Source organism: Enhydra lutris, unplaced genomic scaffold (genome assembly GCF_002288905.1).
Source record: "Enhydra lutris kenyoni isolate GAN:26980312 unplaced genomic scaffold, ASM228890v2 scaffoldscaffold51, whole genome shotgun sequence".
In the NCBI taxonomy this organism is placed as follows: domain Eukaryota; kingdom Metazoa; phylum Chordata; class Mammalia; order Carnivora; family Mustelidae; genus Enhydra; species Enhydra lutris.
The window spans coordinates 6,112,107-6,184,195 of NW_019154135.1; the positions used below are offsets into that span (position 1 = coordinate 6,112,107).

The 72,089-nt window shown below is 37.1% G+C and overlaps 1 protein-coding gene across 2 annotated transcripts; it reads right to left on the minus strand.

Moving 5' to 3' along the window:
* Nucleotides 1-25,280: 25,280 nt before the first annotated feature.
* LOC111157080 (V-set and transmembrane domain containing 2A) lies at nt 25,281-51,914 on the minus strand. Of its 2 annotated transcripts, none has more exons than XM_022518304.1 (5): nt 51,387-51,914; nt 49,397-49,563; nt 48,131-48,181; nt 44,101-44,437; nt 25,281-25,369 (listed from the first exon to the last, which is right to left on the minus strand). In XM_022518304.1, the coding sequence occupies exons 1-5, from the start codon at nt 51,463-51,465 to the stop codon at nt 25,281-25,283; spliced, it is 723 nt and encodes a 240-aa protein (XP_022374012.1). In that variant the 5' UTR covers nt 51,466-51,914. The 2 variants fall into 2 exon arrangements, with proteins under 2 accessions (XP_022374012.1, XP_022374013.1); XM_022518305.1 differs by lacking the exon at nt 25,281-25,369 and adding an exon at nt 25,415-25,491.
* Nucleotides 51,915-72,089: the final 20,175 nt, after the last annotated feature.

Consider the following 72,089-nt stretch of genomic DNA (forward strand, 5'->3'; position numbering starts at 1 on the left):
TTATCATAGTGAAGCTTTTGATAAATACCGGGCAATGACAACCTCAAGGTGGTGTGTCCCCAACAGGAAGCATGGGTGTATATAATCTATGTTTCCTCATGAGGACCAATCCTCATGACTTCACAGACAATAACTTGTGGACAGGGTTGATATTCTCTTCTGAAAGCTTGAGGTTAACAAGGCATCTGCCTAAATAGAAATAGGCTTTCATCCATTTCAATGAGATTGTCTCTTAGCAGTGAGGAAAGTAATCAAGGAAAACAGAATCACACCAAAGAGGCTGGCTCATTGAGTAAGTGCATAAAATCACAGTTGTGTTAGGACACAGGACATCAGCCGAGGAGTTCAACACCTGCTCATGTCAACACAGAACAATCAACCCTTAGGCAAGTTAAATATTTGCTAGAAAAGGTCAAGATTTTTACATTACTTTGGAAAGGGAAGATGTTTTACGGAGTTCTAGATGGCTCCAGATTAAAATTGGGTCCCTTTTTTGCTCATAAGTTTAAAAGTGCCTCCTTGTTTCCATTATCTCAGGTTCCATTTCTGTTTTCAGATATGTGTTGAGCAGTTGTTGCTGATGTGTATTTGTAATACTTGAGTCTTCTAGATTGTGTTCAATTAAACAAATCACCAGTGCATAACAAACAGCCTCCAATCACATAAAATCACTCCTGCCTTGTTAAAATCTCATTTGTTATAGGAACTCTTAAGAACATAAGGTGCCTCCAAGGAAAAATTATTACTACTCATATTGCAACAGGAAATAATGCTCCCTATAAATCAATACCAGCAGGAATGTTCTTATTAAAAAGGGATCCACAGGTCAATTGCTAATTTCCACTTGACAGCATAATTCAGTAAGGCATACTGTGCCCTTATGGTGGCCAGTGATCATTTTCAGAAAGAGCAGGGTTTATTTTACTCAGGTTCTGATAGAAGCAATTTGCAAGAGAAATAAAATAGAATCAAAGTTTCATATATCATCTTGTTCTGGATATTTCCTTTTTTAAAAAAGACAGTGTTAGTAAGGTATAATTGATATACAAAGAACACCACATATGTAATATTTGTAATTTTTGTTTGGACGTAGGCAAACAGCCATGATACCATCATTACAATCAAGGTAATAAACATATCCAACACTTTCCATAGTTTTCTTGTGTCCCTTTGTGTTTTTGTTTGTTTGTTTTTTGTATGTGCTAAGAATACTTAACATGAGATCTACCTTGTTAACAAACTTTGAAGTTAACAATACTGTGTTAGCTATAGACATTGTGTTGGACAGGAGATCTCCAGAACTTATTCATCTTGTATAACCATAACTTTATACCCATTAAACAACAACTCCCAGTTTCCCCCAGTTCCGAACCTCTGGAAACCACCACTGTATCCTCTGCTTCTATGAATTTTTTTTTTAAGATTTTTTATTTATTTGTCAGAGAGAGAGGGAGAGAGAGCAAGCACAGGCAGACAGAATGGCAGGCAGAAGCAGAGGGAGAAGCAGGCTCCCTGCCAAGCAAGGAGCCCTATGTGGGACTCGATCCCAGGATGCTGGGATCATGACCTGAGCCGAAGGCAGCTGCTTAACCAACTGAGCCACCCAGGCGTCCCTGCTTCTATGAATTTGATGATTTTAGATTCTCACATTAGTGGAATCATGTAGGTCCTTCTGCACCTGGCTTATTTCACTTAGCATAATGTCCTCTACCATCATCCATCTTGTTGCAAATGGCAGGAATTCCTTCCATTTTAAGGCTAAATAATATTCCATTGTGTGTGTGTGTGAGAGAGAGAGAGAGAGAGAGAGAGAGAGAGATTTTCTTTATCCAGTCATCTATTGATGGCAATTCAAGCTATTGTGAATGATGCTACGATGAACATGGGAGCACAGATGTCTCCTTAAGATACTGATTTCAAATTCTTTTGGGATATATATCAAAAAGTGGGATTGCTGAATTATGTAGTAGTTCTATTTTCAACTTTTTGAGGAATCTCCATACTGTTTTCTCATACCTGCTAACACCATTTCACATTTCCACTAACAGTGAGTTCCAATTTTTCCACAACTTGTATGTATGTTTGTATGTATGTATGTATGTATCTATCTATCTAATAGCCATTCTAATAGCTGTGAGGTAATATTTCACTGTAGTTTTGATTTATATTTTCCTGGTGATTAGTTTGTTATGTTGAGCATGTTTTCATGTTTGAAAAGATGGCCATTTATATGTCTTCCTTTGAGAAATGTCTATTCAAGTCCTTTGTCCATTATTTAATTGGGTGATTTATTTACTACTGAAACATTTAAGTTTCATATACATTTTAGATATTAAACTCTTATCAGATAATGGTTTGCAAATATTTTCTCCCATTTTGTAGGATGTTATTTCATTCTGTTGATTTTTTTTGTTGTTGTTGTTTTGTTTTGTTTTGTTTTGGTTTTGGTTTTGGTTTTGGCTTTATGCAGAAGCTTTTTAGTTTGATGTACCACTTGCCTATCTTTGCTTTTATTGTCTGTGCTTTTGATGTCATATCCAAGAAACCATTGCCAAGACCAATGTCAAAAAGATTTTTCCATATGTTTCCTTGTAGGAGTTTTACAGTTTTAGGTCTTACATCCATTTTAAGTGAACAGTGTGTATAGATTAATGTGGGAGTCTAATTTAATTTCTTTTGCATGTGGATATTCAGTTTTCCAACACCATTTGCTGAAAACACTGTTTTTCTCCATGATGTGTTCTTGGCATTTTTGTCCAAGATCAGTTGACCATATGTGTACGGGTTTATTTCTGGGCTCTCTCTTCTGTTACATTGGTCTACATGTTTGTCTGGCAGATATTTTCTTTAGCATTTGAATTGAAATTTAACGGTGAAAGAAGTTGTGAGAAGTGATTGTCTTAGGCAGGCATGTATCATCAAAGGAAGCTGGGATTCCTATAGTCAGAGGTCTAGGGGAGAATACATGGAAGGAGGAGAGGCATGTGATCCGAGTCTCTGATCTCAGGTATTTAGGACAAGGTACATAATAAGCAAGCCACCTCTTCTGTAAACAGCATTCAAATCTCCTGAGAGGTCTTGTTAAATGCAGATTTTGATTCAGATGTGAGGGGGGAGAAGAGAACATACTGAAATTCTGCATTTCTAACAGATTCTTAAGTGATGAAGATGTTGCTTATCTAAATAATACAGTTTGAGTAGCAAAGTTCTAGTCTTTTCATTTTCATCTGTGACACCCTTATCCTCCCCACTAAAGTTAGTATTTTGTAAGAGAATATTGTTAAGAAAATATGATGCTGCCTATTTTTATTGTCTGTTACTTTATTTTCTAAATAAGAAAAATAGCTAACAGAGTTTGAACACTTACTGAACACAAGTGCTTTCTAATTAAGAACTTTACATGAACATCACATTTATTAAGTCTCAACAGGTCTATGAGGTAAGTGTTATCATTATTCCCAGTTTGTGCGTGAGGAAATTGAGACACTGGGGTTAAGAAACATCACTAAGCCAAGTGACTTTGGACTGACATCAATGCATGGATGCTTGAAGCTATGCTCTTAAAATTCATTCTTTGTTAAAACTACCTAAGAGAGAAAACCCAGAAATGAACCCACAACTCTATGGTCAATTAATCTTCAATAAAGCAGGAAAGAATATCTGATGGAAAAAAGTCTCTCCAACAAATGGTTTTGGGAAAACTGGATAGCAACATGCAGAAGAATTAAACTGGACCACTTTCTTACACCAAACATAAAAATAAATTCAAAATGGATGAAAGACCTAAATATGAGACAGGAAACCATCAAAATCCTAGAGGAGAACACAGGCAGTAACTTCTTTGACACTGGCCATAACAACTTCTTACTAGATGTCTCCTGAGGTAAAGGAAACAAAAGCAAAAAATAAACTATTGGCGTTTCATCAAAATAAAGTTTCTTCATAGTGAAGAAAGCAATGAACAAAACTAAAAGACAAACTATGGAATGGGAGAAGATATTTACAAATGACATATCTGATAAAGGATTAGTATCCTAAATCTATAAAGAACTTGGCAAATTCAACACCCCCAAAATGAATAATCAATTACAAAATGGGCAGAAGACATGAATACACATTTTTCCAAAGAAGACATCCAGATGGCCAACAAACATGTGAAAAGATGCTCAACATCACTCGTTATCAAAGAAATACAAACCCAAACTACAATGAGATAGCATGTCACACCAATCAGAATGGCTGAAATGACAGGAAATGACAGATATTAGCAAGGATGCAGAGAAAGGGGAAACCCTCTTACACCATTCGTGGGAATGCAAGCTGGAGCAGCCACTCTGGAAACAGTATGGAGGTTCCCAAAGTGTTAAAAACAGAACTGCCTTATGATTCAGCAATTGTACCAACAGGTATTTAACTAAAGGATACAAAAATACCAATTCAAAGGGATACATGCAACCTGACATTTATAGCAACATTATCACCAACAGCCAAATTATGGAAACAGCCCAAGTGACCATCGACTGATAAATAGATAAAGAAGATGTGGTATATACCTAGACAATGATATATTACCCAGCCATTAAAGAATGAAATCTTTCCATTTGCAATGATGTGGACAGAGCTAGAGGCTATTAAGCTAAGCAAAATAAGTCAGTCAGAGAAAGACAAAAACCATATGATTTTACTCATAAGTGGAATTTAAGAAACAAAGTAAACAAACATGGGGCAAGGGGAAAGAGACACAAACCAACTTTGTTTTTCTTTTTCAACATTCTCTTGGTGATTCAGGGTCTTTTCTGGTTCCATAGAAATTTTAGAATTGTTTGTTCCAACTCCTTGAAAAATGCTAATGGTATTTTAGTAGGGATGGCATTGGGTGTTATATACAACTAATGAATCATTGACTACTACATCAAAAACTAATGATGTACTATACAATGGCTAACTGAACATAATTTTAGAAAAAGAGAGAGAGACAAACCAAGAAACAGACTCTTAACTACAGAGAACAAACAGGGTTACCAGAGGGGAGGTGGGTGTGGGGGATGGGTGAAATAGGTGAGAGGAATTAAAGAAGGCATTTGTTATGATGAGCACACGGTGTTGTCTATAAGTATTGAATCACTAAATTGTACACCTGAAACTAATTTTACACTGTATGTTAGCTGGAATTTAAATAAAAATTTTAAAGAAATACCTAAGAGATGAGAAGTTCAAATTCACATTAATTGTATATTCATGAGTAAATCTTGCATCATTTACTTCTAGGGTTCACTGGTCTCATTTCTTCTGAATATTATTACCTTTTCACCCTATCTGGTTTAAAAGCATTGTTTACTTTTATTCCCTTGATATTTAAGGAATATATAAATACATATTAATTTTAGATCATTTTTAAAATACAAGTAAAAGAATAAAGAAACACTAAGTATAAAGAACAGGAAGGTGAATCCCTTAAATTGAGTCAACTTGGTGACAGCTCAGTGCTGAACCAACACAGTCCCTGAACATACAAAAAATCCATTTTGATTTGACTACACAACTGTACAGATGGTGTCTTTTATATTGTATATGTTAATTCTTCCACCCACATTGGTGTGGTGTATAGTAACAATTTTTTTTAACAAAATGACTTCACTTTTACAATTTAGAAGTAGTAGGTTATTTCTTTTTATAATTAAAAATTACTAAGTTGAAAAGAAGGTCTATTAATATCCTTGATTATTATACTTCACAATATTTTGCTTTATGTCATGTCAGCATTAATTATGCCATATATGTATATTCATATATATGTTATGGCTGTTAATATAGTATAGTCATTATAAGAATTTGAAACCAGAATAATTTGCTTTAAATCCTGATTCTGCCATATCATCTTTCTGTGACATTAATTTATAAGTTATTTAACCTCTTTGAAGCTAAGTTTCCTCATTCAAGAAAGGGGAAAGAAACAGTGCCCGCACCATATGTTTATGAGAATGAAAGAAGTTGGTAATATGTAAATATCTTAGAAGTGTGCCTACCACACTGTGAATACCTAATAATATTAGCCATCAACATCATCACATTTTTCATAAAATTTCATGTTTTTATATTTTTCAATAATTTTCCATGATGTTGCAAACTCTTAAATGTCTTTTACATTAAAATTATAGTTCAATTATAAAGCAATTGAACTGATACACAGATTATTTTTCACATGTTTGAGGTCATTTGTTTGAGAGCACTTTTAGAATTGGTTCCCAATAGTTGGGCTTTATGTTACAACTTTTATTTTTAAAATACTGGTAATGTATTTAATTGATTTTTATAACCAACATGAACCCTCTTTTTTTTTTTTAGATTTTATTTATTTATGTGAGAGAGATTGAGAGCATGAGAGGGGAGAGGGGAGAGGGAGAAGCAGACTCCCCGCTGAGCAGGGAGCCTGATGTGGGACTCGATCCTGGGACTCCAGAATCATGACCTGAGCCGAAGGCAGTTGCTTTACCAACTGAGCCACCCAAGTGCCCCGTAACATGAACCCCCTTTTATAAATTCTACTATTGTTGGTTTATTTGTTTTTTTAATTTATTTATACTTGAGTTTTCTATTTGCAAAATTTGAACTAATAAAGCTCTGCCAAGGGCTGCTGTTTGCTCTCAGGGTACTTGGATTAGTCTCAGCCCTTCTGACTCCTACCCCGGTCCTTTATGAATTCTCATCTCCATTCTGCAGCTGCTGGACAAGCAAAGCCCCTACCTAAACGTCCAGGCATTGATGTAGTGTGGTTCTGCTGGACTGAAATGAGATCATCCTTTACTGATACCTGGCTTATTGATTGACACTGAAAAGAAAGTGATAAAGTTTGAAAACCTACAGTTTCCAGGTTGCTGGGACATCAGGACTCTGCCCATCTGCTCCTTGGTCAAGTCCTCCCGTGTGGAGAGTGGAGTTCTCCAGCTACCCAACAAGCAGCTGGCTCTTAGCAGAGGACCCACTGCTCTTTTCCTCACAACTCTTGTTCTATCTGTGAGCTGCGGCAGGGAGCATGGAGGGCTGGAGGGTGCTTTGTGAGTGTGGCAGACTCTGAGGGCCCATTCGTTGTTTTTACAGTTAAAGGAAATGCTTGCAAATCCTGGCAATACACTGTCACTCTTGGTCTTTAGAAATAGAACTTGTTTTCATCACTGTTCATAGATGTTGTTTTGGAACTTTCTAACAAGACTTCAGTTTAATCTAGGCACAACTGGTTTTCTGACTCAAATTGTAAGCTATTGGAGTCTTAGGAGAATTGTTTCTAAGAATTCCTAAACTCTGAATCTTTTGCAAATTTGATACTTCTTTTGATAACTTAAAGGCCATTTTCTTTTTTATTTTATTTTTTGTAACTTAAAGGTCATTTTAATTGGGAATTGGGAAATCACAGATCCGACATCCGACATCCGTTGAATCTAAACCTAGATTCAGTCTCTAGTAAGGAGCTGTATAGAAAGAGATTAAATCTGGTAGTTTTAATCCCAGTGCTCTTCAGCTGTCTTCCATGTCAAGATAATAAAGTGACATTTTTAATTTTTTATTAGCACTTCAGAAACTCCCTCACGTGCATTATCTCCTTTGTTCCTTGCAGCTGCCACATAAGATGTGCAAGGCAGGACACATAATTCCCACTGACAGATGAGGAAATTGGGGATCAGGGAGGTTAAGTGTCTCATCACCAGCACGTTACTTCTCTGGTGGAAGGCATCATTTTTATAGAAGAGAGCACAGTCTGGGAGAAAAGACACCAGCTTAGGAAACAGGTGTCTCAGAGTCCTGTCTTTCCCCATCTTCTGTACTGTCTTGGCCATGTCATTTAAATTCCCTGAAGCCTGTGTCTTGAATGAGACACTTAAAATGAAACACACCCAATAACAACAACACCTTACATGCAAACCCAGAGGAATAATTTGAAGTTTAAGATAATGAATATGATGAGCAGAGAATGGGGAAGACAGGCCAGGGTTGGAGCAGGCCAACACACAGGGAAAAGTGACAAGATAGGGGAGAAAGAAGCTGAAGACTGAGTGGAAAGGCAACTTGTAGTATTATTATTTGTATTTATTTCAGTAGTGAGGACGTTTAGTAGTGCAGATGTTGTTGTCCTGGACGTTACATATAACTCTCATAGCACCTGCTGCTTCTTCAAAGTAACAGGATGGACAGGTGTTATTTGGAGAGAAGACATGCTTCAGAAATAGCCCGAGGTGTGTAGCCCCAGGCTGGAGAGATGTGTTTGTGGATTGTAATGTGTGAGGGTGTGATGAATAAGGCTTTGGTTGGACCAGAGGGTATCTAGGAAGAATCACTGTGGGATAAGAGTGAGGCAGGAGGGCGAATGCAGACCTCAGAGAATTCTGACTGCCAGTTTATGTAATTCATGCTCTGCTGGCAAATCAGAGACATTGACAAGTTTTAAGGAAAGTCATGCTGTCCATTCATTGGATGCATTTACTGGTGTCTAACTGGATTTAAGAAATTAACTGACTTTTGAAACTCTAAATCATTTATAATAGATGGTTCATATATAATTATAATTGTGTACACATTCCTTATTTTATTAGATGTTTACAATAAACATGTAGGCATTATAAAATGTATAGATATGTTAATGCCTTATAGTAATAGTTCATGAAGTTATTGAATCTTTACATCTTCTACTGTGTATTATGGAGAAAACAGCAATGGACCTGAAATGAGTAGTAGGCCATCAGTATGTATTTCAGAGTCTAATTTTGCTGGTAATTCAGTTCTGGGATCAGTCATGTTATCTCTTCCACTTCTCCTACTAGCACTGCAATTAGTAATTAGTTTGTAGAGATTTCTGATTGAATTTCTTCCTATAATGCTTTAAGATAGGTCTCCCAGCGCTATCTTTATTGTTGTCCAATGCCAAGAGCAACTTGCAAACTTATTTCCCAATGCCCAAACACACATTCTTTTCAAATTTATGAGTTCCTTTTTTTTCCATCCCTTACTCCCTGAAAGAGTAAGGAAAAGAAGGATGGTCAAATTAATATATAACAGAAAGATGTGTCACTCTCGGCTGAGAACACATTTAATGTTTTCACAGTTAGCTGTAATTTTAGAAGCTTATGTAAATCACTTTCATTCACTACTCTCAAATCACAGATGATAAAATGCAAGGAAGCGTTACAACAAACATTGAAATGATGCGCCAATGCCGACCATTCCGGCCATGCTAGAAAGAGGTATACATCTGTGCTGAGGAAGAGAAAATACATTGTTGCTGCCAACTTAAAAATGAAACAAGGCTGTCATGAAAAAACAAAAACAAGGCATTCCTGCCTTAGTATACAAACTATTTTAAACACCTCAGCCTCATCCATAACAATACTTTTACAAAATAGATGCTTTAAGAAAAATCTTCATAAGGTAGAGGTGGAAATGAGCTCAATTTCAAGGCAATGAATGATGCATCTAACCCTTTCTGTCTATTCTCAAAAATCTGAAATAGAGGTCAAACTCAGAGGAGTTTGATTGTCTTTTTGATTCCCCAAAGTTTGGGGCTGTGAAAAGGCTGATTAGAAGTTAGAATACTCAGAGCTCCATCAAGTTTAGATAATGAACTCAGACATTTGCTTAAAGAACCTAATCAATGCATCTTCATCCTTTTGGTTTTTTGGCTGTCTTTCCTCCTTATTTACTTGCAAGCATTGCATTTCTATTCCAGGCAAGGGTCTACACTACATTAGGAATACAGAGATACAATTTATGGGGGCTTATGAAATGTACCACTAGCATCTACCCAAAGATCCATGATAAGGAATGCCTAGGAGGCTCAGTCAGTTAAGCGTCTTCCTTCAGCTCAGGTCAGGATTCTGATGTCCCAGGAAGGAGTCCCTCATCAGGCTCCCTGCTCAGCCTTGGAGTCTGCCTCTCCCTTTGCCCCTCCCCCTGCTCATGCTCTCTCTCTCTCTCTCTCTCTCTCTTTCACTATCTCTCAAATAAATAAATAAAATCTTTAAAAAAGTCATCAAAGATCTATGATTCACATTTTCAAACCTTTGAGATGCAGACAGAATGAAATGTTACAGCAAAGGAATTCCTAACTATGCACGGTGTAGGCATGCATATAATGTTATGCTCTAAGGGCTCATTGTTTATATTACAGTTTTCTCTACGTAGTTATCATCATTTTACAATTTTTAGTAGTTTAAAATTTTAATGTATATTTTGCATCTTGGTCTCTGAAGACTTGTTTTTTGACTTGAGTTTTAATTGGAGATACTGACCTCATGACTTAATTAGTAACAGTGGTGTGTGATTTTAAAGACATACAAATAATAGAAGAGTGATTGTTACAACCCTATCAAAACCCTTGACCTTAACTGAGCCAAGTCAGTTTGTAGTTAAGCATCTTAATTTTTTTGAAAGACAATAAACTGTGTTGACAGATTTTAAAACACTTCAGTCATCCTTATTTTTTAGATTAATAGATTTTATTTTTAGAAAAATTCTAGGTTTTCAGGAAATTGTGTGCACAGTACAGAGAGCTAACATATAGTTTCTCTTGCCCCCACTCAGTTTTCCCTATTATTAAAATCTTTCATTAGTGTAATATTTGTAACAATTGGTGAATTCATATTGATACATTATTATTAACTAAAGTCCATAAATTACATTAGCAACCATTCTTCGTGTTGTACAATTTTATAGGTTTTGACAAATGGACAATGTCATTTTACCACCATTACAGTATTATACACTATAGTTTCCCTGCACTGAAATTCCCCTGCACTCCACCCTTCCATCTTTCCATCCTCCCCATATTTTACTTTCTCCATTGTTCTGCCAGAATGTCATATAGTCGGAATCGTATAGCATGTAGCTTTTTCTTTCCCTTAGCAATACATACATTTAAAGTTCCTCTATGCCTTTCATGGTTTGATTGCTAATTTCTTTTCATCATTGAATTATATTCCATTGCACAGATGTACCACAGTTATTTACCCTGTACTTTTTGAAGAACATCTCAGGCACCTCCAGTTTTTGTTGATTATGTATAAAGCTGCTGTGAACATTCATGTGCAGGTTTTAGTGTGGACAGTTTTCAACTCATTTGGCTAATACTTAGTTTAATGGCTGAATCATAGGGTTTAACAGTATATTTAGCTATGTTAGAAGCTGTCAAACTGTCTTCCAAAATGGCCATAAGTTTTGAATTCCCACCAGCAGTGAATGAGAGTATGTGTTGCTCCATATCCTTACTAGTATTCAGCGGTGTCTGTGTTTTGAATTTTAGGTGTTCTAATGGGTGTGTAGCAGTACTTCATTATCTCAACTCAGAATTCCCCAAAGACTTTTGATTTTGCACATCTTCTCTATACTTAGTTGCCATTAGGATCTATAGATATAGGTAAAGATATATAACACCTTTCTCTATATATATAGTGAGGTGTTCACTCAGATCCTTTGCACATATTTAAATTTTTTCTATTAAATTTCAATAATTATTTTCACATTTTGGATATAAGTTCTTTGTTAGATATGCATTTTACACATATTTTCTTCTGTTCTGTGGCTTGAATTTATATTCTTTTGTAACTACCTTTCACAAAACAGAATTTTTAATTTTAGCAAACTTTATCAGTTTTTTTCTTTCAGTATACAGCTGGTGTTGTATCTAAAACTCATCATCAAATCTATGAATCTATGGTCATCTAGACTTTCTTCTATTTTTTTCTTCTAGGAGTTTTATAGTTTTGCGTTTTACATTTAGGCTTTATATTTAGATGCATTTTGAGTTAATTTGGGGGGAAGATATAAGATCAGCACCAATATCCCTTGTTTTTTAGGTGGATACCCAGCTGTTCCAGTGCCATTTATTGAGAAAAATCTCTCTTCTTCATTGAATAGCCTTCGCTCTCCTGTGAAAAATCACTCACTTCAATTGTGTGGGTCTATTCCTGGGCTCTCAATTCTGCTCCGTTGATCTATTTGTCTATTTTGCCAATACCACACTGTTTTGATTACTGTAGCTTTATAATAAGTCTTGAAGTTAGGCAGTGTCAGTCCCACAACTTTGTTCTTCTTCAGTATTGTGTTGACTTGGGTCATCCTCCTTATCACTGTGTTGTGCTTCCCTATTTGTCAATTAACTACTGTATCAGAAAATGAGCCTCATGTTGAGGACACAGAGTTGGAGATCTGGGCTAGTCTATAATGCCCTTGTCATTGAAAGTAACAATAGAAGGAAATATTTACTTTTCACCTGCTATGTGCCAGGACCTGGACAATTCGCTTTAGAGTTCTGTGTAAGAACAGGTGGAAGGCGACTGTCTAAATTGTTCATTGTCAGGTGCTTAATAGTTTGGCAGTGTGGATATGTGTAGGTTCTTGCACATTTTGGGATCTGTCATGAGCTCAGACTTTAAGCTAAAAACAGTTATTCTGAACAAATGGATTCAAAATTTCTATTATGTATTCCAACAACAAAAATGACAGAGAGTAGTGATATTTAAACTAAGGTTGAACAAATAATTTGGGTGAGAAAAATAATTATCTTCACAACAAATTTAACAGTAAGACTTTTAAAAAAAAGTCTTAAAAGTTTCTGGGGAAAAAGTAGTTGACCAACCCAGAAATAAAATTCAGTCTGGCTGTAGACATTGTCTCCATAATACTAAATGCCATGGATCACCCAGGAAATATATGTCTACAGGTTTTTTGAGTTAACAGAAAGAGGATCTAGTATCTACAGTCCTTCCATGTTTCTATTTCTAAATATATTTTCATAGTAGCTTTATAAAAAATCTTCTATTATAATCAGTTTCTTCTATATTCTTTTGTCCAAGTCTAATAACTGATTATGTCTGTAGCCAACTTTCTAACTGAAGAGTTAATGTCTTTTTTTCATATTTGTGATTAAAGATAATGTCTGTTTCTTCTTTGCCTGTCTAAGATTACCTTTCCAAAAATTGTCTTTCTTACAGAAATTTTACAAACTTTTTCATTTGTCTTTTTTTTCCATTTATTTGTCAAATCCACCTAGAATACTCATGAATTCATGGTGAATAGTGACTATGCAACTCCCTCTTCATTAAATCATAATTACTGATTGAATAACTCCACTTTCCCAGTTGTTTGTTCATATCACCTTTATCATGTATTATTTTTACATACACTTGAATATTTCTGGAACATTCGTTGTATTCCATTTATCTTCCTGTCAATATTTGAGCTCAAACCACATTATTTCAATTATTATACTTGCATTATCTGGGAGTGTCACTCTGCATTCTTTACTCTTAAAAATTTTTTCCCTGGGTATTTTTCCTCACTTCTTTCTCAAGAGCAAATTTTAAGTAATTTGGCAAAATTAAAAAAAAAACAAAAACAAAAAACAAAACCCTAGCTAGAATGCTTGGAAATGTGTGGCTTTGGGAATGAGTGTTCTCTTTGTAAATACTTTTTCTGGAATATGATATGTTTTCCAGTTTTCTTTTGTGTCCTCAGTAGTTTTTGTTTTCTTCATTTAGGTCTGATATCTGTCTTCATATTCTTATTTAATCTCTGTGTGTGTTGTCAGTGTGAATGCACTTATTTTTTCATTATGCTTTCCTAACCGGCATGAGGAAAATGTTTTTATGTATTAATATTTATCTTTTGTCATATTATAGTTAATTACTAGCCTTAATATATGCCGTTCACCCTCTTGTGCTTTTCAGTAGGTAATTATTTAAACTCAAATTAGGATGGTTATTTTCTTTTCAGTTTTTGTTTGTTATTTTTGCATTTTACACTGGCTCAGCTAGATTATCAAATCACTGTTATCAAACAACAAATATCAAACAACAATAACAGGCATCCTGGTTATGTTTCTTAGCTTGATGAAAGTGTTTACAGTGTTTAAATTCTGATAGTTTGTTTATTGTTGGTTTAAGATAAATTTTATTCATTTTATTGAGCAAATTTCAAAATTCAAATTCAAGTTTACAAAGAGTTGTTTTTTTAAGATTTTATTTATTTATTTGAAAGAGAAAGCAAGTGAGAGAGAGAGAGAGAGAGAGAGAGAAAGAGAAGAGCAGGGGGTCGGGGCAGAGGGAGAGACAGACTCCCCACTGAGCAGGAAGCCCAATGCATGGCTCAATTCCAGGATCCTGGGATCATGACCTGGCTGAAGGCATATGCTTAACCAACTGAGCTACCCAGGCACCTCTACAAAGAGTTTTTTAAAAGAATTTTGAACTTCATCAAGTATCATTTATCATCTATAGAGGTGATCATTACTTTCTTAGCCATATCACAATCTTATATTATCCTATGTCATCTTACTTAATACATTTGCCTGGGCTCCAGGACTGGGGCTTCCTCACACAAAGGCTGCTTGGTGCTGCCACACTGATGAATATCCATCTTGCTTATAGTGAAAACCAGTGCTGAGCCCCTGACAAGGCATCACTCCCAGGAAGGCCTGGTAGGTAGTAGATTGATTATACTGGATTCTCTCCATCATGAAAGGGATGACCATTTGTTATGTCAGGAACATACAAGAATTCTGTATATGAATTTCCTTCCCTTAGGTGATACTTTTGCCTGCGCTATCATTCTAGTATCATGTCTCTGACCAACGAATCATTCCACAGCAGAAGTGTGCCAAAGGATGCATATCCATAGAATCCAATGGTGTTACCACATACCCCACCACCCAGAAGCTTTTTTTATGATAAAACAAAGACAAGGGCCACTGAGACTCAGTTATGCCTTAGCTGGTATCAATACACAGAAAGATAATACATGATTTGAATCAGTATCCGAGATGTGGTGCTGGTTTTTCCAAAGTCAGCATACAAGGGTCCAGAAAACAAGACTGGAAAGGGGAGTGGTTCCTCATACTATTATACATAATTAACCACTAACATAAGTTTTTATTTCTGTCCCTTTCAAATCTTGGTCTTTTAGAGATTTTGGTTCTCAAGGGAGGTGTGCCTCCGTCAGCTTTTCTGTGGTTCCATTGATGTGGATGTTGCCATTCTGAGCTTTTCATGCCACTGAACTTATTATAGATTATCACACATGTATTTTTTATTCTGTTGTGTGTTTTTAAAAAAGATTTTGTTTAATTTTTGTGAGAGAGGGAGGAAGAGAAGGAGGAAGTGGGAGGTGCAGAAGAAGATGACTCCCTGCTGAGCAGGGAGCCCAATGAGGGGCTCCATACTAGAACCTTGAGATCATGACTTGAGCCAAAGGCAGAATGCTTAACCAACTAAGCCACCCAGGCAACCTTTTTTTTTTTTTTTTAAACTCTTAGTGTCCTGTCTTTTGTTTTGTCTTAACATTTTTACTTTCTTCCACTGTTTTCTGAGTCCATCACCCAGAATTTCACCTATTTTGTCATTTGTTCAACTTTCCCTGATAACTGCTTTTTAAGGTTTTTCTTTTACATCACTCATTATTTTTATGTTTGTCTTTATTATTTCTGCTTATCCTGTGGTTTATTTATTTTTTATCATTTATTTGACAGAGTGGGAGGGACAACGGTCCAGGGAGAAGCAGGCTCCTTGCTGAGCAAGGAGCCCCATGTTGGGCTCCATCCCAGGACCCTGAAGTCATGACCTGAGCCAAAGGCAGACACTTAACCACTTAAATGACTGAGCCACCCAGGAGCCCTCCTGTGGTTCATTTAAATGATAATGTTTACCTTCTTGGGCTGAGAATACAATTTGTACAGTTTTCTCTTATTTTATAATAAAACATTTAAGAACATCTACTTTACTCAAATTCAGATTTATGCTTACAAAACATTGATCTTATTGTTATTGCTTTCTTTTGTTTTTAGTAAGATTGAGTATTTTCATATATATTAGCTATTTATATTTCTTTTCTTGAAAAATGTTGCTTATTTGTTCCCTATTTTGAAAAACTGAGATGCTTTCCTCTCACCTACTGATTTAAGTTTTTTAAAAATATGGAAGGATATTGATTCAGGTTTATCATATGTGTTGCAGTCTTTTTCCCTTAGTTCTTCTTTTGATTTGAATTTTTGCCTAAAGTTTAAGTTTTATATTGTCATTTACTTTACTCTTTCCTAATTTATTTTGCTTTATTTTTTCCCCAAATAGTTAATCCATTATTCCACAACTGCTGATAGTATCATTCTTTTACCAGTGATTTGGAATGCTGTCTTTATCACTTCTAATACACATATCAAATATGTACCAGCATGTATGTGTACTATTTTGATTGTCAAAGATCTGCTGTTGAATATTTCAAGTCAAGTTTTGTATGGCCTCTAGATATCTCTTAAAAAGGGAATTTCTGGTTGCAAAATCATCCGTAAGTTGAATTTAAACTTTTTCCTTTATGGAGAACTAATTCTTCATGACACTATAATGTGGGTTGATTAAGGATTGATGCTTATGGCAGGGATATGGAACTGAGAGTGTGACATTTTTGTGTAATTTTTGTACCTTTCCAAAGGTTCTCTGACAAGTTCTTATGGCTACATAATGGTGGACTGTTGTGGAATGCTGGACTTTATAGGTAACACTAACTTCTGACAGGTGTCATAATTGCCTGATATCCCATCTTTATTTAATCTGTACCAGGGGACAGTGTAAATGGTTTCTTAAAAGTCAGTGGAGAAATTGTCACAGTAGGCATGGCTTTCCTACAAAAATCAAACAATGTTCATAGTGATTCTCCTAGCAATATTTTTTATCAGATCCTATATATATTAACAGAATACCTGGAACACAACTGAACCTGTAGAGCTATAAAGGTGAATGGGCAGAGCTATTTCCATCATGACCTGGACCAGGTGAAAAACCTTCTTTTCCTCTGTGGGCACTCAAATCTGGCAAACTTTCCGGTGACTCAATAAATCAGAGCAGCACAATGGACTGTAGTGTGTGTGTGTGTGTGTGTGTGTTTCCAAAATCCAAACAGGACCATGAAACATTGGACTTTTTTAGTATTAGGAAGGATAAGGTGTGACATATTTCTCCATTTTAGAAGAAATTTTCTGGTATGCTTCAGACACTGATTCAATTTTACTTATTCTTGAATTTTGTATAAACAGAATCTTACCATAAATATCGCTTGTCTTTAATTGATCAATTATAGCTTTAAAATTCATCCATAATGTTATAAATAGCCCTAGTTGGATTATTTTCTTTGCTACCCAGTATATTATTTCATGAACATAGTATATCTTTATGTATTTTCCTATTAATGACTACTGGTGTTCTTCCCAATTCTGGATCATTTAAATACTTCTAAGAACATACTTATATAATACATAAGTGTGGGATAATGGGCTTCATTGTCTTTCTCCTCGTTTCTGAATATAAAGGAAAAATATTCAGTGTGTCATAATTGAGTATGGTATTTGCTACAACAGTTTTAAAAATAGACATTACCAGGGGAGGAAAGACTTTTCAAGTTTTCGAGAGTTCTTAATCATGAATGGATGTTGAATTTCATCAAATTCCATTCTTTCATCTACTGAGATCTATGCATACTTTCTTCCTCTGTTAATGTTGTAGCAGGCTCTGTTATGATCCACATCCGTTGTGTCTCAGCACTTCCGTATGCTCAAGAAAACTTCTCATGGCAGACAGCTGCAGTTGTTTTCCTCAAGATTGTCTTTGAAGCTGCACAAAGTCTGTTCTTTTTGCACAAGGCAGGCTTGAAATGCCTGGAAATAAATCCTCTTACCTTCCTCCCCACAGAGCTGCCATTTTCAGTCAATGACTGGCATGAATTGATATTTAAATACTTCAGCTTCTCCTTGGGATGGAGAGAACTCAGGTGTGTGTTTTATACCAGGTGCTTCGTTTCCTCATGGGATTGAACTCCAGTTACCTGCAATGGTAGTTGACTTGACAACACATTCATCTTCTGTCTCCTTTCCTTCTCTTTGATTCGTGGTCCTCGAACCTCACAAATAAATCAGTTATACTCAGATCCTGTCTCAGTGTCTGCTTCTGGAAACTATATGACCATTGAGAATCTCATCTTTGGTTTTTTCCAACTTTGCATTCTGAAAATAAACCATGTTTATTCTATGTGGTGTATTCTATGTTGATGGATTTGTTTGGTAATTCTGTGTCTGATTTTTGCATTTATATTCATGAGTTAGAGTAACCTGTAATTGCCCTTTCTCCCACTGTTACTATGAAGTTTTCTAGCAAGGCAATGCTAATCCCGTAGAGGGAGGTGGAGAACATGCTATATTTTTCTATTCACTGGAACATTTTGTGAAAAACTGGAATTAGGTTTCCTTGAATGTTTAAAAGTATACTTGAAGCCACTGTAGTCCTATATTTTTTAGAATTTATCTTTCATCCTATATAGTGCACACATATTAGTAAGGGCACCATAGCCCTACTTTTTTCAGACCTACAGATCTTATTAATATGATGCCATCAATGTGAAAGATCAATAGGATGTCTGAGGGGCTGGTGAAGAAAACAAAATCGTGGCTCAGGCCTGGATAGTCAATGTAATTTTGAGGCAAGAAGGTAAAAAGGTACTTTCATCTCTGCTAGGTAAAACAAAACAATCCTTTTATTTATTTAGATAATTTTTTTTCTAAAACAAAACAGAGAATCACCAAATTACTAGCTATAAGACATGTGCTATGAGGTCTGCTAATTTGCTCCAGAAAGTATCCATATTTGAACCCGCAGCTACAATTGCACTCAGCATCTCATTAAGCCTGTGCTAACCTGGACTCAGGACTCAGCTGTCTTTTGTATTACCAAAGAAAGAGGTACATGCTTTATCCGTGACTCTAGTAGTGTCTCTTATTTCTGCCACTGAAGTTTCTTATGAACTATTTTGGTAAAGAGGAGAAATTCCAGGGTCCTTCAGAAACATGGCCATTAGCTAATTGGACAGAAAAACAATACAGAGTCTTTCTTCTGCCGCTCAAATTGGTTGCTTCAACTGTGTGTTTAGGAACTGGGGAAATAACTCCTGGTGGGTAGAGTGGTCTCCATGGCCAAGAAGAGATTAGGGGAAATATTCTATGAATTGCTGCCTTTTACATCTTTCACTAGATATGCCTGGGTCCCCAGCGTATAGTATTAATTTTGAGTCACTGCCCAGTAACACACCAGGTCTGAATGTATCTCTTTCTTCCATGCACACTTACTCTCTAAATGCCTCAGTTCTTTTGGGAGATACTGACAGTAATATTCCCAGGATTCATGTGAAGTATTATTGTTGGGGTGAGTGATCCATTAATAAATCTGACTCTGATGATGGGTTTGGGTAAGGAGTGCAACTTTAGTACGGTGGTTCAAAACTGTTTCAAAGAAAAGGTGGATCCCACAAATAAAGTGTGTCTTCAAGAAGATTGCTCTTCTCTTTCCTCTGATTCCACAATCAACTATTCAAAACTTAGGTCAGACATTCTGATTACCTTTCTGAGATTGTGTTGCCTCTTTTCTTTTCTTTTCTTTTTTCTTTTCTTTTCTTTTCTTTTCCTTTCCTTTTCCTTCCTTCCTTCCTTCCTTTTTTCCCTCCTTCCCTTCTTCCCTCCTTCTTCCTTTCATTTTATTTCTTTCTGAGAAAAAGCAGGAGATGGGCAGAGAGAGAGAGAGAACCTTAAGCAGGCTCCATGCCCAGTGCAGACCTTGGGCAGGGCTCAATCTCATGACCCTAAGATCATGACCTGAGTCAAAATCAAGAGTTGGACACTTAACTTACTGAGCTACTCAGGCATTCCCTGGGGTTGCTTCTTATTACTATCACCATACATTACTTTCCTCTAGTGATGAAATACTACTACCCTAATGTCTTCTACCACTTCTCTGGTGTCTGGGGACAGCCATGGAAGTAGACTTCAAATATGCTGGCATGCTATCTCTCCAATGTAGTTCTTAAAGGACTGAAGAAGGAAATGTCTTCCAAAGGACCTCATCAGTTTAACTAGTAGTTAAAGATATGTCAAACACAGGAAGAGGTTCAGATGATAATAAGCCAGAAAAAGAAAATGATACAAACTTAAAATAGAACACAAAGACCACAGACATGTACAATAAACCTATTACTCCCTAACCCCCAATATGTGTCATGTCACCTTAATACAGGAGAAAGCAGACATATTTTTCCCCTTGGAAAATATGGGTCATCTCTGACTTCCTAGATTTTAAAAATAGAATAAGAGTTCAGAACTCAATTAAATCACCATTTTATATTATATACTGCCATTTAGTTTATGCTTGCCATTTGTACTACATTTTGGAATAAAATCTACCTGTGATTTTTTTTCCCCAGATTTTGGGTTATAAAATCAATTTAATGTTCTGTGACAAGTGTTAACAAAAAATAGAAACAGAACAAAATAGAAAATATTAGAGTGCATTTCACTGCATGCACACAATAAGTGTAAATGCTATTTTGGAAATTTGTTTCTTTTCATATATATGCAGTAAAATATAATAAAATATTCAATGACTCTTTGGAGTTCAGAGCTCATATGTTAGACAGTTTATATCATGCCTATTTATTATTTATTTATTTATTTTAAAGATTTTATTTATTTGACAGAGAGAGACAGAGATCACAAGTAGGCAGAGGGTCAGGCAGAGAGAGAGAGAGGCGGAAGCAGGTACTCCGCTGAGCAGAGAGCCTGATGCACGGCTTCATCCCAGGATCATGAGATCATGACCTGAGCAGAAGGCAGAGGCTTAACCCACTGAGCCACCCAGGCACCCCCATGCCTATTTATTTTTAAAATTCTATTTGATTCTTAGTTAGAACATATAGTTGGTAAGCATAGCCTTAAGAGTAGACATGTACAATTTTTCTATGAACCTTGCTTATCTCAGAATGATTTTGTTTATTTCCCTAACACTGAAAATATAACTTAACTAAGTATAAAATTATTTTGTCACAATATTTTTCCCACTGTGCTCTTTAATCCATTGTCTTCTGGGATTTATATTGTGGAGGATTCTATGATCCTATTTTTTTAATCACTTTTTTTTCCCGTTGTATATGTAGAGATCTTCCCCTCCCTTTATCTTTTTAATGACAACATTCTACCAAGTGTCTAGGAGTCTCTTTTATTTCAACCTGTCTGCACTTTCAATTCATATACATGTTTTTATTTCAAATTACATTTGTAATTATAACTATTTCAGTTCTGTACTAAAAGCAGTCCCGATTACCTCTCAATTTTTTTCTTTTCCCCCTCAGAACTATCAATTATAAATTAGCATTAAAATGCTATTAAATTCCTTCATACCTAATAGATCCCTGAGCTCCAACACAAAAGCATTACTCGACTATTTGAGAGATTCAATTTTGTTTTGAAAGACTTTTGCTTACAAGCAAAACTATACACAGTAAGAAGTCAGGTCTGGAGATAGCCTGTGTCTGGATCTCAGAAAAACAGCTCACCTTGGAGTTTTCATAAACTGGTTCCTCTGCCCTTGCTTCATTTCTCTGGCTCTCCGTTGCCTGATCTCATCTCCTGCCATACTCCCCTCACGATACCCTTGTCCTTCTAATGCATGAGCCAGCTTAGATGGACTTCCCTTTGGAGTTTTGTGCAAGTTGTTGTTTCTTCTCCCAGGAAGCTTCTCCCAGATCCTCTCCCCTGACAAGCTTCAAGATTAAATGTTGCCTCCTCTGAGCAGCCTCCCTGTTCACTTCCAGTCATGGTCCTTTTTATTGTCCTAATGGGTTTTTTTCTTAGAATTTATCACTATCTTATATTCCCTTGTTTTTGGATGTTTCCTGTCTGTCTTTCCCCGGGTACAAGAAAGGACTTTATCTAGGCCATCACTGGGGCAAAGAAATTTAAAACACTTTCTAAATGACAGACTGCTTCCCTTATTAATGAGCGGTTCTCCAATTAAAATTATTTGGGGGTACCTGGCTGGCTCAGTCAGAAGACCCTGTGACTCAAGGTCATGAGTTCTACATGGGGTGTAGAGATTACTTAAATAAATAAATAAACTTTAAAATTAAAATTATTTGGGCTTCATATTTGAAATTATGTGCATTGTATTTTGTAGCTTGTAGTTTTAACTCTAAGACACGGTTACAGTTTATGTATTATCTCAAATTACATTTACTTCTTAAATTATATTTACTATTTCCCTACATGTCTTGCTTCTAAGAACTTTAAGGTAAATTAGTTCAAAATAATAATCAGATCCTTTTAGGTGCTCAAAAACATCTAAGCATTTTTCTTTTCAGCCAATAAATCATAATCAAATCACTTTCAGAATTAATGAACGGAAGGGACCATCTCCATGGAACAAATACACATGTACTACCTCACACCTGTCAGAATGGCTAAAACCAACAACACAAGAAACACCAGGTGTTGGCCAGCATGTGGAGAAAAAGGAACCCTCTTGCAATGCTGGTGGGAGTGCAAACTGGTGCAACTACTCTGGAGAACAGCATGGAGGTTCCTCAAAAAGTTTAAAACAGAAATACCCACTGACCCAACTGCACTAGCAGGTATTTATCCAAAGAATACAAAAACACTAATTCAAAGGGATCCATACATCCCTATGTTTATAGCAGCATTATCTATAATAGCCAAATTATGGAAAACAGCCCAATGTTCATCAATTGATGAATGGATAAAGAAGATGCATATAATTTTTGTGGGTTCATAGACTTCACTAAGCTTGTTTATAACTCAGATTAAGAGCTCCTGCTTTAGATGATTTTTGTTATTTTATTTTATCCTCAAGGGTTTTCATTTGCATTGTTTCATTTGTAAGCAATATGTAAGTCTTTAAGAAAAACTAAAGAATTTGCTTGAATTCAGGTAAGTAATTTCAACTTTTTATGACTTCCTCTTCTGAAAAACATTTCATCTTAGAAATCAAGGTTGAGAAAATCATATAATTTATTTTTTAATCTTTGTTTCTAGTCATGGTTACCTATGAGTAGTAGTCCCAGAGGTACACGATACAAGATGAAAAACGCTAGACAGATTCTTTAATTTTTTTAAAGCTTCTATCCAATATTTAAGTTTACATATTAACTTTTCAAGTTTGGAGATAGAAAGAGTGTGCCATGTTCTTTCTCACAGTGGTCAGTGAGCCAGACTCTTGGAATCCCACTGACAAAGGAGACTTCATTATTTTGGACACTGATACAATGAATCTAGCGAGAATTCTTCCCAAGCCAGCATATATCCTTTATTACGAGCGAGCATGGTAAACATCATTGATACAGATACACGTCTGTCTTGCTTTAAAGTTGACCAATCTCATGACCTGAACTTTGGGTAAAAGTAAATTCCATGGTGGATTTTCCCAGCCTGACTGAATTTGAATCAGTAAGTTAATTTATGTTTGAATATATGTGATCTTTAGAGGCCGGATAGACTTAATAAATATTTATCTAACATTAATTTATGCATTTTAAGTATTAAATTTTGAAAGAAAATAAATTTCTAGGTTAATAAAATAGCGTAATTAAATCCTTTATTTTTCTCGTTATACTGAAATAATAAACCAAATGGACAAAAAGAAGTCAATAAAAGTTTTAGCCTGAAACATTATTTCTCAAAGATAATGTTAAGATATTATGAAAATATGCACACTGCTTGTAATTGAACAGCAGAAAATCAATGCATTTACCTTTGAAAAGCAGAGGTATTCATTGCCTTCAAGCTTCAGTTTAGGACCTTTGCCTATGAGCTGCTGGTCCTACAAAGATGATCTTCTGGTTTTGTTATGAAAGAAAATGGAAGAATCTCTCTGTAAGGAAAACTTAAGTCATTTCTGTCTCAATCTGTATCTATTCTAGTGTATCTGGAACACATTAATTTCTGCCTATCATTCTTTGCCAGAGTAGAAAACAGTTTCCAAATAAAATAATCTGAATTATCATAAAGCCAAAAATAAGAATGCAATATTTGAAATTATAATTCACTTAACCAGTGAAAACTTGAACACATTGTCTTCTTTAGTTGGGGATTTGCAGTCATCTTTTGCATATTCTATTTAGCCAACAACCAAATTTTAATTTTTAATTAGGAGACATTAAAATATAATTAGCAGCAAATAACAGAGTGACAAAGCTACAAAAATCCATAAAGGTCAAAGGAAGCAGCATTTTAAGCCACAGCAAGAAGTGTTCTTCCATGACTTTGGGTAATCATGGTGACCACTTCACCTTATCCACATTCACCTCCAAGGCAAATTTTCTAGAAGCAACCTTGCTTTTTGAAAATAATAACGATGATAATAATGGAGGGAGAGCTGTCAAAACCAGAGAGTGTACATTCTTCAGAGTCAAGAGACCCTCCAACCTCAATCAACACCATATATAAAGAAACATAGCAAATTTCAACACAGCATACACACAACAAAATTAATTCATTTATCAGAGACCAATACAATTTTGAATATGCATTTTCCGGAAGGAAGCAGAGGGCAACAGAGACCATCTGCAGCTGTCAAACCTGTGGAAGTGAAACAAGGCATTACAAAATTCACACAATATATGAATTATAAGTGAAAAACAAATGCTTTATCTAAAAAAAGTTGGTTGGTGGCCCAACATATAGATCTTTATATGTATATATTTATATATTTAATGATAAAAATCAGCTTGCATGAGGGTCATAGTCTATCTACTTTGAAGTTATATCACACGTACTATAAGCAATTTACAGAACTTGTCAAGTTTGCATATACAGGAATTGCAAAATGAATTAAAATACATCGAAATATAGAACACTCAAAATGTATTTATAGAAACCTCCCAGGATTGACAGGGATTGGCCGTAATCAGCACTTGCCACCATTGAACAAGAACTGTAATCAAGAAAAAGGCAAAAAAAAAAAAAAAAATCCAAGAAAAAAGAGAAAATTTAAAAAACAAAACCAAACCTCTTATATTATGTCTTATTTAAAATAATGTTCTCCTTGTTGACTCGCAGTGTTGACGATTTTGTTGTTGCCCCAAACCGGGGGTTTTGTTTGATGATAGTTTATGTTCTGTAGCTTTTTGATTTCTGTTTGTTTCCTGCAGATAATGTGTCTTTTAGTAGGAAATCTGTAGTAAATATTTGCTATACCGATGACGTTCAGGCCAACCCCTGAGCAGTCATTGAGATGATGCTTTAAGTAGTCGAAGGAAAAGGAAAAAAAAAATAGATCTTGCTATTAGAAAAAGTCCTATCACTTCACACTAATTTTCTTGAAATAAAAGATCAGTGATTTGCCCAAGAAAATGTTATGAACAAAGCGTGTGATAGCCTCTTCATTTATGCTTCCGGAAGCAGGCGCTCCTTGGGTAGGTAATTAGAGAACAGTGGGTGCAGAGTGGTGCTTGGAGTTTAGGGTCAACTTTGCTGTCCGCTCCGTAGATTTTACAGGCGATTTGCTCTTTGCTTTAAGAAGAGAAAGTGATATTGGAAAAAAGTCAGCACTTTAGATTAAAGCAAAGCACCCTTCACAAAGCCACAAACAAGAAGCAGGACAGAAAGTCCATGGCTTGTAGCTATCCTCGCACCTGCGGAAGAAGTTATAAGATATTCGCTCATCTTGAAGATTTCCAATGCTCCTTATTAGGCTGTTTTAAACACATACATATATATATTTAATTAGCTCGCCAGCTTGGCTCTGGTGCTCATGAATGTCTTGGCATGCACTGCAAATAACAACACATACAAAGAATTTCAGTCCCAGGAAGTTGGTCTTGTTTTGTTTTGTCTGTTTTCAAACAATGCCATCCCATGGTTGGGAACACTGAGAGGAAGAAATCCAAATGCTCTTCCTTTAAGTAATTCTTTAAGGATCATTCACTATAGTCATTTGGCTATTCCTCTATTGGTACAGAGAAAACGCATCCCCTGTTTTACTACTGCATAAGCATAAAACCAAGGAGTATAACCAGAACTGAGAGCAGCAGGCTTCTCAAGGGCAGGGAGAATGTGTTCTGGGATGGGTGCATTAGGGCATTTTGTTTTAGAGAAAGATCTTTCTCAATTGTTTACTCTTATTTATTTATTTTAAAAGATTTTATTTATTTATTTGACAGACAAAGATCACAAGTAGACAGAGAGGGAGGGGGAAACAGGCTCCCCGCTGAGCAGAGAGCCCGATGTGGGGCTCAATCCCAGGACCCAGAGATCATGACCTGAGCCGAAGGCAGAGGCTCGACCCACTGAGCCACCTAGGCATCCCTCAAGTGTTTATCTTAAAATATGAGGAAAGCTGAGTACTATCAAGAGTTGGAAATTTTTGAGAGAGCTTGAGGACACTGTAAGGGAGAGAACTAAATTGTATTCTTGCATTTTCTTCATCATACATTTTATTCAGTAAGCTTCTAGCTATTAATTATATATTAAATACCTTTATTTGTAAGAAAACAAAAATGTGATGAAGCTCAAAGAATTTCTTTTTTGGGAGGGGGTCTTTTTTCTTTCTTTCTTCTTCTTCTTCTTCTTTTTTTTTTTTTTTTTTTTTAATTGGAGATAGATTGAAACAAGTTGAAGGGGTAGGGGTATGGAAATTCAATCTTCTGAATATTTCCCCTAAATCATGCTCAGGTCCACATTGCCAAATGATAAAAATAGAGGCAAAAACACAAGCTCTCAAAACATCACTGCAGAATAAACATATAAACATTTGGGGGTTCTAAGATGGCCATTTAATAGACTAGCATTACCTTTGTTGTTGTTATTGGTTGTTGGGTGTTTTTTGTTTTTGGTTAGGTTACTCTGATTGTCAGAGTTTGGTAGTGAACAAACTGATTGTCTTTGTTTGGTAGTGAACCATATATTTAACACAATATCTCCTCACAGATACCTAATGGCTGAAGACCCTGCAGTTATTGACCAGTCTCTACAGGGTGCCTTCATTCACGTCGGGTAAGAATGTTCAATACAAAGGTGATAGTAGTGGTCATGTGCAGCTCTCAGCACAAAGTTCATGCAAGGGAAATATATACAATCTATGTAGAACCACTACCATCAGAGCTTTCCAAAATTAAATATATAATCTCATTATCTTTTGAAGAGAAATTCTTTGACAGTATTCATTTAATCAAAAACAAAGGAAAGGAAAAGAGAAAGGAAGGAAGGAAGGAAGGAAGGAAAGAAAAGGAAAGAAAAAAGAAAAAAAGAAAGAAAATTAAGAAAGAAAAGGGAGGCAGGGAGGAAGGAAAAGAGAAGAAGAAAATGATTACATGGCTCTTAGAACAGCCAACTGCACTTGACACAAAATATGTCTGATATTGAGTAAAGGTTTAAAAAATGCTGAGAGCAATAAAAGCAAGCAAAATGATTCACTCTTCAAAAAAGATACTTTGTGAAATAATGGTTTCCTTTTCAGTGTGGGCATTGGGGATTAGCTCACACTTGCCCGGTCATAGACCACTTGCCCCGTCATAGACCACTTGCCCCTTCCTCATATAATCAACCCTTCATAGGAAATGCCTGAACCCCTCATTCCCAAAAGATATGAAGGCAACAGCTACTTCATTTGGACCCAACATTTCCAACCATACTATGTCCAGCATGTGCAAGTTAAAACAAAGTTTACTTAAGCGTATAATCGGAAAGAAACCCAATTCCATATGGTGAAGAGTATTTTAAGGCTACTAAAATTTTGAGCTGCCATCAGATATGCAATACGCCATTGTGATAGAGCACTTTTTTTTTTTTTCTGGTAATCATTCATCCACTCTAGGTCCATGCATTTCCTAGCATATTCTATTAAATGAAATGTATTTCTGTCAGGACCATTATAAAGCTTTTTTCCCCCTGTACATTAGATTCTAAGGCAATTTTATCATCAAATCACTGATTGTTTTTCTCTACTTTCTGTTTTAGGTCTTGAATGAAGAAACAGGGACTCCTGTATCTTTGTAAATCCAAAGGCTTAGCAAAATCTAAGACTCTGAAATGCTGTCATTTGCCCTGTGTTCTTTTAACAAATATTCATCATAGGCATTTCCATTCAGATATACACCATTCTGAATATTACATTATTATCAAACATATTATTATACTCTATAGAAAGTTTTTTTTTTTTTTAAGTCAAACTTTGGTCACTCATCATACTTTATTCTTATCTTTACTGATAGAAACATGTTACTTTTGTGAAATAATGAGAACCAGGACTGAAGCTGGGAGCCCTGAGTTCCAATTTCTTCTGCTGCCTCTCATTTCTAAGATCTCAAATAAGAAACATTTTGTTCTACATTTTCTAAATTGAGCATAAACTGTTTGTGTAATTTTTTTCATATTAGTATGGCAGACATTGTGTTAGCTTGCCTATTTTGCTTTATTTGGTTTCTTTTGCCTTGTGTCCAGGCCAGGCAGGGTGACTTATTGTTCCCTAATAGGACCACGAATTTAAGCAACTCTTCCCCTCAAATAACCTGCATCCATTTTGTGTGTTCCCCAGTTTCCAACGGCCTTAACACAGCCTACATTGACTTGTAATTCATTACATTCACAGCTTATCTCACTGATTACACTGTAAGCTCCCTTAAAGGCAAAGGACAAAACTTGAGCAATTTTTTAATGACTCTCAATGTCTTTGACAATTTTATAGCTTTTGCCCCTTACACAGAATTTCCTATGAAGAAGATGGATACTATTATCTAAATTATGCGAAGAAAATGTACAGATAGCGTGCCCAGACGAAGAGCAGCCTAACAGAACCTAGACATTTCTCTCCGACTCAGAATGCCATTTCAGGATGTCCTTTGACTTCTATTTAATAATGACGACTTTCATTTGTTTTTATGCTTAAAGATTTCCACAGTGCTCTCCCAGGTGTAATTCCCCAAGCCTTTGTAACACAGGAAAGGTATTTTCTCCATTTTGCAAATGGAAAAGTCTAATAATCTTCTTAGAAGTCTAAGGACTGCAAAAATTTAGCTTCCAGCTTTCCGCTCCTCTTATACCTGATGCAACAGCCAGTGTCACATCCCCTTCACGGAGATGTGGAAACGCAAGCATTTCTCAAGAGGCTGACTGTGACAAAAGAGAGTTTGGCTAAGGAGAAATATGAAAGAAGAAAAAGGAAAAGGAAAAAACCTCAAACATTTTATCTTTGCTATCATTATTATTTCAAAGAACAACAAAAAACTCCATCTGTTGCTTTAAACAAACAAACAAACAAACAAAGAGCAATTAGAGAACAGGAGTGAGACCTTGGCATCCTGTGCAGCCCAGGGGAGGTGGGCCGCAGTTATCCCACATTGCGAGAACCACTGTCTCGTACAGCTCAGTCCCGCATTTCCCTGCCTCATTTCACTCAGCACCACTTCCCAGACTGCGAAGTCCGCCTTGCCCCTCTCTTCTGTCTGCAGGATAGAAGAACTTAGCTCCCTTTTACGACCTTCCTTTTTAAACGGTTCCATCTGCACTGCCATTGCTTCCCAGCGCCCACGGTCACGAGGCTGGAAGACACTGGGCTTGTTTAACAACGTAGCAACCCTCTCATTCACATCAATTTCCAAAATGACTAAGACACACCGGGCATCTCCTGTGTGGCAGGAAGATGTACTAGGTAATTTGCATACATTGTCTTAGTTCATCCGCTCCACAGTTCTGTTTAGTAGATGCATAGATCAGGAAAATGTAACTCAGTGACATGGAGTAACTCACCCTAAGTTACCTGGTAACAGGTAGTAAAGTAAAGAAATGCAAGTCAGATCAACTTAGAATAAGGATAGGCTTTTTAAAATAAAATTCCCTGAGGTGAAGGACCATGCTCCATTGTCTCCGTATCTGTTAAATCAAGACGTGAAGCTATTATTTGAACGTACACGAAAGTTTTCAGAGAAAATGCGCTGGCTATAACATGCTTCAGAGAAAAAAGAAAAAAAGAAAAGATCTAAAGTTTCTTTTCCCCAACTCTGAGTTGATAAATATGCGATACAAAATCATCAGATTTTTTTTCCTAAACATTTATAAGACGTAAAGTTTGTTCTGCTCTAGACGGTGTACCAAATGTCGTATGACATCATAATATTTTGAACTTTTCATACCATAGACTTTTCATATCATAGACGAACATAGGTTCATCCAAATTCATTTAAATATTTGAGTAGAAGGTGGCTCCACCACCCTTCCTACATGTCCTCTTCTAAGAACTTCTTTTTTTCCAAGCTTTCTATTCAATTTGATAGCCTAGGACTAAGAAAGTGGATTGTTTTATAGCAGGACCTCAAGGTATTGATGGAGTGAGAAAGACCCGGTGAGAAAGACCGGGTAGAGCTCTGGTCTACCCGGAAAAAGCATCAAAAGAGGATATGGGTATCGAATTCAAAGAACTAAGTGGAGCATTTAGACGACTATCTGGACAATTTATCCCATCTAAACTCTACCAGCTCTTCCAATATCTGCTTTCTCGTGGCTGTGAATATTTTCTGATAGGTAAATCTTCTATGTGAGTACAACTTTTCACTGGCTTAGGCACGAGAAACAATTAACGCAGGGCCTATAGATATGGGTATAATTCGCTTCTTTTCTCCTGTTTGAGGAACTAGTGGAGTCAAAAGGAACAAGAAAAGAGAAAGAAAACAATTTCTCTCCTGCTGGGTCTCCACAGTCTCACTCCAGAGTCTCTATTTTATAAAAGTATTAGTGAGGCTTATCATCTGAACAAACCCAAAACTGAAAACGCTCTGATAATAAAAGAAGCAACAGTCAATAATTTTGTCTGTAACGAGGCCACGTTTATAAAGAATGGCGTGTCCATTACATCTCTAGGAACAGACAGACCCTTTGACATACTTCTCTTTTATTAAGGATGTCAGCTTCAAGAAATGAGAATAGCTGTGTGGGAAAACTTGAGCTAGCTTTTAATGTAATTTTTATTCAGGTGTGCACATACTAAATCACTACTGAAGGGGAAAGGTCAAATAATAGGATGATTTTATCTTATAATTTTTTGAAAAGGATATCTTTTTATTAGAATTCCTAGGGATCCAGTGCCAATTTCTTCCAGAAATCCATTTTTAAAAAGAAGTATGCTTCATTTTGACCTAATACATAAATTGCCTATTTTATTGTGCCCTGGCGTGCTGGCAGCAGCTATATAAATGTCCTTTTCTCTTTGCTTTCCATCAGCAAATTTACACCTCTGTTCAAGTCATGAGGCCTCTTATTGTAGCTGAGGGAAGGAAAAAAAAAGTGCAGTTGCCCATGTGCATAAAGTCTAATTGCCAAGGTGCATGGCTGATACCCCATTCACCACAGAATTTTCCAGACTCGAGCCGTGGCAGGATATCAGTGTTTCTACCTTCTATAGTGACCTGAGAAGGAACTGGAAAAGTGGCGGCCCCTCCCACCCGAGGCCATCGTGTGTCTCAAAAAACATGCTCATTGTAACACATTCATCCAAGTAAGACCGATCTTGGTGCACACAGCTTGAGCAAATATTTCTTTACCTCTGATTGTGGTCTCATGAAGTTACTAGACTCGTTTTCCAAATTAAGGAGCTGAAGCTGTTGAACCTGCGATGTGTTCGAGTTTACCCAGCTAGTAGGAGGTGCCGCTGAAATTCAAAACCAGTCCGGGTTCAGTCTACAAACTAACAACGTGCTTCACAATTTCCTCTGGAGATTCTTCATGCCTGCAAACCCTAGACTCTCAATTCTGCCTGTTGGAAATCTTCGGAAATATGAGCTGCTTTGACAAAATGGAATGGAGACCAATATAAATTAGTGGAAAACAGAATGTTTCCAGAGAGTGAAGTTTTTAATACCGCAAACATTTAATAACTCCTTTAATGCATGGATAAGAATGATTTATTGTTAGCACTACATGCACCAGCACATAAATAAACGCTGCTCGGGTCTTTGCAACTATTTACTCGTGGATTTTAACGATGCCTTCTGCATGTGCATTTACATTATTAATCGGCATTGTCTTTATTCATAATGCAAAGGTAGATATTAATCCACATCTTGTTGGAATGGTCACAAATTCCGTTAGGGACTACACATGCTCTGACAGTATTGTCCAGCAATGCCAAATTTCTCAAAGGGCTTAAATAAGCACATTCAATGTGGGGAGTGGAGGGAATAAGGAGGACAACTGGGGTCAGTGTGGGATGCCTGTGTCCCCATAGCGGGCTGGACCAGTGAGCCCTGAGTGGGGACACTCATGAGTGAGAACGCTCATGGGAACTGCACCAGGGCAAGAATTACTGGTTGTTGAGCGAGAGGGAAGCGAGCTGTATTTTCCTATTTGAGCCGTCACTCACTAGTTGGAGAAGCAGAGGATCTCTTTCCATCTACAGTCTTGCTGCACTGTGTCATAGATGTCCCTCTCCAACATTAACAGAGAAGAATCCCTCATCAAAGAAAGAAACACATCTCACATTTTTAGAGAAATGGCAACTGAGACACGCAGCATAAAGACACAGAAGTAAAGGAAAGAGAAGGGAAAAAAGTTGCAAATCAGCGATTTCAATTTTCACTGATCTTCTTACGTAAGTTGAAAAGGAAAGATAGCAACAGAATTCATATAGTAATTTGCCTACATTTAAAAAATTAATTTTAATTGTTCAGCAGTGTTTGTTTTTGAGGAAAAAAATAGTTGAGGACCTAATGCCAACAGGATATAGAAAAACACCAACTGTATAGCTTCAGAAAACACACTTATTTTAACATAAGAAAAATATTTTAAGGCTTTACCCATACATTTTCCAAATTTGCGCCAATGCTTGTACCTTTTTCCTTAATCCAGCTATCTCAAAATTATCTAAATTATAATGTTTTATAAATGAACTTCATAACAGAAATGACCTTAGCCAGCAGAATTAAGTAATTAACAGAGCTGAAGCAATCCATATATATTTTTTTAATCCATATCTTTTCATCCAGGCATGCAGATACAATAGAAGTACATAGTTGCCCCGGACTGCTCATCAAACTTCCTAAACATAATGTGATATTAAATATAATTTTAAATAAATGAGTATTATTATTGTTGTCCTGGTATGCAATGAAGGGTGACCCAAGTGTATTCTCCATTAATACACAGCTGTCTGGGGTTGTTTTGTTAGAGATTGACTGAATTACATCAGAATTCATGTATCTTCTGAGCAGTGGTATTATCATAAGTGGTTTGTACCATACATAAACCAAAACATCATTGCCAATCCTTAAGCATCTATTTAACCCTAATTACATGCTGAACACAACACTAGACACCACAAGAACACCAAAAATATCAAGACACAGCTCGTATCTTCAAAATACTTATATTTTCAGGTTGTTTGAAATCGAGTTTTTACATTCTCAAGGATTTTTTTCCTATTTAGTAGTTGTGTTTCTATGATTTGCTCCCTAAATGTAGTATTTTTCAAATTAACCATTTACAATGCTAAGAGAAATGAGAAAATTAATAAATTTATTTAATCGGAAAAATTAAAACTCAAACGTGTTCCAGATGGCTGAAGGAGATGCTGCTAAGAATGTGTCTGTAAAATAAAACATATAAATAACACAAGAAAGAAATCAGTCCCATACTAGGCTCCCCTCATTTCACAATGTTTCAGACCCTTCTACTTTAAAATGAAGAGTGATAGCATTACTTCATCTTTATTAAAATGTTCGTGTCTGTGAAGGTGATAAAAGTGCTTCACATAATTTCTTACTTTTTATCTTTCCAATGGCCCCACAGTTATTAGCTTTGTGGAATGAGGAATCCTAACTCCTAGTTTTACAACTTGCTTTAACTCCAGCACTAAGAGTTTAACCTATATTGGGTTTTTTTTTTAAATGCATATAGGGTTCTAAGTTCATGCAAAAATGCTCTCTCAGACTTTTTAAAAGACATATTAAATAAAACATAATTATCTTTTATAAATCTTCCAGGGTACTAATTTTCCTTGACAGTACCAATGACTGCACCATTGCTCACGGCTTTGCACTCCCTCTGAATCCGGGGCTGAATGAGTCATACTAGTAAGAGGAAAAATGATTGCATGATATTTAATTTATGGACTTTACATGTGCTCGATTAGTTTAATCAAAATACGTTTGTCAAGATCACACTCATTATATTTAGAAAAACAAAAAGAATCATTTGATGGTTAGATTCTCCATCCAGCTTCCAGTAAATAAGACACAGTGTTCTTAATTTCAATGCCCCTAGCAATTTCTGAGTACACCACTTTCATAGCAGTACGTTTACTGTATATATATGCACACACGGGTACATGTATATGTAAATGTGCACCTGTGTACATACATGTGCATGTGCATATATTTTTAATTTGTCATGACCTCCACAATCATACCCATTATTTTACTTTGTCTTTTTAAATTTATTGAACATATTTTATTTTTCATTAGTTTGTTTTCTCTCTCATGAGCTGTCATTGGTCTTTTTTTTTTTTTTTTTTGAGATTTACTTATTTTTAGAGAAAGAGAGAGTATGTGGTGAGGGAGGGCAGAGAGAGATAGAGAGAGAGAGAGAGAGAGGAGAGAGAGAGACCCAAGCAGACTTCCCACTGACCATGGAGCCTGACGCCAGGCAGGGCTTGGTCTGAGAACCTCGAGATCATGACCTGAGCCAAAATCAAGAGTCAGATGCTCAACTGACTGAGCCGCCCAGGCAGCCTTCTTATTAACCTATCTTTAAATCTGGGAAATTTTAAATAATGGTTTTTTCCCATATAACAAAAGCAATGAATTATCATTGTATAAATGTTAATTATAGACACAAAATAATCAAATAATGAAAAATGAAAAATCATAACATCGTGATGTTTGATGTACATTTTCATATCTTTATCTGTTTTCAACACAAGTATCTCAGGTTGATTTAAAGTTTTGTATTCTATATTTTTTACTTTAATGTTTTGTATCCTCTATTTTTCACATTGTATTCTGTATTGAATCTTACCTAATTTCATTAAAACTTGATTTTAGAACCTGCATAATATTCACTGCACGATTTTAATATTTTAACATACTGGGGCACCTGGGTGGCTCTGTCCTTAAGTGTCTACCTTTGGTTCTGGGTTCTGGGATTGAGCCCCACATGGGGCTCCCTGCTCAGTGGGGAGCCTACTTCTCTCTCTCCCACTCCCCCTGGTTGTGTTCCTGCTCTTGCTGTTTCTCTCTCTGTCAGAAAAAAAAAAAAAATCTTAAAAAATTTTTTTAAACATATTCATTAGGTAGGTCCCTTACTTTTTGTTGTTTGTCTATTTGCTGTTTAGGGAAGGCCTCTGTGGAAGAGCATCTCCACTCATACGTCTGGGCTTGCTTCACTACTGATCTTTTTGGAATTTCCTCCCAGGAACATCACCTCAGGTATGTGTGGGTCACACACAGTCTAAAGCCCTGTGACTGATCTTTCCAGATAAATGTTCCTCCAGAAGGAAAATACCAATTCACCGTGCAAGTAAGCATATAGCAAAATGCCCGAGTCTCTAACCTTGATGATACACGTTGATTCTAAAAACCTTCGCCAAGATTATATGTGTCAAGTTTTAACAAAAGGACTAGGGTTTTGACTGTGACTGTATCAAATCTATAAATATTTTTGAAAAACCTGACACATTTAAAATTGGAATTGTCCATCCCAAAACATCCATATTCATTCATTTATTCAAACTAAACCCTCTGAACAAAGTGTTCTAATGGTCTTCATATTTATTTAGACTGCTTGAGATTATTTTTTTAAAAACTAGATATTTTATACTTTTTGTTCTTGTTGTTACTATTGAAAGTTATATATTAAGCCCCAAATATTTTCTACTTCAGTTTTGCTATCAAATAGAGAATTGATTTAAGTTTATTATGGCATCTCTAAGTCATTGGAATGGATTACATAATCATAGCATATGTAAAACTAAGATTATTTTCTTCTTTTCCCACGTATTAGACACACATATTTCCTTGTCTACTGTATCACTTTTTACTTAAATATGATTTAGTTAAACAAATGTTTTAAATTACTTATAGTAAAATGTTCTTTTCACTCGTATATTTTGTAACCCTAAATCTTAAAGCCTCAGGGCCCCTGATTTTATGCTAATCTTTCTCTGATTTTTTCTTTTCTGCCTAGCTCTTTAATTAATTTGAGTTCATTTGTATACATATCATAAATTAGAATATTTCTTCTTGTCATTTATTAATTAAATCGTTCCTTAATTCTTATATTTTTAGCTTCTCAGATATTATATTATTTTACATAATTTGAGAGATTTCCAGGTTTATTTTCTTTCACCTCTATCCATATTTGTGTTCCTTTATTACCCTTTTAAATCATAGCTATTTAATAATATACTTTAAAATCCTGTAGGTAAAGAGGAAGGAACCAACCATTGCTGAACTAACTCTTTGCCAGGTTTACTCTGATAGATATTTAAAATATATCATGTCTCTTAATGCTGAAAATGGCCCTTAGGGCATATGTGTTAAGATCTGTTTTATAAATTAGGCTCTTAAGGTTCAGAGATATTTTGTACACAGCTAACTCAGCAAACAAGCTGGGGCTTATTGGGTTCTAAATCCATTTTGTTTTTTTCTTTTTAAGGCTTTTAACTGTTTTCACTTGCTTATGTTTTCAGATGTATCTATGGTCATTTTATGACTGTAAAAATTCTGAGGGTCTTTTTGGAAAGCTTGAATTTAATTAAGTTTAGCCAGCGAGCATAACTGTGATTTCCAAATACGGGCTGTTTATTCAGGCCAAACAGTTCAAATTCTTAACAGTCCTGTGGAATTTTATTACACTTTACAGTAAGGATCTAGTTACAACCTTGGGCAAGACAGCTGGTGGCTAATATATTCAGTATGGTTATACGGGGGAGAATTTATCATCAATTAATGGCATTGTGACAGAAGTTAAAAAGAAAGTTCTGAAATTATACATGATAAAACATAAGCCAGGAATGAAGAAGACTCAGTCTACCTTCTTCAACCCCTCACCTACACACACCCAGTGAGGAAAATACTCACCACCGCGGAGCTAGGTGGTATAGACCACTTACTCTCAGCACCTCATTGCTCCTAATAATAATCAGAATAATAAAAAAGCGTATGCAACAATATTAATATAGCAGCCAGTTATCATTTATTGAGGGCTTGATCAATGCCAAGCTCTCTCTGTATATGGTTTCATTTAATTCTCAAACTTGATGAGGTTTATACCGTAGTTCCCACTTAACACATGAGGAAAGGGAGACATGGCCCGCCGTGAGCGATGGAGATAACTTGGGAGGGGCCTTCCTCCTCAGTTGCTGTTTCTAGGGCCCTCCAAGGCTGAAATGAATGCAACTGTGGTAGGCTACAGGTGTCAGCAGTGTTCCTTGGGAGAAGGGACTCTTGTCTCTTCTAGGACATGTGTTATTTTGACCAACAGAAGCTAGTCTTCCAGCAACTTCTCAAACCTTTGGTTGTCTATGCAGATAGCTGCTCCCCTAGCAGCTTTCTGAAATCTCAAGGAATCATCAGAGACAAGAGCTTACAACTCTCGCAATGCTGCTTTATGTCTCCTCAATTACAAAGCTCCTGACAACCACAAATGCACCCTAATGTGGCCAGGGGTGCACCGAAAAGCCCTTCCAACATATAGCTGGGCCTTGGTTATATGGATTCAGCTAGTTACTCCATTTCAGCGAGTTAAATATGGTTTGCGAGCGAATTTAGCCAGTGTGGACTTTTAATCTACTTAATTCCGGTTCAAACACAGCTCTAGCAGATCCCGTGGACTGTATTATCTAAAGCACTGCCCCAAATCTATTTTTCATCTTATTCATAGATGCTTGATTTACATAGCAGCCATTTAACTGATAGAATTACAGTGATCAAATTAATTTAACCTGTGTAAGCAGCCAAGTTGGATCATTTAAACCAAAATCAACATTGAGGTCTAAATTATATTATTGGCTCGCTACCTAAATGTAACCCACCCTTTCCTCATATTTTAAATGAGGAAAACAGCCTCCTGCAAGACCCTCGGCCCTTCATCTGACTCCCCCCCGCGCCTGTCAGCTTTGAATTCTGTTTCAAGACTATGCTGGCTAAAATCTGGTCACTTTTGGAAAGCAGCCATGTTGATCAGCCGCAGAGGAACTTGGGGAGCGCCTCCTTTCTAGCAGCTGTGGCAACAGCTGCCTCTCAATGTTCAGGTTCACCTCATGGTGAAAACACAATAATCATATTTTGGAGTTCAGAGAACCAGCGTCCCTGCTGAGTGACTAGAGACTCTACACGTAGAAACATAACTACCCCTTAGCCACAGCCGATTTTCTTACAAGGGCCGGCTGTTGATCACAGGAGGGAAGCGAACAAATTCACAAAAGTCCACCTCAATACCAGAAAATAAATAATGGCAAAAGACCAGTTTCTATAAAAAAGTGTTTTGTAGCCAATCCGCATGCCAATACGCATGCCTGCGTATCTCATAATAAATGACACAAATTTTTTTCTTCTCCATAAGAACTTTTTAGAGCTAATGATTTTCAAAAATTGCTGCACATAAAAATGTCTATTTCCGGTTCTAGAGTCGGGGACTTTTATTTAAGAGGTGCTAGGTAGAGTCTTAGAATATGAATTTTTAACAAGCTCCCTGGTGAGTCTGGCTTAAGTTGTCTGCAGGACACTTTGAGAAACAGTGTTCAGAGTCTCCGTGAGTTTTGGAATAGTGGTAGTATTTATGCAAATATAATTATAAGGATAAAAAGATAAAAACAAAGATTTACTGTCCCTGTCGTTTTCCTTTTCTCCTGCAAACACGAACTCCACTTGGGGAGCCTGGGTGGCCCTGGGTGGCTCAATGGGTTAATCATCTGCCTTTGGCTTAGGTCATGATCCCAAGGTCTTGGGATTGAGCCCCACTAGGTCTCTCTGCCCAGCAGGAGCCTGCTTCTCCCTCTCCCTGCTGCTACCTTCTGTTTGTACACTCTCTGACACATAAATAAATAAAATCTTAAAAAACAAAACAAAACAAAAAACAGGAACCCCACTTGTTCTAGGCACCTGGAGGAATACATATGCAAATTGTAGCGTTTGTAGCCTTGAAGTCAGCCTTGGGTGACCAACTACCCCAAGAGCCGGAGGGGGTGCTTCCTGGGATGTAGGGTGGAATCCAGCCCGGGAAGGAGGAAAGCCCCCAGGAAAACTTCCTACACTACAAGGCACACCAATGGCTTCAAAGGAAAGGTAAACAAGTTGCGGCCAAGCCCTAGAGGAAGAAACAACTGAGGATCCGAGGAAGCTCTATAAAAGCATTTGCATTTGAGGGGAGCTCAGCTAAGAGGGAAAGACGCAGGCAGAGAAAACACATTTGCAAAGTCGCAGAGGTAAGACAGTATCCTGAAAACTTGAAGAAATACTGATTAAGAAGATTATGGGCGTGAGGATTGGGAACTCCGGAGAAACGAGGCTGGAAATTAGATCAGGAAAGTTGGTGATGGTTTGGGAAGAGTATTTCATGCTTGCTCTGTTGTGATCTGTTCGGTGCTTTAGAACTTAAACAAGCAGTATCAGGAGCTGTTGCAAGAGATGAGGAAAGCGGGACGGAGGGTCTAATTCATTGTGGTCACCAGAGGAAGAGGAAATAAGAATGTTTTCAAGGTTTCCACGAGATCTGTGTTTGCATGAGATGATTAAGAGAATTGGGGAGCACCAGAGGAAGAACGTTTCTTTTTGGTGAGGAAGCTAAGATACACTCAGTTTTGTGTATTTGTGTTCAGGGGACTAACCTAGACCCCCCCCTAAAACCTTGTACCCTCAAACTGTGTGTGTGTGTGTGTGCGTGTGTGTGTGTGTATACACACACATATATTTTAAATCTCTCCGGAGTCAGTATCAGCTGGGCTCAGCTGAGCAGTGCTGGTTGACAGAGCAGCAGGGCTGAAGTTCAAGGCTGGGCGGCTCGGGCTTTTCTCTGTAAGGGGTCTCAGGGTGGCTGCACCTGGTGCCTGGCTTCCAAGAGGTCACAGCAGATGCTGCCCGCCTTGGAAAGGCTAAGTGCGGACTTGACCTTTGCATTACTTGCATAACATTACTTCATACCCCACTGTCAAAGCGGCCAGGGAGCGGCCCAGGGTGGGGGGGGGGGGACAGTGTCACACCCAATGGGTGCAGCCTTCCCTGCCCTGCCACAGCGCCCGTATAGAGGGCATGTGCGGAGCTGTCCTGGGGGACCGTAGTGAACCCTCGCCTGGCTCTCCGGAGAGAAATCAGAATTGGAAACGTGAGTGGAGGGATTTCGTGGGGGAAAGTTAGCAGTCGAAATCTTAAAAAATGGATGATTAGAGCAGGGAGTTGAGAATGCAACAGGACTACATTTAAGAGAGGCCTGGGCGGGGGAGGGAGTCCACAGAGAGGTCGAACTCTAACAGCCAATCAAGAGGACGCTGGAGGACTTACGCTCCCAGCAACCGCGCGGACGAGACGCGAGAGGGAAGGCGGTGCTGGGCATGGGAGTGGGCGGTGGCGCCCCCTGCCGGAAGGTGGGTGCGGCTGGGGGAAGCACGTGAGCGCGGGACGCAGTCTGGTTTGCAGGTTTTCCAGGGCTTGGGGAGGAGTCAGCGGCAGGGAAACAGGAACACGGGGAAGACTGGAGGGATGGCTTATGGAGGGCACCTCCGGCTTCTGAAGAGGAGGATGAGACAGGAAGACACAAGGAGAGGATGCTCTGGTGTGGGGAGGGGAGAGGCTCAAGTACACGTCCGTGTTCCCTGTGAAGGAGGAACAGAACTGCTCCGCGCTAGGATCAGGGAGTCCTCCTCCTCCGAACATCTACAGGACATTTCTTCTCCTGTTAGTTACGCGTGCACGAAACTGAAGAGCGTTCAAAAGCACTGGAGATGAGAAATCAAGGGGTGCAAAAGCCAAGTTTTGTTTATCATTTTTCCTCATTGTTTTGGTTTTAACTGTGGAGAATCAAATGAATTTTAAAAAGAGATGTCACAAAAGTTAACAGTTTAAAGCAGGAGGGTACGGTCACATGCTCACTAACTTTTGCAAAAATACTGGAAAATATATGGGACTAGCTATATTAAATGATAGTTAAATCTTTTCTTTATCTCGTGGTATATAGATGGAAATATTCTTTTCCATCTCTTTTTTTTTTGGTGTAAATTTCTGCTTTAGGAAAACCGGTTAATTATATGACCATTTGGACGTTATATATATGTATATATACCAAATTACTTTCAGCTAATACTTTTCCTGCATAGAGACAGAAATTATTAGACAGAAAAATACTGTGAAATAAGAATTGAGCAATTCAGCCTAAAGAATTTAATTGACTAAGTCTAAGACTATCACGAAGATAAAAGGCGAGATAAACCACCCTTTTGTAACACATATACCATGAAAGAAGCATGCCTCCTTGCAGCAAGTGAAAACAGACAGAAGGCTACTACCAGGGGCGCCTGGATGGCTCAGTGGGTTAAGCCTCTGCCTTTGGCTCAGGTCATGATCCCCGGGTCCTGGGATCAAGTCCCGCGTGGGGCTTTCTGCTCAGTGGGGAGCCTGTTTCCCCTCTCTCTCTGCCTGCCTCTCTGCCTACTTTTGATCTCTGTCTGTTAAACAAATAAATATCTTTAAAAAAAAAAAAGGCTACTACCACTCTTAGCCTGTAAAAGCAAGATTTTAATTTTTATGTCTTCATCATGTCTTGCCTTTACTAGAATATGAGAAAAAAAAAAGATGCATGACCAATGGAATTTACAAATATTTTGTTTGCTCACAAATAAAAATATACACTCTTGGAAGAGCGGAAGTATGTCTCCCATTTTTGCATCATTGTGCCTGGCATAGAAGCTCTCAGAAGGATGGAGAGTGACTAAATGAAGCATGAGTATTGAAATCATCTTTATTTGGATATAGCCTGAAATATCATAAAGCAAAATTATAAACCAGGATGCAGGTATTACAGTGAACCTACCCTATACATATCCACCCTGTAACACTTTAACTGTAACACTTTAAGTGCCTTGCAAATATCTCATTTATAAAGTCTGCTCAGTAAAATAGTCTAAATATTAAATATTAATTATAAACAAAACAAGTCTCCTAGGAATTTGTATACACCCACTGTATTTTATACAATAATTGTGCAAGCACAGAAACTTACACATGGATAGGATGGGTGGCTAAGGAACCCCAGCTTCTGAACTAATAGTCAAAAAGCATTACTAAATGTATTGAAAATATCTTTCAGTATTCATTGGTAGAAAAAAATAGAAGTTAAAATGATTTATTTCATATTGATCTTTGCTGTAAGCAGATAGCTTTGGATGCATATACATTTTCATGAAGTCAGCACCCCTTCTTCCATCTTGCTTTAGAGAAACCAACAAGGAAGGCTTATGGCGTATTGGAAGAAAAGCAGTGATTTCTATTTGAAGATTGCTAGAGGATATCAAGAGCTGTACCATTTAGCTCCCATCACAACACCAAGAAAACTATGTTAAAATAGCTATTTTTAGGGTACATTATTTCATCCAAAAGTAAATAATGTAGAAATAGGACATTTCATTCCATGCATAGAACCCTCTATTGGAATGGGTAATCCATTTGATTTTATTCAATGAAACAGATTTTTGATATCTGGTTTGGATATTCTTGGTATGCTAATAATTTAACTTTCATGATTAGGAGTTCTCACCAAGAAGATCCTAAACTGTCTGCTGAAGCTAATCTGTAATTTTGCTTCTTTTTCTTTGTTGTTTTTACATGAGGAAGAGGGGGACAATGTCTCCAAAAACACTGAATCTTTATCAAACATGACTACAAAAATTCTAATCATTAGGTGCATATATAAATGTAGTTCTGTGTGCTATATATGTCTATGTGGACATACATTCATATAGTATCTATGTACATATACATTCTAGCTATGGGTTTGTTTTTAACTTGAAAAACAAAAATGATGATAAAGAGGAAAATGAAACAAAGCCACACAAATTGAGCCTTAGGGAGACTAAGAGACTAAGCTACTTATTTATCAGATTGGCAGAAACTGCCATGGCTAAGGGATGCTGGGATGCCTGCTCACCTACATTTAAAGGCAATGCAAACTCCCAGGGACCCTTAGTCAATCTGTCTCCAAATCATATCCATTAGCACGTGATGCATGAGTAGGAAACCTAGGTTGGCACATATTATTTTAAAAGTGCTGTTCACAAACAAATATTTTATATATATTATATATGTATTTGAGATCATCCTAATGAAATGACCAGGTTTTTGTATTTAATGGCTAAAGTGACATTGAATGTTAGCAATGTAATTTTCTGTTACCAACAGTAGTATCAATAATTCTTCGATGATAAATTGTAAGGGGAAAACTGAAAGAATGATAAATTAAATATTTTTATGCTCCCTTCATCCTGTAATATTACGTCAAGTGTTTGAACAAAATACAGAACAGTCACAGGGTCGTGCAGGGTGCTGCTCATTCCGAGAAGACTTTATCCCACATCAAGGTTAGACCTTCAATGAGTTTCCATTGGCTGAGTGATTGCATAAATTAATGCCATTCAGAACTGCTTTAACTTGCACAGCTGACTTTGGAAATGTGTGACTAAGCTTCTAAATTGGCATCGAAGGCACATTTACGGGAGCTGCCTTATCTCCGCACCACTTACTGCCTTTCATCCCCCCTCACTTCCTCCCATTATCATCATCACTTTCATCACAGACAGCTGAAGTTTCCCCTTCAAAATCAAAAGCCCTTGGAGAACAATCCTGCCTTAAAGCTATGGGCTGCTGAAAATGTGTTGTCTCTTTCATTTACATTTTGATTAAGTGAAAGTCTCTTAATTTGGGCCATTATCAATACATAAATCTGTAGAGAAAATGAACCAGCATTTATAATTCAACCAACATTACATGATTTACTGACCTTATAATGAGTAAATACAGAAGGGGATTAAAAAAAAAAAAGTCCAGCTCTCAGGTCCCCTGGACCTTTCAGTGACTAACAGGGCAACTCACATCCTCTGTGAAGGCAAGCCTTAAGCTTCCCGTGTCTCATCCCTTCGTTATTTCAACTGAACTAGGTCTCCAACAATTTTTAAAACCATCGCACATAATACATTTGTCTACTCTACTTGACCAATCTTCCTGTGGGAAGGCTTGTGAGTGGTAAAATGAAAGGCTCAAAATGGGTTTCCATACCTGATTGTGGACTTTGTTTGGGGATTTTGGCTACCGCTTGAGGGCTGGAGGTGGAGTGCATTTGCTGGTTGGCGGAGCTGTGGATGCTGCTGGGAATGGCTGCGGAGACGTTCTTGCGAGGCTTCATGTCTTGCAGCCACATGGGCGAGGCTTCAAAGGCCTGCATCCTCCTGGCATGGCTGTTGGCATTGACTTTCAGGTAGGCCTGGGCTTTGTGTTCCTGTAGCTCTCCGTAATTGGCATCTGTCACCCTGCATTCATATAAACCTTCATCCTTTTTCCTCACTTTGGAAATCTGAAGCTTGTGAGAGATGTCATTGCCTTGGACTTTCACTGTCTGAAAAATTGCAGGTGGGGAAAAAAAATAAAGCGCTACATCAAACGATTTTGTTCCCATACTCGCTCCCAAGCTTGCTAATGTTGGAAAATTAAAGGGTCTTAACAGCCTCAAAGCCACAGTCAGAGAGCTATTTATTTTCTCAACAGTCAAATCCGAAAGTCATATTTATCCCATTGCACTAACAACCGGCTTCACAAAATCACGGAATAATTAGTTCAATCCAGTCAGCGCCAGATTCTATTGGCCACGTGGATCCGTTTCCCAGGTTCCAGAGACAGTCCTGCCATTTTCCAACCACGAGATTGACCTCTGCCTGGAGAGCTCCGTCACATGAAGCACAAACAGAATATGGTAAATGATTTCGTTTATAAAGCCTCTTTCCTTCACTGCAGGCTACAACGAACTCTGAGAGATCACAAAATTATTTGGTTGGTCACAACAGAGTCCAAGAATGTGTTTTGATCCCCACATTGGGATGCCTTACTAAAGGTACTGACAAAATAACTTTGAATATTTATTTATTTATTTTAAAGATTTTTTTATTTATTTATTTGACAGAGAGAGATCACAAGTGGGCAGAGAGGCAGGCAGAGAGAGAGGAGGAAGCAGGCTCCCTGCCGAGCAGAGAGCCCGATGCAGGGCTCGATCTCAGGACCCTGGGATCATGACCTGAGCCGAAAGCGGAGGCTTTAACCCACTGAGCCACCCAGGTGCCCCAACTTTGAATATTTACTATTCTACTCAAATGTTTGGTGCAGTCTTACCAACAATCATGGGGTGGCATGGCTTAAGGTACAGATTAAGATCACCTGGAGTCTTATGGTCAGAGGACATACCCTCTGCCATGGCAGGGTCTTTAAGCCACTGGACCTGGAGATGCCATCAGTCAGACACTGGTCTGATTTTTGAAATTAAAGTTGGCTCTCTTATTTCTTTTAATAATTTTGATGCCAGATTAATAGCAAAATTATATACAAATATTAAAAGATTATATATAAGTTTGTGTTATGTGTAATATACATACACACACATATATGTCCATAAGCATCTTCACCAGAACAGTTAGATTTGACATACATCATATATTATCCATGATTGACAGGATGATGGATTTCAAAAGACTCTTAGGATTCAAGGATGTGCATGATTTTGAAAGACAGAGAAATGAAATGAAGAAGACATACACTTTTAAATGGCCATAAGTAATTAAGAAAACTTGGGAAGTGGTCATCTGTTTTTTACATACAGAGTTGTATATACAAATATTTATCAATATTTGAACCATAACCATAGCCTGTATTTATTTGTATGTGAAATTACATATTAATATACCCATACTCTGAAAATAATGGGGATTAATAGTTTCAAATAAAGTCTCAGTTGAGTTTCCTAATAAAGTCTGAGATAGTTGGAGTAGTTCTATGATGATTATTTTACAGTAGAGTAAACTGAGGCTTGGGGATTTGGGTCCTGGATTCTCAGCATTAACTGTACATTAGAATCATCTAAGGAGCTGTTAGAAAATGGTTTCATTTAGGGGTGTCTGGGTGGCTCTGTCAGGTAAGCTCCGACTCTTGATTTCAGCTCAGGTCATGATCTCGTGTGTCATGAGATTGAGTTCTACACCGGGCTCTGCAATGGGCCATTAGGGCCTGCTTAATATTCTCTCTGCCTCTGCCCCTCTCCCTCCCTCTCTCTCCCCCTCTCTAAACTACTACTACTAATAAAAGAAAATGGCCTCATTTGGATTAATGTGGAAACATTAAGTTTGCCTCTTAAGGAGGCAAAGCTCATATCAATATTTGATCAAAGCATTCCTGAGAATTCTAAGTCAACAACTGTTGGTTTAAGATACATGACCAAGGTCACCCTATTAAACTTCTATCTCTGTAACTAGAACTTTTGCTGATTCACTAGACTTTATGATCTTTTATAAAGAGAATACTGTTAGTAGCTATTACATGATCACGTTATCTTAACCGTATGGCTTCCTAGTTCAGGATGTGTGAGGCTCTTCCTTATTGGTCTTTGGAGGATACAGTCATGGCTGAAGGGTGAAGCATGGTGGTCAGTAGACAACCTCGCCCCTATATATCTATAAAAACAGAATATTTAAGATCAGTATTGTCAATAATTGATTTTACCAGTAAAGCCTTTCTAGCACTGTATGAAAACAACAATTTCTGTAATATCATAATAATTGAATTGAAATATTCTAAAAAGTCAGTGAGTTTATGAATATAAATTGTAGTTTTTGCTTTATGTCTTACTTTGTTTGATATTTATACATTTATATCAGAATTTGGTCCTGTTAATACAATATATATTTATACTCTTAGTTGTTACGTAACTCCAATCTTAGACCACTTTTTCACTATTGTAACGGCTCCAGAATAAATTTTCTTTTTTAATGAAGGTTATTAGATTTTTAGATTCCTAAAATGAATAAATAATAGGAATATATATTTATACATATATTTATAGCATATGTACTAAGCAGACATACTTTCTGAATTAATATAACTATTTCATTCCTAATGAAAACTTGCTTACTATTTATGAATTAGTTAACCAGTTCTATCAATATAAAGGGATTCTAGGAGGTTTCACTGGTGGTATAGTAAAAAAATACAATTTTCTTTTTATTTCTAATTTCACATAGAATTATTAAAAGTTAAAATACATCTCAAGGGGCGCCTGGGTGGCTCAGTGGGTTAAAGCCTCTGCCTTCGGCTCAGGTCATGATCCCGGGGTCCTGGGATCGAGCCCCGCATCCGGCTCTCTGCTCAGCAGGGAGCCTGCTTCCTCCTCTCTCTCTGCCTGCCTCTCTGCCTGCTTGTGATCTCTCTCTGTCAAATAAATAAATAAAAATCTTTAAAATAAATACATCTCTATATTTTCAATAGGCCGACCTCCTCCAATTATGTTTTATATTTATATTGCCTTATGGTTTTATATTTATATGATTTTGAGCATTTTCAGTAGGAATACATTGCATACATTATGAATCACATTGAAAATTCAGTTGTTTTCAATACAATTTCAACATAATTTTTTCCTGCCTAGAAAGATTTTCATAAGCTAGTGTTTTGCTTCTTCTTTTTTCTTTTTTTCTTTTTTTTTAAGATTTTTATTTATTTATTTGACAGAAATCACAAGTAGGCAGAGAGAGAGGTTGGAGGAAGCAGACTCCCCGCCGAGGAGAGAGCCCTATGCAGGGCTCCATCCCAGGACCCTGGGATCACGACCTGAGCCGAAGGCAGAGGCTTTAACCCACTGAGCAACCCAGGCGTCCCGTGTTTTACTTCTTCTTAAAGGATAATTATTTCTATGGCTTTGAATGAATATTAATATTGCAGTCCTATACTCCTACAGTTATGTAAGTGCTAAGAAGAGTAAGAAAAAAATGTCACACTCTTGGCTGGCAAATAATTCTCTAGTAATTGTTTAAATATTTACAATATTGAAATAATTTTATTGTATCCACTCTAAATCTGCTTCAATTTTTGTGTGCCCAGTGAAGTAAGAAAAAGAAAACTGGACCTTGTCCTGCGTTCGTGCAATTGCCTTTTCTCGGGACAGTAAGTTAAAAAACTCTTAAAAACCTAAAATTATCCAATTTTCAGCTTGGGCCTGCCTGGCAGCTGACAAAGTCGCGCGTCCCCTGTCGCCTGTCGCTGTGATACTCACACTGATCTTGGTCCCGTCGTTGTCGGGGTCTCGGTCGGGCACCAGCTCCACCTGCGGGAGAAGGAGACGATGCTCAGACTCGGGACCCCGACGGTTCCCGTCCTCATCCGGAACGCAGCCGCACCGAGCCACCTCGGTGAGGCTGGGTGAGGCTGGGTGAGGCTCGGTGAGGCTCGGCGGGACCCAGTCCGGGGCAGTAGGGCCATCTCGGTCGGGGTGATTTAGGAAGGAGACCGACCAGGACGCGCGCAGCCCTGGCCCGCGGGTCCGCAGGTCCCCAGCTGAGGCCCGCGCGGCGCGGGGCTGCAAGACCGCGCGGGGGCGCTGCCGAGTCGCGCGCGCTGGGATCTGGATCCCCGACACGCCGGGCCCGGGAGAGCTGGACCGACTCCCGGAGGGGCGCGGGCGCGAGTGGAAGTTTGCGCGGACAGGACTCTGCGTCTTTGCCCGGCCGGCCTCCCCTCCCTGGGGTCTCTCCAGATTTCCTTGTTTCGCTTGGACAAGTCCGCCGCGTCTTTTGCCGAACTGTCCGATCTCGGCTCCGACCCGCTCCCTCCTTCTCTCCCCGCTGCTTCCCTTTCCCAGTCCCTACTCCTTTTCTCCACACCTCCCCTTCCCCTTTCTCCCCTCGCCTCCGCCCCGCTCTCTAGTGTGTTCCAGAGTAGCCCCCGGTACCCTCCTTAGTTCACTCCCCATTGCCTCTACCTTCGCACCTCCCCGCCTCTCTCCGCCGCCCCTCCTCTCCCTCTCCCCCACTTTCTTCTCCCCTTTCCCTCCCTCCAACGCCCACCTCCCCTTACCCCTCCTTTTCCCTCTTCTCTCTCCCCCTACCCCCAATCTCTTTTCTCCCAACCTCAGTGGTGAGAAGAACTGACGTGTGTGTGTGTGTGTGTGTGTGTGTGTGTGTGTGTGTGTGTATGATGGAGACACAGAAAAATCCCTCCCGACTCCACCGTCCGGGAAGGAGGACAGAGGGTGTCCTGGGATGTAACAACACAGTAATCCCCTAATGACAGCTGGACAACAGCTAGTACTAAAAGGAGGAGGTTATTCCCAGTTTTAATCGGGAAACACTCCACACCCTGACTTCCTCCATTGTTTTAACGTAATGTCACCAGGACACATTCCGGCTCACTCCCTGGCATCAGTCACGCTAAGAGAGCCAGGCGGGTCCCCAGGGACGTCCAGTACCCCTGGGCACCTAGAAGACTAAGGGAGTGAGTGGGACAGACGCACGGGGCGTTGCGGGCGACGAGACTCCGCTACCTGCGCACCAGCCACCTCGGCCCCGGGCTCCAGGTCCTCGGGCCCCCGCAGGAACCACCACTGGATCTCCAGATACACCGAGGCAGAGCCACTTTGGAAAGCGCAAGACATCTCCACATTCTGCCCCTCGGTCGCCGTCACGTTCCGCGGAAACTCGGTAAATTTTGCTGCAAAACAGAAATGCATTCTTTTGGAATACCCACACCACTCTTGTCAGCGTCTCCTTCCCTGAGAGCTCGCTATTTTTCTTGGACTTAAAAAAAAAAAAGGGCGACAAAATCCCTCTGTGACTTCTCGGACTTTGCCTGGTTACCCAACCCCCTTTCCTTTGCCTCATTCCTGTTCATTTTTGGTATCATGCCTAAATAACTTTATTGTTGATGAAGTCCAGAATAATGGAAAGGTTAACAAGCTGGCCAAATAACTCATCTCTGTTAGCCAAGATGCCCATGGTTAGATCCATATACCTTTTGTCAGACTGCAGCAATACCCGAAACTTAAAGAGGGATTCAATGAGCTACATCTTTGATAAATCCGCCAAGCTGATATATAGGGAGAGCTTCTTGCTCTAAGTTTCTGGACAATCTATGACTAAATCATTGTTTCAAGTCATAGAGAATGGATCAGGATTACCTGTCAAAATGCACATGCCTGATCCATCAAAACAATCATTAGCCATTGTGATTTTAAGGCCACAGCAGTGAAACAATTTGCACACTTTCTAAGCTGTGGACATTTCTTTCTTTCTAGATTAACCTTCATATGTGTTCTCATCAAGCTGTATGGTAAACTGCCATACATCATGGCATACGAGAATTACACACCTGGTTTTAGTTCAGAGTAAAGACTGTATTGAAGGCACCAGAGATTCTTTTTTTCTTCAGTCTTTTCACTATCAGTCTTGATACTGCCTGTCTGCAAATTCAGAGTTAAGGTGAAACTCACAAAAATGAAATGTTCCCTTACTCTCAAAGGCATTTCTTGAATGCTCTGGGTGGTTGTTCTTCTCTTGTCCAAGGGATACTTTGTGAAGAGCTGATGTTTCCCTAAAAGTAATCTTGGAAAGATTTGTGGCTGATGGAAGTGCACAGTTGCAACGCACACTCGTGGACAGGAGGACTGAGGGGCTGCAGGACTGATTCAGGGCGGATGCACTTTAACCCCACTTTTTAAAGAGAGGCATCATCAGTGTGTCTTTTCAAAATTTTAGGAAATATCAAAATGATCTCAACTGGCGTGGAACTGTATTTGTACTTAAAGGAAGTAGCAGATGTTAAAGAAGGCATTCTGATGTGAAAAGGACTTTTCTGTTTAAGCTGGAAGGAGGAATATGGCATTTCTGGTTGCAGAAGTGATGCAGTCTTTTGGCCGTAGAGATGTGATCTGTTCATGGTGCTGAAACGATCACTGCAGCCTGCGAAGTCCGGAACAACGGGATTCAGCAGGCTGCCGCGGCTGCTGCTGCTTGGAATGCAAGTCGTGCCTTTTTATGGGTCCTCAGAGGAGTCTGTCCTTTGATAAACACACATGCAAACGAAGTCGCAAGGACCCAGAAAAAGGAAACTAAACCAATTCTGCCTACACTGAGGAGGACTGGCGATGGAGAGCCCCCTGTCCCCAGCTCTGTTTGTTTGCCATGATTATGTATGCATGAGTGGTTACCCAGTGCATGCACACATACACAAGGCACACACACACACACACACACACACACACACACACACCCCTGTGTTTGCGCTTACCCAGGAACCCACTTCATTGTCAGGAACCAAGTAGATTTGCTCTCAAATCTAGCTTGTCTACTATTTAATAAACTTTAAGGAAAAACGCCAAACAGAACACTATTCCACTGTTACTTGCTAGGACTCTGACTACATCTGCTTGGCCGTTCTTTGAATATAGAGAACGCGCACACACACACACACACACACAAACACACACACACACACACTGCAAGCAAATGTATATTTGCCAACGAGCACAGACTTACCTTGAGAAGACAGCCCTTGTTGTACATATAAAACGGAAAAGAAAACAAATCCAACATATGCCAAAAAGATCCCCATCATTCCAAAAGGGGGGGGGGGTCACATCAGTGAAGCCAACAGCCAAAAAGCCCCCGAAGAAAGGAATGCAAACGTCTCAGAGGCTCAGTCTCAGAGCCCTGCGCGCGACACTGCAATCATCCTGCTGCTCGCTCCGCGAGGACTGGCTCTGGGGAGAGGGGAGTGCAATTCGCGAAGGTTAAAACCAGCTGGCTCGGATTCGGAGAGGCTTCGAGTCCACACTCGGGCTTGCAACGCGGGGAAGTGCCTCCGCGGCTTCGCTGTCTGCTTTGTGCTACCTGGCAGCTCGTCCAACGTCAGCCCGCTGCTCCGGCTTGCGTGATCACTGCCCTCCCTAAACGCCCAGCCAGCTCGGGAAGTGGGGAGTGGGCAAGAGGGGCGGGCGGGAGGACTTCGCCGGGCTCGCCGCGCCGCAACTTTTCCCTCTAATGGCTGCGATGATGCCTTTAACTCTCTGCGCGCCGGACAGCTCCTCACCTGCCAGTAACTCGGGCCGGGCGGCCCGCCGCAGGCTTCGGGCTTGGCGTCTCCGTCTACGTTTTCCTTCTGGAGAGCAGGAGCATTTATTTTTTTCCAATTTGCCTTTCCCCCCCATCGATTGAATCTTTCTTGCCTCGGCAGACGGGATCGCTCGGTGCTTAAGAGGACAATACAGTTGTAGGGTTGCGGTGTAGGGTTGCAGGGGGCTGGGAGCTGCAGATTTGGGGAGGAAGTTGGGGCATTGTTGAAGGGGAGGGGAGGAATGGGATGGGGTGAAGGAGACTGCTTTGGGGCGATGAAAACAGTCATTTGAGGGAAATGTCGCTTAACCAGTTATTAACTGCTTTAACTAGAATGATCACATGCTATTATTCCTCACGAATTTATTGCCGAACAGCCTCCAATAGAGGAGAAACAGCTCATGCAGGCACCATACCACTCTAGCTGGCAAATGGAAAAGACAAAAAGTATAAAAAGTCACGTACTGAGAGAATTTTCCAGAAAGAAAAGCCCACCATACTATGATTACTTTTATTTTATTTTATTATTCTTTTAAAAATTCATACACCCCTCTGCCTTCTCTGCTCCCCTCTGTATTGTGGAATGGGGGAGGGGTTTTAAATACCAGGAAGGTCTTCATTGCACGATTTTTCTGTTTATTTGCTTTTCTTTTGCATGACAATAGCTATTTAATGTTCTTTAGGATATATGAATAAAGAATATTATTTTGGGAAGAAAAGTACAATAAGTTTTAAAATTTGGAACAAATCTACTTATTTGCCCTGGAGAAGGTTTGAGATAGAGATATTCTATTCTTCTTAAAAATCTACAAACAGTATGTTAAAGACTCCATTTGTCCTTATGAAGTCCAACCATAAACTAGTGAATTTAAATCTTTTTAACAAAATTAAAATCATTTGCTATCTGAGCAGAATACCAGATATTTTGTTCCCATTATTATTTCTATGCAACTATACCACAAATCTTCAAAATTATTTCGAAATATGACAGCCTTAACAATGTCAGGAAACCAACGCAGTATACGTATGTTCATTTTACTGGTAAAGAATTTGTAGTTGGCTAATTCCTTCACTGACCAGAAAGAAATTAACCTTAAGAGAGCTGTTGGATTTTTAAACCACTTAGCCTTCTACTGCTGAATGCAGCAATAACGGAAATGATCAGAAAATGTTATAAAATACAATATTATTTATTTTTCTGAAGATATATTTACCTTTCACTGTGAGTAGAGACACAATATAAGATTGATAAGATCTGGAGAAAGTCCTGGGGAATATTTTACATCTGTTTATGTTTAGGCCAAGACTTCATATCCTTTTTGTATTGAGCAAAAGATTCTGAAGTAAGTCATTTCAAGAAAATAAGTCTCTTTATCTGCAAATACTCTCTCATGGAGAATGTGTTCAGAATATAGAAACAATCCAAGTTAATATACTTATGTCATACTTAACATTATTTGGAAAATAAACAAAACTTTGCAGGTATTAAATCCCCAGAGGTTAATTCTCTCCGGATATAAATTTTATCCCTAACAAGATATGCTCAGTGTTTATTTCATGATTTTAGCTTTAGTTGAAGCATTTAACATAAACATGAGATTACTATGTCATGAAAATGTCCTGACTTCAAGATTATCTGCTGTTAGAACAGTTTCCAATATAAAGAAAAGGGCATCCATTTTAAGCAAGGGAAGTTCTGAATTAGTTTAGAGAAGCACCTCAAATTCTCTCAAGGGGAACTTGATCTCTGTAACTATAAAAGTACAATAAAAATAAGTTGAAAAAGTGTAAAAGTGTGAGAAAATCTTTTATAAGACAGATAAACTCTCAAACTACTTTCTAAGCTTTTAAGTGACAAAAGAAAGAAGAAAAGAGGAAGAAATAAAGTAACAAGGAAGACAAAAATTGGAAAAGGATTTTTCTTGTGAAAAATGCCTGATAGGTATTTTATTTTCAATTTTGCCAAGATAAACCAATAATTTTATATTAAATATCATTTATATTGTATGAAATGATACTGTTGTATCATCTCAAGGATTGTAAATAGTGTTGGTAAACACACTTGCATTATTTCTTTTAGAACATTTGCCTTATTAAAGACAAAAATGTTTCTATAATAACAGTTTGAAATGATAAGAAAGTTTAATTATAAAGTAAATATATCTAATATATCAAAATGTCACAGTTCTGGGACAAAGTCCCACTATCTTTATAAGTCCTTATAAAACACCACATTCTCCTATAAAATTGGTGGTAACTTACCAGGACAGATTACTTGTTTGCATCCAGAAATGGGAGAGACAGTTTCTTTCCATTTCTCCTTTTCCAAAATGATCATCGCTGGTGCCTTACCCTATAAAAATGACTGCAAATCTCTTCAACAAACAAACAAACAAAGAAAAACCTATCTGTGAACTAATGCTCCAAAAATAAAATCTTAAATCTCATTTTTAAATTGTTTTCTTGCCTTCTAAATTAACTTTTGTTTTTGTTTTTATATTAAAAATTAAATATTTGTATCACCACACTATTTTTCCTCTAAAATAATATGTAATAGGAATTCTTACTTCAATATGGTCCTTCCAAAGGTGTAAGTCAATCTGTTTGAGTTCATTCCATTGCTTTCCTTTGGCACCTTACTTAGATTGCATTGCACTCTTTTCTTGTATATAAAAACTTATTTAACTTTATCTTTCAAACACTGTTGACTTATGATGTTCACAATCTTTCCCAAACACTTTCAGAGCCTTTGATCCACCCAAGAGCTAAGCAGGAGAGGGGTTCTTCAAGATCTCTGATTATCAACTGCATTGTCCCTTTCTCCTAAGACAGCTTTGGGGCATTTGCTCACTTTGAACTTGATGGGAAACCATATTTCACTCACAAAGGCTCATGATAAAATTATTTTCCATATTCTACTTGCATAATCTGTCCTAAATTGGGGCTTAAGTGCCCAATGTAAACTTTTTTTTTTAAAGATTTTATTTATTTATTTGACAGACAGAGATTACAAGTAGGCAGAGAGGCAGGCAGGGAGAGGGAGGAGGAAGCAGGCTCTCCGCGGAGCAGAGAGCCCGATGCGGGGCTTGATCCCAGGACCCTGGGATCATGACCTGAGCCGAAGGCAGAGCCTTTAACCCACTGAGCCAACCAGGCGCCCCCCCCACAATGTAAACTTTTAAAATTATCTCAATAATTGGAAAACATCAAATTAAGTATTTTATTTAGAAATAACCTCTAAAATAAAACCATCTAAGAAATTAGATGATCATCCTTGTGGATCCAGAAGCATAAGCTTAATTTTGTCACATCTCTGGCAAGAAGGTTTAGTTGAACTTTTCAAAATTTCCATCCATGCACCAAGAGGTTCACTCTACTGTGTTCTCAAATATGATCTTTGGAGAAGCTCAAAACTGCATAGGAGAGAATATTTCAGGGCCTTGAGAAATATTTTCACCTGTAACCTTATGCCTAGAGTACTTTTTTTTCTCACTTGGGGAAATAAAAAGAAATAGACCTCTTTAGATATGGAAGCAGTATAAAAAACCCACAGAGAAATTCTTTCAACAGAAGAGAACACGAGTCAGGAGAAAATCATTAACTTGTATCAACTGAAGATGAGCTTTTGAAATTTGTTTTCCATTGAATTATAGAAGTTGATACCCTGGTAGTGCTGGGGTATGGTCTCCTCCACATGTCACAGTTTCAAAGATATGAGAGAGTCAAGGACAAGATAATAACAACAGAAACAACACAAATGACATCTTTTTCTGTACATGTATATAGCATGTCTTCCGAAAATGAATGGATTTCAGAAATGGAATCAAGCTTAGTAAGCAATCAATCCATACTGCTCATTCTACATATGACAGGCCAGGGACTACAAGTGATGGCTGCTCACTTGTGTCCCAAAACCAAATCAAGACTTTCTTTCATCAAGATCCTAAGATCAAAAATGCTTAAAATGAAAGATTGAAGATTAAATCTCTTAGGGCAAGCAAACAAAACTTGTTCGTGCTCTTGACTTATAGGTTATTTTGAAAAAATGACCACTAAAAAGAAAATCAATTGCACCCAATCTCTCTCCCAGATGCCAGAACACAAGTCACCTGAAATTCCAGATGCTGAGAATAGTCTGTGACTTTCCTCCACATAATTTCTGGTTGTCTCATATCTTGCATCTTATAAAATAAACAGTCCAGAGAGGAAGAATAACCAGTGGTCACTGAAAGTGATCAGCTTTGTAAACAGCCAGGTGGCCTATATTGACTGACTGCCCATTTTATGGCCACTGGTCATTTTGGTCTTCACACGGCATTTCTCCCTTTATCTTTTCCTTTAACACATGACCAAAATATAAATTACCTAGATCTAGCTTTTATTCTGTGAGTCTCTATGTAACTTTGTAGTCGTAGTTCATGAAGTCAGACCTCAAATTATTCATGAGGTCATGTTATGTCACTATCAAACTGTAATATCGGGTCCTGATGAGACCTCTGGAAACGGCAAAGGGAAGTGTCATATTTTCTCTAAAAGTTAATATAATGATCTGCTTAGATGTCCTCCACAAAACTCGTGGAACCTTACCTTTCCCTGTTTTTCTCTTGGGAGAGATTAAAATGGGCTCATGATCAAACATAAGTTGTGTCTGCTAATTTCTTCATTAGCAAAAACGTTAACATGAACCTAGGTGCTTACCCTTAGTAAAAAATCTAAAAAATCAATAGCTAGAAGCCATCAAGTAAGAGGAGCTAAATCTGCTGTCGCTGCATTTACCATCTTTGGAACGTTTCTTCTTGCTTCAAAATTATGTTGCAATTGAAACTTGGGGTTTGTGATATTTTTTAAATTTCAATATAGGCTTTCTTTCATTTAAAAATCCCATGGGTTTGATTAGACATGAATAACTACATTCTACATCTATTTTTGTGCAACAGATAATTTTGGGGGGAAAGAAAACTAAATTACAAGTAAAGCAGCAATTTTTGGTAGAGTCTACAGTTCTTGGCTTGCCCATAATTCTTTGCTTATATTTACAATATGCATGAAAGTAAATAATAATTTAGAATAATGCTATTGAACATCTTTCAAGAAACGAAGCAATTTACAAATGTTTAACTAGCCTTACATTTTTAAGTATACATATTTCCTAATTTAAAACATTTTTTAAGTATACATGTTTTCCAATTATTGAAAATTACAGACTGGGTTCAAGCTTCCCTGTAGCATTTATTATCTCTATGCCCTTAAGCAAGTGACTTATCCTCCCCAAATGTCACCCAGTTGCCCTGTGGATAACATTTCCTGTTGCATACTTTGTGAGGACAATGTCAGGTACATGGAAAGTGTTCAGGAAATGCTAACTATTATTTTTATTTTCATTTATTCCTATTTTTCACTCATGAGCCTGAGATCTTATCCTATTTATTTATGAATAAAAAGGAAAATCTTATTACCCTTATAGTGATCTTTCAGGAGAAATGTATGGGTTTCCCCACAGGCAAATGGTGGCAAATTATAATCATTTGTACTGGTGGAATAAAGAACTGATATCTGAGAGAAAAACCAATGTTAGTTCAAAATAATAAGACTAAATTTAAAAAGAAAAAAAATAGGACCTCGAAACTTGATTCATGAGATGTTTAAGAAGGGGGCCAAGGCAACAGTCAGAGTTCTGTAACAGATTTAGCTGTGTTCTAGCACAGAGTTAGTTATATTTGGAAAAGGGCTTTGGTCTGACTCCACTATGTATGGAAGTCACACTCATCACTAAGTAAACTAAGCGAGGTATGTTAATAAATGGGTATAAGTGATTTTATATGGTAATAAATTTAACTGGAGTTAGTACGACTGTAGGAGGAAGGGCTGTATAACTTAAATAATCGATCCCTGTCATCATAAGAACTTGGTACCTTTCCCAAAGGAACATCACACAAGTCCTAGGTTGGTTAAAAATATAGAATGGTCTTGGTTCATGTCAACTGTCTCCCATAATTGTTAATAGCACATACTTTGGCTTTCTAAAGCAGCCCTTTCTGGATGATAAATGAGATGACCAGCCTAGTTTAAAAGGAATATAGAGCCCTTGGTTCAGTATCAAGTTGAGAATCAGGACTGTGTAACTTGCAAGGTATAAGATGAAAGACTATTTAAGACTCCTATAAATGGCCAGGATTTCGTTGTGAAGGTATTTGCCATTCGATGAAAGAAAATTTTGATCCCAAGTCAGAATGTTCTAAATACAGAGAGTAGGAGTCCGCTCACATTCTCTTTGGAGAGACCCAGAGGCCCTGTGGGAGTAGCCCCTGATGGCTGGGCTGAATCATCAATTAGTCCTGGTAATTGCTAAGAGAAAGCAAAAAGGCTTTACATTTAAAGAAACATAAGTACAGGAACTATACTTTGGGAAAAATGCTTTGCAGTTCAAAAAAGAGGGACTAGAAAGATAAAGGAGGTCTTTAGACTTTCCTGGGATTTGTTTTATATTTGGAGGGCTTGATTATTAATTACAAAAAGTGTGTTCACTTTCTCCATTTTAAAAGGAGAAGGGTGTGTGTGTGTGCATGTGTGTGTGTGTGTGTGTGTGCATGTGCACAAAGTGCTGTGGCAGTAAAGTTCGGGGGTGGGATGGGACAGGCAAAAGGGGAGTAAATTCCAGGATTAAAGGGGAAACTGTAGCTGGCCTTCATTCTCTTGCACTGTTTCAGCCAGGTGACTCTACTCGACCACACGTGTATCCAGCAAGCTGTACCCACTTGCTCTCCCCAGAAGATGTATGCCAGCCTTCTCCACTCTGTGCGGCCCTTATGCCTGTGCTCTAGTCAACACTCTCCTCTGGTTCTCTCTACTGTGCCTTAGAGTCCTATCTTCTAATATTAGGAAACTTCCTACATCTTCACCGTCTTCACCATTTTTGTCTTTTGCCCCCATTCAGTGCTTAACAAAAGCCTGGTTTTGTTCAACTGATACCATACCACAAGAAACTTCTTCACCTGTGTAGACCACTTTTGCTCTAACACTTCAAATAACTAAAGATCAGAACTTCCCAACCTAATTTCTCCAGTTGAATTTAACTGTGTCCCTTTGGAGCTCATGTTATTCAACTTAGAAAATCTTTCCCTTTTTAGTTTATTGAGATTTCAACACTTTATCTTTTAATCCCTGAAGTGTCCCCTGCCCTTAACCATTAGTTACTTCAACATTCAGTTGGAAGATGTTTTCAAAATACTAATTTCTCAGTCTTTAATTTCTTATCAAATAAAATATTGTTCACCCTACTTCAATCACACACTTCCTTTGTCTCATTGTGGACTCGGCCAACTCCTAGATCTGTTGTGTCTTAGAAATAGTAAATATACACCCCCCCCCATCACTTACAAAACCTTGTATCCATTAAGTAATTTGCTCCACAACTCCCACATTAGTTGGTCAACTATTTCACAAAATTCATTCCAGTTTCTCTTCAGACATATCATTTCACTCCTGACTTCATTTCCTCCTCTCAGTTCAGTGTGCTATCATTTTAACTTTTAGCCTTGCTTGTTTTTGCCAAGGAGTCCTATAAGGATCATGAAAACTCCTCAATATATCTTCCTTAACACCATTCAGAAACAAGGGAGCTAACTACGAGGTTAGGCTCGTCAGATCCAAGATTTGTGTGTATGGACTGATTTCCATAAGCCTCCAATATGGTAAACTATGGTAGCATTTTAGGTCCCAAGGCACTGATGTATCAGGAGACTTCTTCAGGAGGACCTGGAGTCTTCCATATTCAGGGCCTTTCTTTTTTTTTTTTTTAAATGGTGATTTATGACACAGAAGAATAAGGAACTGGTATTTGAGAGAAAAACTCGTATTAGTTCAAAACAAAAAGACTAAAGAAAAAAATACACTTGGGCCATGAGACCATATTCATGAAATGTATATGGGAATGGGGCCAACATAACGGTCTAGAGTTCCATATTTGATTTAGTCATGCTGTATATAACATGGAGTTATAGAAAAAGGTTTGGTAGAACTCGTCATTTTTTATTTAAATTGTATCTGGGGATGTGGTGAGAAGACTTTTTAAATTTTTAATTAATTAATTAATTTATTTTTGGTACTGACTTGTTTCTGTTCAGACAAAAGTTCTCCCCCCTTCCACTTGTATAGATTGAATAATACTTAGAAACATAGTCATCTATTCAATTTTTAAGTCTGTCATGATTAACCTGCCCATCTCTGAAGGTCAAGGCCCTCTGATTGCCATGGCATTCCTTGGCTTATTATTTTAACTTTGTGGTTATTTGCAGACCCAAAGTAATCATTCCCATAAAGAACTCATTACAATGATGCCCTACAGAAGACTGACCCCAAAGAGCCAGTTTCATGGAACTTGGTGATACCTGACTGAGGTATTTGTCAATGTCTTAGTGAATGGGGTATCTTCTGAGCCCTCTCAGAGGACAGAGAGTGAGTAGGTTAATGTGATTCAAATAATAAACACATACCACATTCCTCTGTTTAACTTTGAATATCTTCCTTCATATTATGGAAGTTCATTATTTTTACCTCACTGAATGTAGGCCATCTTTAAATCCAAGTTTTAATCACCTAGACAAATAAACTCTTAAAATCACTTTCAGTTTTGGATGCTGGCTTCTCAGAGTATGAATCTCATTTAGTGAACCATGATAAATTGATAAAAATGTGATAAAATTTAATATCCACTAATGATTACTGTAAAAAGTGTTCCTATTACACAGGAAATAGAAGAGAACTTCCTTAACCTTATAAAATACTTTTATTAATTACTAACATTAAGTATCATATTTAATAGCAAAACACTAAGGTGTGCCTCTGAGTTTGGGACTTAGACAAGAATGCCCATAGTCTTCACTACCATCCAACATTGTACTGGAGATACTAGCTAATATATTAAGGCAAGAAAAAGAAATAAAAATGTAAGGATAAGAAAAGATTAAAACAAGTTGTCAATGTTTTCAGTTGATATGATTATATATGAAGAAAACACAAAATATAAGTTTTTAGATTTTATAAGTAAACTTTGAAAAAAAGTGTTGGGTATAAAGTCAATATATCAAATCAACTTTATTTCTGTATCCTAAAAACACAGGTTAGAATATCAAAATTATTTTTAAATTATAGAATTTTCAATAGAATAAAATTATCAAATATTAAGGAGTAAATTAATGAAAAATTTACAGAATCTCTATATGGATTATAACACAAACATATTGGGAGAAGTAAAAGAAAATCTAAATAGAATGAGTATTCCTATCTTCGTGGATTAGAAGACAAATGAATGTATGTATCTATCTAATTTCAATCAAGTCAAGAGGTTATCTGTGGTAACTGACAAGCTAATTTGAAATTCCTTTTGGAAATTTTTGAATGGAAAAATAACAAAGATTAAAGAAAAAAGGGAAATGAATACCTGATCTGGTAGATATATCAAGACAGTGTAAAGAATTTCCAAGACATTATCACATTGGCATGATTATAAATAGAAAGAAATGAAATTAAAATAAAGAAGCTAGAAGTCTTCCGGTGTGTATAAGAACTTTTGTATGTAACAAAGCTGAGATTTTACATACATGGTCAAAAAAACCCTTTCTGTTAAAGATTCTTGGACTATTAGCTATCTACATAAAAATAAAGGAAAATACAGTCTCTGATTTATGGCACATAGAAAAAAAAAATCCAGATTAACTATGACTTAATTGTGATCACTGAATATTCAAATTTCTAGAGTATAATGCAGTAGAAAATCTTCTTGACTTTGGTATAAAGAAAGATTGCTTAAACAGGTTACAAAAACCAGCACCACTAAGATTGATTAGTAAGTTGGACTTCATTAAAATTTAGAAGTTCTATTCACCAAATGGCATCATTAGTTGAGTAAGAATGAAAAACATAGAGTGGAATAGAGAGTTGGAACACACATAACCAACGAAACAATCATAGCCAGAATATATAAAGATTTCCATAGATTAATAAAAAAGCACATTATTTTTAAAAATGGATGGAAGAACTTACACTCCTTCACAAAAGAAAATAAAGGTCAATAAAAATATGAAGAGATGTTAACTTTAACAGTAATATAAAATGCAAATTAAAGGTATAATGAGATATCATAACAGAATACCTAATTTTTTTTTTAAATGAAATTCTCAATCATTGACCTACACGTGAGGCAACATAGGGGAACTCATGCAATTTGGTGAGAGTGGTGCTACCAGTTTGAAACACTGTTTGACATATCTGTTAAGTTTAAGATGTACTTACACTATGAACTGCAACTCTACTCTCATACACAAATATAATAAGAAAATATGTATATGTACTCTAAGAAACTTGTGTAAGAATATTCACAGTAACATTACCTTTAATAACTCAAAACTGTAACCAAATGTATACCTACCATAGAATAGATAAACTGTGGTGTATTCATGTATCAAACATCAAAGACAATTAACACACACAACTGTAGACTACAAAATTGATACACTGCATAAGCACAAAAAGTCAGACACCGAAGAATATGTACTACAGCATACCACTCAATAAAATGTAAAACGAAACAAAGCAGGTATAGCTATACTACAGTGCTTAAGACAATATTGGGAAAGGAAGAAGTGTATGAAGCGAGTCAAATGGGAAATGGTCACTTTCTACTTCTTGCCCTGGAAACTGGTTATAAACTGGGTGATAATTTACTGATTTGGATATTTATCTTTTCTGCAGTTTTATTTAATAAAAAGCTAGGCAACAAGAAATCCAAAACCGTTACCATTAAATTGGCATCATTGAACACTTGTTATCACCAGCTTCAAATGGGCCCTTAATGACACCTGTAGCATTATTATTTTCATAATCTTAACAAATCTATTATTTTAATTGGCTCACTCCACATTCTCTTCAGTTACTATTTCAAACTTTTTTTTTTAAAGATTTTATTTATTCATTTGACAGACAGAGATCACAATTAGGCAGAGAGGCAGGCAGAGAAAGAGGAAGGGAAGCAGGCTCCCCGCTGAGCAGAGAACCCAATGCGGGGCTTGATCTCAGGACCCTGGGACCATGACCTGAGCTGAAGGCAGAGCCTTTAACCCACTGAGCCACCCAGGTGCCCCACTATTTCAAACTTTTGTCAACTTCCTAAAACCTCCAACCACAAGAGCCTCCTTTTATGATGTGCAAATATGCTCTATTCTCACTCTAAATATTATATAGACAGTATCAGAAGAAAAGCTCATCTAATTTCCTGTCACCAAACACAGAAACATACCTGCAGAATTAAAGCTAATAATTTACTTAAAAAAAAAAAGGTTTATTTATTTACTTATTTGAGAGAGAGGGTAGAGGCACAGGGAGAGGGAGAATTCTGAAGCAGACTCATGCTGAGTGTGGAGCCTGGAGCAGCACTCAATTCTAGGGCCCTGATATCATGGCCTGAACTGAAATCAAGACTGACAATTTTGGTAAATCTGTGTACACATTAAAAATCAACTATTTTAAACATCTCTTCGTCAGAGATAGTTAAAATGTTTATCCTTTGTGTGTAAAATGAAATACTGATAATACTGTATCACTGATGAATTTATATAATAAATTGACAATATAATTCACTTTGACTCTTCTTCAACTTTCAGATTTATTTTCCTTTCATTGGGTTTGAAGTAAGGCATATAAAGTTGTGTTATTTTTGTGCGAAATAGAGTTGGTAATGTTTGCCTATTGTTTTTATGGTAGGGAAAGTGTTATAGAATTCAATATGGGGCAACATTAACAGTTGAAGGATGATTTAAATATGTAAATAAATTACATAAAAGAAGTATTTCAATGGTCTTTACAGAGAAATAAAAACAAACTGTAGGGCACTACATAACTTTAGTTGTGTCCTGTCTTTGTTTAACTTATGATCTTGCCAGTGGTGGTCTAAAAAGTATTGGGGAGGGAAAATTTTTCTTTCTACCTTTCTAGGTTCTCTGGCTGGCTTAATAATCAAATTAACATAAGACAGATTAACAGGAGAAAAACAAAGTTAATTACATTAGTATGCCCCCCCCCACCCACCCGTAAGAATGTGAGACCCAAGGGCAAACCAAGCAATTGAGGTTTATATACCATCTGATGAGCTGAAGAATGAGCTAAGGGTCTGGAACTTCAAAGTGGGTGAAGATGATATACAAGACAATAAGAAAAGCAAGTGTTTGGTAATTAAATGTTTGTCCTACCATACAGTAAAGTTCATTCAGATAAGAAGTTATCTCAGAATAGTTTTCTTTTGGGGCCAGATTTCTTATCTAAATTCTTTTATGTAGTTTAAAGGAGTAAAAGCTATTCTTGAGTCAAGTGGGTTTTGATTGCCTTCTGTTCAAAATAATCCGTGTGCCAACGTGGAATATTTTGGGAAGGCTCATTCTGAACCCCTTCAGTTTGGTGGATTGCTGCATATCATTGAACGGGGCTCAGTCCTGAAAACAGGTCAGTTCAGTTGAGCAGCTGTGCCTCATCTCAGGAGGTGTTGATAAAGGTGGTCTCCCAAACTTAGGCCTGTGGCACGTATTTATATAGAAATAAAAGAAAAACAAAGATTAATAATTGGGACAGATTTTAACCCCAGTTTCTAAATTCTGAAGACAACCAGTTGAGAAGATTTTAGATGTCTGGCTTGGACGATATCTAGACAAAGTGATGGCAAGCAGTGGCAGTCTGATGTATTTTTCTGGTTTATAGTTTGAATGTCTGGTAATCTTTCTAAGTGGCTCACACAGCAACATGCATGAAGACTGTCTATACATGAGCTGTTGTGGTGATTTATCTGAAGTGTATATCAGGTTGTCCAGCTTTGTCCTACATGATGCTGGGAGAAGGGCAGTTTTAGTTTGTAATGATTCTGTGCTGGGAAGGGTGGGAGAAATTTGGAAATTTGGTTAGTTTGGAGAGTTCGGAGAGTTAGTAGCCAAATATTGTAGGATACTAGAAGAATGCAGAATCTAGTTCACTTTACAAGTAGAAAAAGACAATTAAGAGCAGTAAAATTTGATATCCACAAAAGTATACTATGATTGCCCCCATTTTTATCAAAGATAACCCTAAGACTAATTCACCTACAAACCATATCTAGTTTCAATAAACTTGACCTAATTATTTCTAAAATAACTAGAAGAATAGTGATTGACTTATATAAGTTCTTTTAAATCTGCTTTGTTGGAACTTTTCTTTTCTTTTTTTTTTAAGATTTTATTTATTTATTTCACAGAGAGACAGAGATCACAAGTAGGCAGAGAGGCAGGCAGAGGGAGAGGAAGGGAAGCAGGGTCTCTGGTGAGCAGAGAGCCCGATGTGGGGCTCAATCCCAGGACCCTGGGATCATGACCTGAGCCGAAGGCAGAGGCTTTAACCCACTGAGCCACCCAGGCGCCCCTGTTGGAACTTTTCATAAGGAATCTCAGATTGAACTTTTTTTATTATTCTTGTGTTATGTTAGTCACCATGCTATACTTCATTAGTTTTTGATGTAGTGTTTCATGATTCATTGTTTGCATATAACACCCAGTATTAGATTGAACTTTTAAAAGATTTTCAAAGCAAAGAAGCCACAGCCAAGACTCTGCCTGCAATACCTCTACATATGGGTGAATTTCTCTCTTTTCAAGATCTCCAAAATATCTTGAGGTTCCTGTGCCTGCTAAGAAGAGACTTTCCTGATTCACCTAGTAAGGCTGGCAAGAGCTTTATAAGCAAGGCTGAATTTTTCAAGGAGCTTTATTAGTTCCATCAAGCCAGCCTTAAGTTCTGAAGCCTGTCTGGTTGTATCTGAGTCTATTTATATCTTTCTCAAATATGATATTTAGCCAAAGCCTTGGTATTATAACTAATGTTTCTAATTATGTCTTATTACAAAGAAAACAGATTCTTATTGAACTTATATAAATTACCTCATTGCCATGAAAATAAGAATACTCACTAAGAATTTCCAAATTCTGGAACAATCAGGTAGAGGAAGAAAGGTGAATTTTCTATTTTCCTTACAAAAGTATAATTTACCAAATTGTTATAAGTCATGGTTAGTTTAAGAGGAAATGTTTATTTATAACTGGAAAACAAAAGATTAGAGGACCAGTTATATTTTAAGCAAAAAGTCATAAAGAATTATAATCATCTTTTTTAGTTTGTAGTCCCATGTACTTAATACTTGTTTTGCTTGAATCTATTTTTTAATGAGTTCTGGAAATTCTTACCCTATTTAGTTTTACAATCATAAAGTTATCAGAAACCTGTTTTTTCAAAACTCCTTTCTGTGAATCTCTCTGAAGATGAAACACATGTGTGAACACCAGAATAAAACAAATATTTACAGATGACAAAAGACTTAAAAATGCTTGTGATCAAAGATCTGATGTGAGTTCATTTTAATACAGTTGACAAGGAAATTTGGTTATTTTTGTGACACACAACATGTTGAGATAATAACTAGAATTATGAGTAATAACATTATACCAGGACATATCAGAATTTTAGGAATTTTATAAAATTCCCAGAACACTTACATCAATACTATTCTCCCACATGATATAACCTAGGAATTTCATCATCACTTATTTGACAATCCTTCCCATGTAGCTGAACATAACAGATAAACCTAATTAGGTAATATCATTTTTTTTTAATAAGAAGAGAGAACAGATCTTTTAAGATGTTCTAGTGACCCTCTGGAATATCTCATATCTTAAAGTTAGCTCTTTTTTTTTTTTTTTTTTTTTTTTTTTAGAGAGAGAGCAGGCTGGCGAGGGGGAGACAGGGAGGAAGAAAGGGAGGGAGAGAATCTTAGAATCTTAAGCAGGATGCATGCCAGTGCAGAGGCTAATGCAGGGCTCCATCTCACGACCCTGAGATCATGACCTGAGCCAAAATCAAGAGTGGATGCTTAACCACTGAGCCACCAGGTACTGCTATTAAAGTTAGATCTAAGTTAAAAACATCTCACTTAGAAATTGAGTTTTGGGAAGTTTGTCAAAAATATAAAAAAAAAATTGAACATTTGATCACATAGGATCAGAAATTATTATGAAATGATTTTATTTACTCAAAGTGACAATAAGAGTTTTTAAGGAAAATACAGAAGGCTACATAGTTGGTAGCAAAGCTTAGCTCTTTTAACATTTATAAGATTTAGTTTTCTAAAGTAATCAAAGACCTGATTAAAACAACATTAAATACAGGGCATTATTTTGTTAAACACAGAATTAAAAAAAAATATTTCTAAGCTGCTGACTTTAAGAGCAAAGAAAATACCTTTAAAATCTCTTATTATCAAAAAAAAAATAAAATCTCTTATTATCAAAAGCATACCAATAGCCCAAGAAAACTTTGTCTTTTTAACATAGATAAAACCAAATTTTAATCTAGCACGTTTACTTTTGATATTAAAGCCCATTCACTTAATTAAATTCATTTTGAACTTCGCTAAAAAGTAAGACCACATACATACATTAATTTTTTCCAAAGATTCCTTTTCCACAAAACTTTTATAACTTTCTTTTTCTTCGACATAGTATGTTTTACTTTTCTTGAATAGAGATGTTTCCCTTATTATTTCCAGTAGCTTTAACTGTACATATTAATAAGAATTCTTAATCCTTAGAAACCTTAATTTCTAGCAAAACTAAAAAGTAAGCAATTTAAAAATCTCTATTATACCAGCATTGTTTAGATTTAAATTTATAAACACATTTTCATAATTTCTAGAAGCCTATGCTTCCTTATAACAGTATAATCTTTCAATGTGGCACAAGATATATTTCCTAACAGACACAAACACCTTTAGTTTCTCTGTGATAAGATAAATGTAGACAAACTTAGACACATTCAGCCATTAATGTTTCAGTATTTTACCTTATTACATATAATCTAGACATTAAATGTATTCCCAGCATTTAATTTAACTTAGCAAAATTCTAAGAGTGGAAGTTATCAAAGAGATTCAGAAAACTACACATATTTATAAAATAAATATTGCTGAAAAGTTCATTTATAAACTTTTTATCTTACATTTATTTAATTCATTTGTTCTTAACAATTATGTTTAGATTAGTCATGAATATATCATGAGTTATTAAACAGCTAGCCATTATCTTAAGTTATTTTATCTCTGACAAATTCTATAACAGAGACAACATACAGACATACATAACATATAGACATACATAAACATACAGACAAATGCAAAGAGAGCTCACAGTTACTAGTATTTGTTGAGAAGATTTTTCATTTGCCCAATTTCTAAATATTACCTCTGTCTCTCCCTTTTTCTCATTTTTCCCCCATTCTGATATGAGATCTCTCCCTAGAGTTTCCATTTCAAAAAATGACTCCTAGGTCCTAGAGCAGGTGAGTGTACAAAATTTACCTTACAAAGACACAGAAAAAACAACCAAGTTTCTCCAAAAAGAGACTTTGGTTTTCTAAGGGCAATACTTAGAAGGCTTTTAAGGTAAAGAAGAGGGTGGGGGATATGGGATTGGTAGAAAGAATAGATTGACTTTGAATTGTCTCTGGGTTTGTGTTTCTGGTTTTGCAAAGATTTGCAAGATACGAACAGCTGTTTTTAATCTCTCAAGGAATTGGGTTACTACTTAGATTTAAGTTGATCTACCCATCCGACTGCATTATCCTCAATTTGTTTCATTTCGTCTGGGTACATAGCTTTACTAAAATAAAGAGTAGAAGGACTAAAAAAAAAAAAATTTCTATCAAGCTCTGAATATCAGTTTCCAAACTATTCACCAGTCTGGCGAGGACAGTAAACTCATCAGTCTATTAGGCTGCGTAGAAGAGCAGACTTATAGGGCTTGCATTTTTCCTTACGGTTTTTCTTCCTATGACAAACAGACAGAGAAAAAGAAAAACAGTGACCTTCTCTGGGAGGAAAAGGATCAATAAAAACCTGGAGGACTCACAACAAAATTTTACAGTCACTATATCCAAGGCACTTGTTCCACAAATAATCTCTCCTGATAATCTAAATCTAGAAAAAGAAAAAGGACTCTCACTACTATCACTTCCACTGCAGGTAGAGCTCCAGGAGACTGACATGATAAGAATTCTTACCTCCTGCTGGCTCCTGTAAGACCAAGATCTCTTTGCTCTAGCAGCCTCAAAGCGAGCAGTGTCTAGTCAGTGAAATATTTATTCTATTGACTATACCAACTGTTGGGGAAGGAAAAAATTTTCTTCTACTTTTATGAATTCTTTAGCTGGTCTAAAAATCGAGTAACCTAAAACAGATTAACAGGGGAAAAATAAATTGAATTACATAGGTTCAGGGACCTCATAAGAATATGAGACACAAGGACAAGCCAGGCTATTGAGGTTTATATGTTATCTTGAGATAAGGAATGGGAATAAAAGCCTGAGACTTTAAAGGAGAGGAGGGTGAGTCACAGAATAAGAGGAACAGAGGTTTGTGAATTAGATGTTTGTCCTGCCTTAGAGATAGGCCATTCAGATAAAAAGTTATCTCTTAGTAATAGCTCTCTTTCTAGGCCTGGCCCCATATCTAATTTATTTTAGGTGGTTTAAGGTTGAGGTAAAAGTTTTTCTCGAGTCTGCTAGGTCTTGGTTGCCTTCAACTCAAAAGAATCCATATGCCAAAGTGGCACATTTTGGAGGATTTGTTCTGAGCCCTGTCAAAGTACTTGTATTTGTGTTGAAGAATGTGTGGGTGTAATGAGAATTTGAAAGTGCAGTTGAGAAGATTTTTTTGAATAGCAAAATTCCCATTGGTATTTTTTTTTATTTTTTTGAATAAAAGTTTTTAGTGTGTTTGTGGGCTCCTGATGAATTTTGCACTCAGATTTTTTAAAAAAGTTTTATCTTTAAGTAATGTCTACATCCCATGTGGGGCTTGAACACACAACCCGAGGTCAAGAGGTGCATGCTCTACTGACTAAACCACCCAGGTGCTCTGCTCTGATTTTTTAAAATGTAGTAAACATTGTAAAAAAAATATACTGGAGGTTACAAAAATTGTACAACTTGAACATTTACATTAGCTTTCCATTAATTTGTCACATTATTGGACAGAGATTTGGGATTCTCTTATTTTTTTAAATATTTTTTTAAGACTTTGGAGAATATTCAGTAAAATAAAATATATGAATGTATAATAGAGAATCTGACAAGTTGAGTGACATTAGGAAATAACCAGTGCTTACTAAATAATCCAAAAAATGTAAGGCATTTATTTAAATATAAATTCATATAAAGGGGTTAATACTCAAAATATTTAAGGAACTCATGCAACTCAATAGCAAAAAAAAAAAATCTGATTAAATATTAGGCAAAGGATCTGAATAAACATTTGTTTTTCAAAGGGCTGGGTGGCTCAGTTGGTTAAGCAAACAACTCTTGATTTTAGCTCAGGTCATGAACTCAGGGTTGTGAGATCAGGCTCACATTAGGCTCCATGCTGGGTGTGGAGCTTGCTTAGGATTCTCTCTCTCCACCTCCCTCTGTTCCCCCCCATCTAAAAAACAAAGAAGACATACAGATAGCCAACAAATACATGAAAATGTGGTCAGCAGCAGTCATAATCAGGGAAATGCAAATCAAAACCACACGGAGATATCCCTTCTTACCTGTTACAGAACATCTATTATAAAAAAGTTGAAAAAACTGTTGGTGAAGATGTGGAGAAAAAGGAACACTTTGCACCGTTGGTGGGGTTATAAATTAATGCAGACCTTGTGGAAAACAGTATGGGTGTTTCCCCCAAAACTAAAAATACTACTATTATATAATCCAGCAATTCCACTTCTGGGTATTTACCCACCAGAAGTGAAAACACTAACTCAGAAAGCTATATGAACACCCAACTATGTTTCTTGCAACATTATTTATAATAATAAGAACATGGAAAAATCCTGTGTCAACTGATGGTTGGATGAAGAGAAAATGTGATACATGTACACACACACACAATGGAATGCTATTCAGCCATAAAAAAGGCTGTCACTTGCAACAGCATAGATAGACCTTGAGAACACTTCACTAAGAGAGATAAGTCAGAAGGAGCGGGACAAATCCTATATGATCTCACTTACATGTGGAAGCTAAAACAAACAAACAAACAAACAAATAAACCACCACCACCAACAACAACAACAAAAAAAACAAGCTCTTAAATACAGAGAACAAACTGGTGATTGCCAGAGGTGGGGGTTGGAGAGTGGTTAAAGTGGGTAAAGTTGGTCAAATATATATGTCTAATTATAAAAGGAATAATTCCTGGGTGTGTAATGTACAACATAGTGACTATAGTTAATAATACCATATTACATATTGAAATTTGCTAGAAGAGTAGATCTTAAAAGTTTTTAACACAAGAAGAAAAATTGTAATTATGTGTGGTGATGAATGCTCATTGTGGTGAAATTTTTCAATACATACATATATCAAACCAAAATAAACAAGCAAGTGATTAAATAATGTATATCTCTATCCTTATCAATTGAAAGTTAGATATGGATGTAGATATGTGATAGGAAGAATACTATATGCTAAAAATGGAATTTCTTTTTTTTTTTTTTAAGATTTATTTATTTTAGAGAGAGAGAGTGAGTGAGGGGGAGGGGCAGAGGGTGAAGAGCGGTATATCCAGCAGACTCTGTACTGAGTGTGGAGTCCAAATGCAGAGCTCAATCCCATGACCCTGAGATCATGACCTGAGCTAAAACCAAGGTCAGTGGCTTAGCTGACTGAAATACCCAAGCATCCCCCAAAATTGGAATTTTCTAAAAGTGTACTGAGAGAAAAAATTTCTTAAACAAATAAAAAAATGCCCAAACAAGAAAATGAAAAAAAAAAAAAAAAAACAAACCCATCCAACTAAAAGAGTTACCAAAAATAAAACTCCATGAATGTGGATGAAGAGTTGGAATTTTAAGGTGAGACATTGTTGAATTCAAAAGTAAAAAAAAATACTGCATGAAGTGTATTCAAAATCTGTTTTTTAAATGTGTTTAGTTTATATTTTTAATAATAAAATATTTAAAAAACATAGAAAAGTGTGGAAAATATAAAACCAATAAAATACTTGTCTGGCAGATGTGACAT

Coding starts and splice junctions, on each gene's coding strand:
- LOC111157080 (XM_022518304.1), bottom strand. CDS start 51,465: ATGATGGGGATCTTTTTGGCATATGTTGGATTTGTTTTCTTTTCCGTT. Junction 49,564..51,386: donor ACAAGGGCTGTCTTCTCAAG/GTAAGTCTGTGC, acceptor TCTGTTTTGCAG/CAAAATTTACCGAGTTTCCG. Junction 25,370..44,100: donor CAAACAAAGTCCACAATCAG/GTATGGAAACCC, acceptor CTCTTCTTAAAG/CAAAGAGCAAATCGCCTGTA.